We start from the raw sequence: 72089 nt of genomic DNA on the forward strand, positions 1-72089 counted from the left end.
AACATGCCACTTGTGTACCCACTATAAATACCCACTAGCTGTTTGCATTGTCAAATGGGGGGGAGTGGGAGGGGGGGGGGGCAAAAACAGCCTAATATTCCAACAACTTCAGAAATGCTTAAAGGACGTACTTACAGTGCTAATAAAGACCGACGTCTAAATTCCGTGACTAAATCTCTCGCTAAACTCTGCTTGTGTCACACTTGGGGGATTCCTCTGTGATGACGCACAATTAGCTACGTTGAAAAGAATCTGCACAGCTCTCCATATCAAAGCCGGTGACGCTCTACTGGAAGATAAAAGCCCAAAATAATGAAATAAGCTCCCTTTTCTCTCAATTGGCCAGATGAACTGCTTGCTGAATTTTTGACCCGCATGCCACACGGCCTCAAGGGAAGAGCTCTTGCTGATGCGAGGAGAAAAGCAAAGCAAAAACCCGAACCATTTATCGGCACAGAGCCGGATTAGAACTGCCTCGCCTGACAAATCGAACAGTCATCCAAAAGATGGCTTCATCTGCAACCTGCTCAAGGTGCACGTGGTAAACATTTAGTGTGCGGACTAAACTTTGCGTGCATTTTCTTAGAATGACACAGTAAGATAAATAAGAGCAAAACATTCATGATTTACGTGACATTGATAATTTGTCAGAATTTGAATAATTTAAACGAACACATTGAAAGAAATGAAATTGGTCCAATATTTGTTTGCAACTGAAGACTCGTCAATTGATGGGATGTTTAGTAGTAGGCGGGTCAAAGTTAATCTCACGATCAGTTTTGCTTCATAAAACCTTTACATTTTAAGAGTTGTAAAAACAAGAAAACGCCAGCGGGTTGCTGGCAGACCGACGCCATCGCATCGGCGTTTTAGGGTCTCTTTACGGCTTGTCTATAAGAGAATTTATTGCTGATCATCTTATGGCTCTGTGGGCGTTTAAACAGGCCATCTTTCGGAACATTTACTCTTTTATGAGCTTATACTCTTGCCTGCGGTGGTTGGAGAGACGTCTGAAAAAATGTGAGCGGCACCCCGGTCTCAGGGCGCAGATGGTTAGCCCTGCCTTCTTTCGAACCAAAACATCCAGAGGACATCAGACAACAAACGGATTATTGGCTCATGGAGTTTTATCATCAACATCGGAGATCAGTCACTGATTTTGGTTTGAGGGCATTGAAATAAAGAAACCAACCCATGATTCGGTTATCTGGATTCATTCCAACCGCTTGACGTAAATAAGGACGGCGGTCAACTATTCCGAGTGGTCCGCGCACAGCGGGAATGCAACATTCACGTTTGGGCTCGGATAAAGAATGAAAACTCACTTCGGGCGTGGTCCGTGACAAAATTAGGAAGTCAAATTTATTGAAAGTTTCGATCAGGAAGGGAAATACAAGGCCACACAAGCGCTGAGGTCAAGTATAAAATTAAAATGTATTTTGAAAGGTGCATTGTGGAGGTTAAAAGTAGAAGGTGACCGATGTGAATACTGAATATCCTTCACAGAAGGAGCATCACAGTTTCTGCAAGTTCCAAACATTAGAAACTTGTAAAACCAAAAGTATGAGTGTAGTTGATATGGGAGGGGGGGCAAATGGACACGACCCATCATCGACGGCTGAGCCACTTACTTAGGTAGGCGGTCAAAGAAGAGATTTCATTCTTAAGCGGGTGAGACTTGAGGCAATCTGACTCTCAAAGATAAACCATCGACAAACAAAAGGAGCTCAAAAGAGACTCCAGCTGAATAATCTCCTTGAAATTGAGTGCGATCCCTAAGCAGAGCGCCACGATGTCTTCAGGAAGTGGGAGGCTGGAAAACCTTTGACGAGGCGAGCATGGCACGCACTTTGGCCATTAGATCCTAAACAGTGACAGAAAAAAAAGAAGGTTCAGTCCGGTGTCTTGAATAGTTGTGGCATGTTTAGAATGACCGCGATATAAAAATGTGTCTTTGGGGCTGGCCTTGACCTTTGGCCTTTTTCTTTTCCACAGCAAAGTAGATACTTTGCTTCAAAACTGCCCTCATCTTTCGATGCTGGAAATCAACGTCAAAAATACGTTTGCGATATTAATCCATCTCAGATTCAAATCATCAGGTTGACCGGTTTCATCAAACGCGGCGGCCATCTTTGGATCATATCGAGTATGTATGATGACCTTTACCACCACGGACGGAAGGAGCACAAGCACTCATATTGCAAACGCGCCAAGCCCTTAGCATGCCAACAAGAGACATGTTTTTACAGCTGCTGCCTGGTTAGGGAGCCCCCCCCCTCCGCGTCTTCTTTTGGAAGCCACTTCCTGCCGTTTGTTAGGCACACATGTACATTATAGCCTCAAACCCTTCAAATAGATGAGTACCCCCCTCCCCAGGCAGTCACAGAACGTCTTCAGTTTGCGCTTTCATTTCCCTTCCTCTCCGAGGATGCGACTCGGGAGGGAGGGAGTCATTCACACATGGACAAATAGCCTCCCCTGAGCTCTCCTGAAAGAGCCGACAAATTAACAGCTATAATCACAGAAGGGGTGGAATTGTCATATCGCATCACTCAAAAAGGCCATTTCATTTCATTCTTGCCCCCGCCCCAGTGACTGGAAACGACACTAAACACACTTGTCAGTGAGGTCTCGCGCCGACGTGCCCGCACAGTGCCGGTAGCCACACTTTCTTCCTGCCAGTGTGAGAGCTTGATGTCAAGGTGCGCACAAGTCATGCCACCAAGCCGCCGTTAGTCTGCCATAAAGAGCCGCTCGCGGGTTTTTCCATTTCCATTCCGCGGTCTGCCTTTGATTAGCATTTTGCTTACGCCTGCGGCGAGCGCCACCTCCGCAGTGGTCTCATGTCACGTTTCAACATTCGGAGGTCGGTTCCCGGAAGACCCGATTCACCTGTGTCGGAAGGAATTTGCTTGAACTACCGATTGCCGTTGACTCATTTGAAGACAATTAGCGAGACCCATCAAGAGTTTCATTTCACAGACAAAGCAGAGGTTACCAATGTGGTGCCTCCGGACACAATGGGTGCATGACACTGCAATAGCAAACACAATAGAGGATGAGCAGACGAGAAAGCGACGACAATCGACGACAGCGACGAGGCGGGATGAGGTGACTGGCAACGAGGCTATTAGAAGCTGTTGAATTATTCAGTGTGTTTGTAAAACATTGCAGGTGGGGGTTTAAGTTGTAGTAAGCGGAGTATGTGTGTGCGCCTACAATAACTCGGCAGAGAATTGCAGGAGTTAGTGAGCCGTGGCGCTATACAGGCAAGAGGAGCGGTGACTTGGCGAAACAAACAAAATGTGTTTTGGCTCCCTCGGTAGGCCCGAGATGTGGAGTCTTGTCACAGCGCTGCGTCTGGAAACGCGATTGGAGACGCACACGTAACCAGCGTAATCATTTCAGGGTTCAATGGCCAAAACCTTAAAATATTTGTCAACTGCACCCTCATTTTTTCTTTAAAAAAAACCCCTCCACTGTAAGTAGAAGAATGTCTTAGGTTCAGGGACAAAGGTGCACGTCACACAGATATGGTTCATCTTCCGACAAAAATATGAAGTCAACTATTGTTCTGAAACATACAAACGACTCATACCTTTCATGATGCATGAAGAGACGGATTTTGGCCCATGAATCTTAACACTCGATGCCTCTTTTGGAATAGTTCTCTCATTGTTCATTTTACCGTATTGGCCCGAAAATAAGACTGTGTTTTTTGCATTGAAATAAGACTTAAAAAGTGGGGCTCGTCTTATATTCGGGGTCTAGACGTTATACCTATTCACGACACTAGACGGCGACAGATATCATTGAAGCGAATGCTGAACTTGACTCCTCAGGCTAAAGTGAACCCGTCACGAAGAATAAAAATAAAAATAGCGGTAGCACGAAGAAGAAAAATAAAAAATAGCGGCGAGAAGGAAAAGAGAAGAATAGAAGAGATAACAGAAAATGAAGAAACGTAGCGACAATCTGGAGAAAAGTGGGTCAAAGATCGGCCAGGTTAACCAGCGGCTGAGGAGAAGTTATGAAGTCATTTAGTCATTTAAATTTCAAGAACCAGAAGCCATTCATTTACGAATGTGATTGCACTTTAGTTTACATATTTAAATGTTCAGATATTAAGAGGCAAAATAACATGCTTTTTCTCTCAAATATATTGTTATAATCATTTGTTTTAGATGTACGGAAATAATTTTCTGTATAAAAATGTATTTGGTGTTCAAAAATTATTTTTTTCAAACTTGAGTCTTGAAAAAGAGGGGGTCGTCTTATATTCGGGCCAATACGGTATTATGATGGTGACCCAATATGTGATGCACCACAATATGCATACTACAGAATGATTTCCTCAGAGGTGTTGGTTTTCAGAATATGCGGAGGGAACACGATACCTGAGTAATTCTGGACTGAACCGCAGATACGATGGAAGAGGACACAGGCTCTTTCTCCTGAGAAGCACCCCTGCAAAAAGAGAGACAAGCGGTGTTCCGCAAAAGCAGAGCGGGTAAGCGGGGAGAAAGAAACCCATCGGGTTAACGGGAGGAGTCACACAAGAAGTATGCCATGTTTTAAAATGCTCAAAGCGATGCAGAGAATCTGGAACAGTCAAATGAGGAGACAAATGGAAGCGGAGTGTGTACCTGCTAATTATCAAGCGGCGCCCCATCAGCTATCACATCAAGCTTGGTCTACATTGCTCACAATGTACAAGACTGATACAGACGAGAGAGGGCAAAACAAACGAAGAGGCGCTTACCTGGACTGGGCCAAGCTGGAGGCGGGGCTTGATGACGGCGACAAAGCACGACTGGGCGATGGGTAAGGGGAAACAGAGGAAGCGGCCGTCTCCTTGGTTCCCGAGGACACGGAGCTCTTGCTTTTGACGAGAGGAGACCTGCGTGAAATCATCGGAACAAATAGAGGGCTCTTAAAACATTTTGTACCTCGGCAGCAATAATTCATCGACGATGCAAGATGGGCTTTTGTAGGCTCAGCAGAGTGCGGCTTTCTAAATTAGGGATCGGGGAAAAAAAACCCTGTCAGTTCCAGTTGACATCAAAGTCTCTTTAGCATGTGGACAAAATCGCATTCGCACTGCAACGTGGCGTGCAAATGCATGAATAATAGTTGTGTGTCAAACAGTCCCATTATTTCAATAACACCCCCCCCCCAAAAAAAAACTGGCCATGACAGTGCTCCCTCTCTTGAGAAACAGGAAGAAGTATACCCACTGTTCCAAGGGAATACATTCATAAATATTTCATGTAAGGCATCATTATTGGTCTGACATTTGTAGATGCTTGGAATGTTGTTGACATGAGACGGTGGTTCCATTTCCTGGATGAAACAGAGCTGGGGGTGGGAAGGAGGGGGTACAAGTGACTTCAGTCAGTGACAGTGGTGAAAGCTGCTTTAATGAAATTACGGAACATAAGCCTTCCTCTATTAGAGCACAAGGTAACGCTAATTAGCAACAGGAAGCCCGCCGTCCTTCATTAAGAGCGCAACATCCCCCCCCCCCCTACAAGACTAATTGACTTGCAAAAATGCGGGTTTGCAGCTAAAAAATCAATTTTGTTCAACTTTACGATTGCAATCGTCCAGCTTGAAAACATTTGGACCCAAAAAACGATTCTTTCTCCCGCAACCTGACCGTAACTCCATTAAAAGAAGAGCGAGCGAGCGCCTTCCTTGGTGGTAATTACTCGACTCCCAATCTCACCTGCTGCTATGATTTAACGGCAAACCTACGAATGATAAAATGACATGAGCGCGCCCACAAGTCAAAGCTTCGGTGGCAAGCCAATTTTATCAAGGAATCAAACAGGTGTGCTTAAGGTCATGTGAGCTGGACTAACCAAATGCAAATGACGTTAGAATCGCTCATGGCCCCATTTCATGAGCATTTTCCTACATCTCATTTTATTCATTGTTTTTAAACTGACGCAATCACTCCAACGGTGTTTAAAATTGTCAAATTTCAACACGGCATTACCGTGGCAACCGCCGGGGGAGGAGGGGCGGGTGGACACACACAAATCACACAATGACTCTTTAATCAGAGCCTGAAAATCGCACACTCGTCGAAAGTCCAAAGCAAGTTTCACCAAAGTGGAAACAATGAATAATGAATGATTATTATGAATCGTAAATGAATGATCCTGCCCATTTTCGGTCTTACTGCAAAAGGGACATTATGATTTCGGGAAAGTGGACAGCTCCTTTGAGAGCACAGTGACAGAAATGTCTTTTTTTTATTTTATTTTTTTACAGTTTTGGCGCTGCGGTCTTGGTCTCAGTTTGGGGTGGTTCTTTTTCCACTTCAAAACATACTGCGCTTAACTCAGTCACTCCCAAAGACGTTTTTAAACGTCTTTACAGACTTGGCCCAGAATTGGCTGGTACTGAATGAGTTAAGCGCCAGTTGGCAAAGACATGGTAACAAAACCTACGTAGGGAGTTGTTCTTTTAGAAAGGGGCGCAGAGTTTCAAAATCTAGGGATTTATTTATTTATTTTTAACACATACAAACTTTTTCCAAACTGTTTTATTTCCCTGATAGAAAAAGGAAAAGAAGCCAAGGAGAACAATACTGTACTCTACAGGTCGTGAGGTTAAAATGCCCCCACCCCGCTACTTGTTTCAGACAGGGAATGATACACCCCACCTCCGATGACCAAAGCCACAACGGAACGTTATCGATCTGCAAAGCGGTGGCAGAGGTGCATCAATGTCTTCAAACGACATGGCCCATGGCTACAGTTGCACAATTGACTGCGCCCTATTGATTCACTGTGTATTTTAGCATGAAGCTAATTTCCCCTTTGAATTCATTTGATGTGACTGTTCGAAAGGCGAAGCGAGGGCGACATCAGAGCAGACTCCGCTCAGTGTTTAATTACCTTTCAGTCAACTGGGTGTCAAACACAGTCAGTCGGTTTATCAAACGCAGGCTTACTCCCGAGTAAACATGTCGCCGAGCATTACTTTCGACGTGCTATTGAATCTTCAAGTCTCTTGACGTTGCTGCAATTGCTTCAATCAGTCAATATGTAAATGGGGCAACACAAGGCTCAAAATAACTTTGCTCTGCGGGGCAGTTTTGCTAATCAATGGGTTAATTTGAGGAGTGATTATTATTGGGAATTTTTTTTTTTGCAGATTAATCCAAGGGACGTGAAGCAAAAGTTTTATGAAACAATACAATATAAGGAAAGGACAATTCAACATTTTTTTTACCTCTGAAGTTGTGCATAGCAGAAAACTATTTTATTATCAAGAAAAATGTTCTGTTCTACTGCAATGCAAATTTGGTGTGCAGATGTCAAAAGGAAAAACTCTGAACATTTGTGTGGAAACAAACAAATAGCATTCCTCATATCAATATTTTAGTGTATTCATACTTTTCAGCTAGTAGAGGACTCCTCCCGTGACATAACGTAATTCATTTCCAGTTTTGGTCCTGTTTAGCTGTGTGGCATAGTGTATAAGACACTTATTAAATAACTTGTTTGCTATTTTGCGCTTCAAAGTTAGATCCTCTGTACTTTAACGCAATTAGATCTGTCAAAAGTGTTGTCAATAAGCCAAGCGCTTAATGATCTCAGCTTCACAAAATTGCATGGCTTCTCCACCTTCTGTTAATTACTACTTGTCGTCCCTTTGTAAGAACGATACTTGTCAGTAGTGTAGCTCATTCACCACCCATCGAGGCAACGATGACTGATGCTGCTCGGGAAGTGTACTGTATGAGTACAGTTGAGCTTAGTAACATCACCTGGATGTCGAATGTTCCCTGGCCAGGCTGGAGGTGCTGCTGTGATGGTGGGAACCGCGATGCTTGACGTCACGTCTCCGTTTTGGTGATGGACACTCCCGGCTCCTTCTACTCGGAGAGTGCGAGCGGGATCTTGTCAGACAAACAGAGACGGAGTAAGATTGTAATTTTTCTTTCTTTCTTTTTTTTTTAATTATTCTTATTCACATTCAAAGTTTGTTTCATGTACAATTCACCAATGGCACTGGCAAAGTATGGGAATCTGGAGTGCCAGGAGAAGCATTTTAAAGCTGTACACCTACGTACAATATTTTCGGCACTTAACACACTGCAAATGTGCTTTCCGTATCTCTGTGTTCGGTCTCTACTTTTATTAATTTGTTTCATTTTGGTCCGAAAACGGTCATTGACTTCAACGGTCATAAAGATCTTGGTCAGCAAAATTTATACTGCTGATGAAGCCTATGTAGACTGATTTAAGTTTGGAAATTGGTTGGTTAGCACATCACTCTCACAGTGCAGAGGTGCAGGGTTCAATTCCGGCTCCGGCCTTCCTGTGTGGAGTTTGCATGTTCTCCCCGTGTCTGCGTGGGTTTTCTCCGGGTACTCCGGTTCCAAAAACATGCATGGCATGTTAACTGAACATTCAAAATTGTCCCTCGGTGTGAGTGTGAGCACGAATGGTTGTTCGTCTATGTATGCCCTGCGATTGGCTGGCCACCCTGGCCTACTGCACGAAGACGGCTGGGATAGGCTGCAGCACACCCCGCATCCCTTGTTAGAAAATGGATGGACGCATAGAAATACATATGCAAGATGTTTAGATTAGGGCAAAATCCAACAGACTTTCGTGAACTGTGATTTAAAAACAAAGAAAATACAACAACGCGAATGGCGTTGAGTGAATGACTCTTACCGTGACCGGTGCGACCTCCTACGGGCACTGGAAAGCGCATGTTTGCTCTTTGGCCTTGATGTGGATCTCGACCGTGACCGCCTTCTGTGTTTTTTCTTCTTTTTGTCTTTTTCCCTTTCCTTGTCTCTATTTCTGTCCTTCTCACGCTCTCGATCTCTGCGTCTCTCCCGATCGCCGTCTCGGTGTCGGCCCTTTTTTGAGTCTCTGTCTGCGGCTCGGGATGGGGAGTAGTGCGATGAGGACGATGGTGCCTCCCTGCTGCGACGGCCTCCTCGGGTCTCGGTCTGGGACCTTCCGTCCTGAAGATACGCAGGTGTTGCAGAGGACGTTTGCGACAGCGGTAGATCAGACAGAACAGAAAGGGCCTCTTGCATCTATAAGCGGAACGGGAGCGGGCACATTAAGGTAGGGAATGTTGTTTTGGAGTCCCATTTACTTCTTTTAGTCAAAAGACACAAAAGACCCTTCATTGATTGAATTCAACAGTCTTTTTGTCATCAAATGATACACGTCAGAACAAATGCTTGAATGGCCTTTTTCCTCTGCATCCAATAAATAAGAGGACCATTCATTGGCGAGAGTCAAAAGATTCACGAAAATGGTGGAAATTGTGTACGTAGTGTCTAAAAGCCACTTTACACTGTGGTGACACAGTCGTAGATATAGCACTTTGCGGCAGGAAGTAGTCCAAATGGAGCATGAAAATCAAAAGCCAGTAAAAATCTTCATTCGCTTGCAAATGTATTACTCCAAGCGCACTCTGTAAAACCGATATTCTTCAGAGTGAAAACCAATACAGGACAGCATAATGGAGTTGGTTGGCCAAGATGCAAAGTGTCGCCTAATTACTGCCAGTGCCGCTCCATCTGTTCGCGTTAGTTTTGGACTGCTGAGAATGATGCTGAAAAAAAAAAATGGCCTTGGTACATCAGTGGATTAAACATGACCTTCAATCTTGCAAGGTCAAATTTCATCTTGTGGGGTTAAGGCTTCAGTTGCAATTGAGGCCATCCCAATTCAGAAGCGCAATCCGTCGCGCACTACGACTGCCGTTCCTCCAATTTGACATTTTCAGTTTAATTTCAGGCTGATGTAATGCTAATGCTAATTGAGTACATCTGAGCATGAAAAATGGCTTAGAACTTGGGGAAACTCCCTTCTGATTTGGGGATAAAGCTTCATTTTTTTTGCAGCACGAACCACAACTGGGACGGGGTTTCATCAACTGAAATTATTGAACCAAGTTCCGTGCAAACACAACATGGTTCAAAAGGTTTTTTTTTCCAGTTTAAAAAAAAAAAAGTAAATTACTGTGGAAATGGACAGAACATTGGATGGAGGGATGAAGGAGGACAGACCGGGTGAAGATGGAGAAAGCAGATGAAAGCAGGAGGCAAATGAGATAAAGCGGCAACGTCTAGGTCGGACAATCAATAGCTATTTAAAAACAGTCAGGAAAGTCAGGCGAGGAATATTTATCACAGCTTTCTGTTGGCGCGTTATCGGGAGTCGTTGCTAAGGCAGAGATAATGAAATGACGGGAAGCAAGGTTTGCTGAAAATTACGTCCGACTTATGGGATGCTTATACCCAACACCGGGCTGAAAAAAATTGTCGAACATCTCACCTGTATAGGTTGCAACACTTACAAGGGGGAACAACACATTTCCGGACTGCTTATGCTCGGTACATTATTCGAGATTAGGGGTGTCAGTTTTGTTCTCTTATCACCCCAAATGTGCATCGATTGATGATTTTGAGCCTATTAGCCTCAAAAGCATATTAGCTAAAACGCTACCTGGTAAAATACCAAGCGCAAGTGGGATTCACAAAGCCTCAATAGCAGTTGATATAAATGTCATTCATTCATACATTCATTCCGGATGGCATTAGGCTCACATTCAACTTTTCCTTCGAGAGAAGTTGCTAGCTAAGTGGCACTTAGGTTTGGATGAAATATAAAGGGCAAAACAATTACACTTTGGCTGTTTCTATCCATTAATTCAACTTTTCCTTTGAGAGAGGTTGCTATCTAAGTGGCACTTATGTTTGGATGAAATATAAAGGGCAAAACAACTTCACTTTGGCCGTTTCTGTCCTTTACCATGGCAACCAAGCGCAACAGTAAAACCCGGACTTCACGCTCCTCGAGTGTATCGCTACCGTGCTCGCCCCATTCCTGTTTATTTTATTTTTCTCTTGGGGCCGTGTCACTGCCAGCAGAGGGCAGAGGACTAGCAATAGCATCTGGCTTCGTTCCGCTCATCTCAAACCGTTGATGGCCGCAAAGAGTTTCAGAATGGGCGGCAATTGCTGTCTGGACTTGTTGACATTGGTGTTTGATCGCTGTCATGTCAATTTATTTTTCTTTCTTTCAAGGTGGCTGAAATTGCACATGTTACAGAAGTACAATTTCACACAGACTGAGAGGATTGTGTTTTGGGTTTTTTTTTTCATACTTGCTTTGATGACCGTGGCAGAAGTCACTGAACATCTGGAGAAGTGCAACAGAAATGGAACACAAGTGCCCACACACACCTGGCCGACAAGGTAGCAAGCCAGCTTGACATGCATTGAATCCGGTGTGCTCACCCCAGGAACTGTCATCCATCAAAGAAGCCAATTTGCACATCAAAAGACGCCACAAATTGTATTCACACAGCAGTTTGTTCTAACAGCTTTTAAATTTCATCCTCATAGCAACAATCCTATGAAAATTGACAACCAACTACAGATTGACCTCTTATTCCTGCACCATCATAACAAAAAAGATAAGTACACCCCCTTCGGTTGAAAAATGTCTTGCCTGGTGCCATGTAGTTTGTTTTATTGTTCCTGGTTGACAATTAACTGGGCAGGTTCTCTTATGAAATTTAACAGAACCAAGAAAAAAAGCAATTGAGCTCCTAGAGGCTATTAAAAAAAATCATTCAGGTCCTTCGTGTCAGAGTTACAATGCATCTTACGGCATTTTACCTCACTCTGACAATTTGCGCTTTCAACTCCCCTATTCAACAAATACTAACTTTATAAAACCGTTAGCAAGTTAAGTGACATGTGTGTAAGATTGCTGACTGGGAGTCCCCCATAGCCAATTCAATGAGGAATTAACAGAGATCCAAACTGTCACCATACTTGCTTGTTTCAAATGTTACGTGGCATGCACAAGGTATGCCTGTCATACCCAATTATGTCTGCTGAATTTTGAAGACGCAAACATGCTAATGGGGAAAAAAAGTGGCACGCCTCAACTCAGGTGTTTATTTGGTGGCTAAAAAGCACAGTGGCCGCCTTAACGTCTGCAAGGACAGAGTTTCCAAAAATATCTCTGCTAATTGATGAAAAACTGTGGATGGGAAAACAAAGCGTGGCATGGTGGACGACCGGTTGGCACGTCGGATGACCGCTTGGCACGTGGGCCTCACAATGCGGTTTGAATCCGGCCTTCCTGTGTGGAGTTTGCATGTATTCCCCCCCCCCCCCATTCCCAAAAACAGCACAGTAGGTTAATAGATCTCTAAATTATCCCTGTGTGTGATTGTGAGTGTGGTTGTTTGTCTATGTGTTTCTTGCGATTGAATGGCAACCAACTCACGGTGGGACCCGCTTTTGGCCCGAATAATTGGACTAGCACTGACTCATTCAGATGCCAAAAAGTTGTTCCTAAATGAATTGCTGAGCCATGATTTCAGGGAGCGTGCGTAGGTGAACGGTCCCAGTTAAATGAGGTACGAAAATCGAAACAATGAGTACAAGTACAGAAGCTCCTTGATCAAACATGTATTTACCTCAAGCTGTGTGGATAAGTCTAGTTCGGCTCTCTTGGCCTCTGGCTCCCCCGTTAATGGGTTGCGGAGAGTTTGGAGGAATAGCGCTGCCTTCCTCTTCCTCTCCGCCTGTAGCTGTTTCTCTTTGGACTCTTTGGATGCCTGCGCCAGCTTCTCTCTGGCTGCGGCTGCTAGACGATCCTCCAGTTTCTGTTTGGCTAAAATGAAAGGGCGAAAACAGCAAAAGAGACGGTTATTTTCACAATATTTTTTTTCTTTCCGCCTTTAAATACACCTCTGTTCGAGGCTGCTGACAGAGGAAATGCCAGCAGGAAAATATATACAAAAGAATGACAAAGTGAATATCACCAAAAAACTAAAGAATATCTTTTCCACACCCCCAAAAAAGGAGATGTTTCGGTCTGATCTTTCCTGCTCTTAATGATAAGAAACACTATGTTGTGGTGGCCGATAATCCCAAAAAACGATTTGAGATGGCGCCTAAAACGAAGAAATCGGCGTGTGGGAAGAGGCGTGGAGAAATCTGCATGACAATGAGGGTGGAATAAATTTGCAGCCCTGAGAAGTGAGAGAAGGAGAAGATTGACAGAAACGGGAAGAAAACAAGCTATGTAAACAAGCTCAGAGAACAGCAAAAAACGAGACAAGACAGAAAGAGGGGAAAGAAAGCCCATGTGGGAAAAAAAGGAAGCCTCTCAAACTCAGAACATTTTAAGGGCACACATATCAAAACGGGAAAAATAATGATTCTGTTCGACTGAGTAATACAAAGAATGTGCATTTGCAGTTGGTCATAGTGGTTATATGACATATTAATGATGGATATTGGACCCAAAAAAAAGTGTGCTCGAAAAGCCCAGCTTGTTTTCAACGATGGATTCTTGCAAAGTGCACATAATGCATTTCAGGGAGTTGTTTTCACCCTAAGAAATAATGGACATAAAGTCCATTATGTTTATTTATTTTTTTGCCATGATCAAACCATCTTAAATTAGATAAAAAAAACATCTTAACTACATGGGGGCTGTTTTGCAGCCCGTCTATACAGATTAGCAGTGAGCTGCCTGCCACTGCTTCTCCCGCGACCATATCTGATCAAGCGAGGCACGCTGACCGATGTGCCACTTTGCCATACAGCCAAGCAAATTCGATTAGCTATTTATTAGGCTTTTCAAGCCTCCTTCCTCTGGCGATCTGTCAGCCCAGAAAAGAGACGTTTACACTTTGAGACTTGTCCGTCCAACTTTAAGTGGACTTGTCAGCTCCCTCGATGCAGAAAAGTAGCACACTGGTCTGAACGGTCTGCGAGGTTGTCTTTCCAATCTCTAGTTAGCAAACGTCTTTATGATCTAGGGCAGGTTGTTACTGAATGAGTTTTAAAAACAGACTGTTTAAATATGTACACTGTCTTCAGAGACACTGAAATCATTCTCTTCTGGCAAGCTACCTATTACCGTCAAACTTTTTTTTTAAAGAGAAGCATTTAGTACCAAGCCATTAAATGCCAAATTGCTTGTGCCTGCCTACAAATCGCTTGCCTTACATGTAAAACATAAAGCGGAGGTAAAATAAATAAATAAATAGAATCATCAAAACAACAAAAATCTAAGTTAGCCTATTGCGCAATAAAAGACATTTGATATTAAATTCTCTTTTTTTTTAATGATCTACGCAAATTTTTCTCCGCATGGGAATTGCAGTTTTTCCCCATCGGAGTGAAACCTGAACTTCTCCTATGGAGGATTAATAATTGATACTTTACCTTGTTTTGCCTCCAGTTCTTGCAAACTGAGACATGGTCTCTTCTCTTCCGGTGCACTGACTGGTGGAGGCTCTTTTTCAACCACTTCTGCACCATCAGCCTCCACTGCTTGGAGCCTCTCACTTTCAAGCAACTGCTAACACACATTCATTTTTTTTTCTTTTTAAGACCAACGATTTCAAATCACACGGTATGAAGGATAACATTCGTATCTTAACGCAGAACAAAACCTTGTCCTCATCCGAGTCGTCATCCAACCTAACTCGGTTTTTCTCCAGTGGCAGCATTTCGTTTTCCTTTGGCTTGATGGCAAAACAAATTGGTGCAAAAGATGCTGTAAGAGGAACGAAACGGACAAACACATTTTTTTACATCACTCAAAATACAGCCAGTTATCAAAAATGATGGGTTTGTCAGTGATTAGCAAGCTTTAGTGCTCAGCGGCCACATTTTTAATGAATTCAAAAATACGTATGTAAAATTACATGCATGCAACAAATACTAATATGTGATTGAACGTGTGCAGTAAATGCACGACGGACTGGTTGACAGAAAGCCGCAGGTCGCAGGTGACCCGTGGGCGGCAGTTTGGTTCGGCGTTAACGATTGTTAAAAACAAGAACAAGGTCGAGAAACGCCCTCGGATCGACTTTCATTTTCAAAAGAGAACAAATAAAGCTGTATTCTTGATTCGCCCATGAAAGAAACGTCAAATGAAAGCGTAATGGTTCCTGTGGCAGGTTGGCCATTCTCTTCGTATTATTACCAGCGCGCCAGTTATTCATATTTTCTGGTCTGCTATACGTGGCCTGGCTGCCTTGCCTTTTGATACCCTTTGCGAAATGCTGTCTTCATCAACAGAAGTTACCAACCACCATAAGGCAATAAAAACAAAAATCCACTAAAAAAACAAAAATCCAATAAGCATCAACTTATTTACCTAGAAAATAATGCTAAAAAGGAGGAGACAAATACCTTTGTTGGTTTTGGAATCACTGCCAGATTCATCCAGATGAAGGTTCCCACCTTCAGCCATCTAAAGAAGAGGCATGAGAAGGGTCAAAATGACAAAATTAAATGAACAATTTCGAGACATAATATGTAAGAAAGTGAGAGATGCCAAACGTTAGAAAGCGAATGGCTCCATAGAAACCCGTTATTTCTTCATTTTCATCATGACAACTGCTCCTTTAAAAAAGGGTTATTAAACTGCGGAAAAAAATATTTTTAATAAATCTCTGCAAGTGTTTACAACATTCCTAAGACATCAAAATATCCCATCACCGGTGAGCTATTTTAAGCGTTATAAGCTCAAAAAGTTTATGGTTTAGTTCAATGTGTTGCTACCAGCCTTGCAACTTTATTGAAATATGTATTTTAAACTGACTGAAACTATTTCTCAAAGCCCCCGTCGGCATCTCAAGTTTCAGAAGTGTTGTATGCAAGACCTGCTATCCTCTAATGTAAGTGCAAGCTGTAGTTTATTATTAGAAGTTTTCCCTAAAGTAGGGCAGGCTTGTTTTCTCGCCTTACTATAAGTCGGAAGCATATTTTAAGGTATTCAACTTCATCACAAGAACATTGACTATGCGCCAAAACCAGCGGCAGGCCAAGATACATTTCAAATCAATTCAAATAGCTGCTGAACTATGGACTACAAAATCAACTGCCCGAGTGTGGCGCGAGCTACAACCGCTGAGTCAGAACGCAAACCTTGCAACCCTACTTCCTGACAGAATAACAAAGTGGTTGTCTTTAGAGGTCACGCTCCCTTTGCACTTCAGCAAGCTAATGAATTTGATTCGTCAAAAGCAAATTAGGCCAGAGAACACTTTTATTCACTCCTCCACCTGTTCCCCACCGCGGGATTAACATGTGCAAAACGAACGCTGCAAAGGTGATGCGCTCCGGACAGGGAATATCGAATAGATAGCAAGGGGGAGTGCGTAGGGTCATTCAGCTTGAAGGCATAAAGACTCCTCTAGGCTCAGGACTGAGACTTTTCTGTTTAGTACCAACTGAAGAGTCTATTTCAGTCATTTCCAAGAAACCTCTTTGGAATTAAATATGTATTCTAAACAAGGGAAAAAACAAACAAACAATGGACATAATTTGATACGAGTCTGCTGGTCGCAGAAAAGTACAGCGCATTTCATTTTGCTGCTCATCTGCCACAAGACTCGATCTAACAAACCTCGAATAACCAATTCAAGAATAATTGCGTGCGCAATAATGAAGGATGGGTTTCCTTCATCATAAAAATATATCATCGTTGAAGGCAACCTTGCGCATCAAACGTCGAGCAACCCGCCATTCGTCAACGCATGTGATTAAATTGCAGTAACGTCAGCTGAGAAAAAATGATCAATGATGAATTTTGTACTAGGGAGGAAAAAAAACGGTTCCATCCATTTCCTCGTTAACCCTTTCATGCACCCTGTAATCTGATAACAAGATAAGCCGTCTACTGTAGTCACCACTGTCCCGGAAAGGGTTAAAAAAAAATGTATTTTTATGAGAGTCACAGCAGCGCGCGGAGTGGCTAGTCAATGGCAACGGTTACAGGTCAGTTGACTGCCAGGGTGGACAGACAACTACCTAGCACAGACAGAGGTGGTTGTTTTTTTTTTTTTTTTGCCCCCACAAACATGATTTATGTCGAGGAAAAGAAATGAATTAAAGATTTGGACTGTTTGTGAGAAATTGCCTCCAGTCTGGTGAGTGGCATGGTTCAAAGTATGACACTGCACTCCCCTACTATGTTTGCTCGACAAAATAATTGCCTGTAGCAGCCTCCGAGAGGTTGAGTGTATATGTTTGCCATCTTGTTGATTGTAGGTGGGATGCTTAGACTTTGAATAATACCTGGTGAGAGATTGTCTGCTCTGCTTTCAAGTGCACAAATGGTAAATGTCAGGCCACTTGGGCTCGTGTGGCAGAGGAGTTGAGCTGAGCAGAAGCGCACTGCGCCTTTTTTTGGTCACAAAGTGGAATTGTGGACACATTATTTCAAAGGATCAAAATTCAGAACAGCGACGGTAAATTTGACCACTGTGGCAATTAGTATGGGTCACGCGCAGCTCATTCCTCCGATACCAAATATGCATTTGGCTGATTATGTTAACTCATTCTGTCCCAGCCAATTCTGGAGCAAGTCTGAAAAGACGTTTAAAAACGTCTTTGGGAGTGAATTAGTTAACAATTTTCTAAGATTAAAAAAAAAATCTGAACGCCCATTCGTTTGCAGTGTCTTATCGACAAACGAGAGAAAAATGGTGTTCCGTATTGTTTTCTCAATTTAAGGATCGGCCTTTGTTAGAGGTCTTTGGGGTTGTGCCAATCTAGTTTTGTTTTGTTCGAATGCAATTTTTGCTATTTTAGCTATCCTGAGATTGTCCGCGCTTGCTCGAAGTGCAACGGCCCCCTTTCCACACATATTTAACATTTTTCCCTTTCAAACCAGTATCTAATTGATCACAACAATAATTGGTTTGGTTTGGTTTGGTTTGTTTATTGAACATAAAACATATACAGTAATAATTTGACAGAAAATAAGGTAGATAAAAAAGTAAAAGAAAGAAATCAGTCTTCATTCAACACAGTTATTATGTTCAAGGGAGTAGGATGAAGTAAAAAAACTTATCTAGTCCTACCCCGTTATGTGTTTATATCTACTAAATCATTTTTATATCAATCAGAAAAGAAAAAGTAATAAGAAGTCTCCATTAAGGCTCATACTTTACCCTTAACCGTGATATTTTCACAACTTTTGGTTTGTATCGAGATTATATACATCCTCACCCTGGCACTCTTGTGTCAATTTTCTCTTGTATTCATAATGGATATTGCAATACCTTTCTCTATTTATCAACTTAGTTCTGATTTATCATTATATTTAATGTTTAGTATTTATCATTTTAACTCTGATTGGTGTAGGTTGTTTGTACTATTTTTTTGAATTTGTTTTTGAACTCAGCAAGCGATTTACTCATTTTTAGGTTCGTTTCGAGATTGTTCCACAGATTAACACCTTTGCTAGATACACTTCTTTGCTTGATGTTTGTTCTTGTTTTGAATAAGTTGGTACCTCTTAATTCATAGTTGCTTTCTTAATTAAGATGAGACAGTGAATTGATTGTAAAAAAACAAAACAAAAAAAAACATGACACGTTTGAGGCAGCTTGCGAGGGCAAGAACTTTCAGTGGCTTGACACAGCTGGTTGAAAAAGCTGAAAAGGGAATTCCTTCTCAATTCATACACCAAAGATACACAGTCACGTATAAAGCATATGAATACCTCTGCCAAGCCTTTTCCCTCTTTCTGCATGAAGTAATTCTTCTTATATTCATAATAGGTGTTGTACTGATGCCAAGGCTGCAGAAAGTCAAACCTGCAGTGGACAGAGTGGAGCACACGCTGTGAGACAAGCTCGCTTATCTTGAAAAATCAGCCAGAGGCAGACTACCGGGAAATGCTTTTACGTTATGAAAAGGGAAAAGCAGTACAGGCAATCATGTTTCCTTGTGGTATGCACACTCACCGTGGATCGTTCTTGGCACGGACACTGGCTTCGAATTTGAGCCCGTTCCTGACGACGTACTCTGCCAGCTTGTCTATGACTGCCTGGATGTCCAGCGGAGGGGGGATTATAGCAGGCGCTGCCGCCGCCGTGGCAACAGCTGCGTCACCCTTGAAATTGCTTTCAGTAGAAAGTGAACGAGGTTGGACAAGTTAAACCCATTAGTGACCTGCGCCTCATGACTCAATGTCGACAACACGTCTCCAATCGAACCACGACCCAAGTCATTTATTTACATTATAATCACGAGTGTCATGTTCTAAGTGCAATCAATCACACGTTACCTGATTCCTGCAACGGTAACAGCGGCGGTGACCTGAGAATGGTCAGCAGCTTGTGATGCTGTGGCAATGTGATCAGAGATAGTGGATGTCGCTGAAAGTGGAAAAGCTCCAGAAGCCGTCGTGGGAGTCATCCCGGATGAGGGTACACTGCTGTAGTAAGTACTGGCATCCACTCCCGGGGGAGGTGGCGCGACGCAGTATGTTCCATCGGGAAGCATGTAATAGCCATAGTACACAGCGGATGCATTTGCTGTAAACAAAGGAAGAAGACACGTGAGAAAAACACTCTTTGCGTGTGCTTCTTCAAGTGAGTGGAAGAAATTGCGGCTTTGTGACTGTCATGAATGTCAAAAAAAATTGCACAGTTCAACTCATCCATTTCAATTGCAGCGCTATAAATCAGAGAATCAAAGTGTCGGCTAGTATAGATGCTTTCTGTGCCCCTGCTATCGCCTGAATGCCTTTTTGAATTAGATACTGCCATTTAAATGTCTTGGTGCACAGACTAAGAAATAGTAGATGAGAATAGATTTCATCCAGATGCTAAATTTTTCCCTCGGTGGGCTCTTATTAGATCATCTGGAGAGGAACAGAAATGCAGTGGAATGTCGAAGGTCAATTTGTGGGGATTTTAAAAACATATTTCACCCAAGGCAATCATGAAAATATCAAATAATCTGTTCCAGAGTCAAACTGTGCCATCCAAAAAGCAAAAGGGGCCAAGAAGTTGGATCAAACCGCAGCATCGTGTCTTAAGATTTATACTTGTCTGGACAATGGCAGGGAGCATGTAAATAGTGCCAGGCGTAATCAAGTCGATGCGGCCGTGTGAGGAGCTGCATTCAAATGAGTCTCCTGAGAACAAACACATCAGTACACTGCTTGTGTTCAGCCCTCAAGAGTTAAGCAAAGCAACGGTGCTCATTATGAGGCTGTGATATTTCCACTGCTGCTATTCGAGACTTGCTTTGTGGGTTGCACTTTATTGTTCATTCTCATGTTTTTTTCTAAAATAGTGACGCAATAACATGTCAGCTTTAAGAACCACTTTATATACAAAGAAGGAAGAGATTGCGTGACGTTTGTAAAATGTGCCCCGTGGCGCTTGTTTTCCATAAGGAAGCGAGAATGAGGAGTCGGGCGAAGGAAATTAATGGTCGGTGTCAAAGAGGGTCTGGTGATACTGTATTCACACATTAGTCACGAAACTAGTTCACTTTAATGGCAAATCGAATTTTCTCGCATCAGAAAATGGAAAACGCAACACTAGAAGACGTCACTACAAAAATGTGTGCTGTGGAATAGATTCTTGGTGTATAGAGAGGTCATTTAACACACTCAACTTGAATTTGCATGTGGATGCTTTACGTTTTCACATTTCAAAGTCCCGATTTCAAGTCATTTGTTTTCCATTTTGGCAATTTTACCTATAACTAACACCTTTGATCATGTAAACGTCATGATAACGGCCAGATTTTTCATTACAATGAACCGTCGGGAGCTAATGGCGGCTGCGACCTTGCTTATGAACAAAGGCTGGGAAAAAAAAGTGCTTGCCTTGTTTTTTATAACGTCGGTTCCATTTGCTTTTTCGATTAGCGAAATAAAAGTCAGGAATCATATTTGATTTTAACGCCCAGGGAGTAATATTCATATTATTACAAAAATCCAGAATCAGCCGTAGGTTTTTCACAATGTGACGAAAAAGAAAATTCTGCCAACAAGGTTGATGCAATTATGGAAAATAGTCAGAAATAAGTTGGACTCCGTAAACTAATGGATAAGATATGAATCATCATGACATACGGGCCAGTGTTGTCTTCATTTATTAATCAAAACATTTTCAATGTCATCATGAGTGAGAGGGACAAATTACATAAGGCTCATATAAGCAGAACAAAAATTAATTATGACGAGTCACACATTTTTGCATTGGATGGCATTTAGCAGGGGCATAGAATGCAAGTTTGGAAGCGTGTCAAAATAGCCGGCACTGCTTGCTCATGAACATTTTAGGCTCCATTAATAGAGACAAAAATGGAGCTCTTATTGCTTTAAACGACAGCGCAGGTCATACTCACGGTCAGCTGTGTACTGCGTTACTGTGGTGGTCACGGCGGGATCTGATGCTTCCACAGCACCGGTTTGGACTGCGGCCATGCCATTTCTTTCCCCTTTGGCTTTTCGCACCAATGCTGCAAGGGGATGGTCTGGGTCCATCACTTGGAGTGGCTGCCACAAGGGTCGGTTACAATTTAATTGTCAGTCAAGACAAACATTTGACTTGGTGCATGGACTGATGGAGCCTGCTCAGATGAGACGGGAAACATCTTCTAGGACAACCGGAAGAGTCCAGTCTCACCACTGTTTACTACAACGGTGGTTCTTTTTGTTTTATGACCAAGCAAACTTTTTTATAAAATGTCACACTCGCTCACCTTCACCAGCTCCTCCAGTCGCGAGCATTTTTTAGGTGCAAACAAACTTGGATGAAGGTAGTTGCCATCCCCATCGTCATCAGAATCATCCGAATTGGATTCTGCGGCAAAACGGTGACAAGAAGAAAATTCACATTACGGTTGGATCCAAAAGTTGACTTTGCAAAGGGTGTTGCTGAGAGAAGGACTGTGTCTCACCTTCTGGTTTCTCTTGTTTATTTGCAGAGGCCACGTTGTAACGACCTTCCTTCATGGCCTTCAGGATGTGTTTGTAATAAGGGTTCAAGTAATGGTCAAAACGAAGAAAGTCAAACTGGGAGTTACCGGCCTGCTTGGCTTTCAGCACAATCTCAAACTGAGCACCCTGCTGACATACGAAGGTGGCTGTCCGCTCCATTATGTTATGAGTCTTGATGGTTGCCGGCTAAAATTAATTAAAAAAAAAGAGAGAGTGAGGGAGTTAACACAAACGCAGTTCTATTAAGTTGTGATAAGAGGCTAAGTCAAGCCATTTTGCCACATTACACATTTTTTACGTTTGCAAATCGAGATGGAGGATTATTAAAAAGGTTCAAAAATCCTTAGTTGTCTTATGATGAAAACCTGAGATCTCCATTTAACTCATTCAGTACCAGCCAATTCTGGACCAAGTCTGAAAAGACGTTTACAAACGTCTTTGGGAGTGAAGGAGTTAATGACATTTTTTAAATATTGTGAGTTCTTTAGTTCTTGTGCATTCATTATTAAAAAAAAATTAGGTCAAATAAAAACAGTGCCTTTAGATCGAAAGTGTCCATTCCTTGCGGTCAAAGAGGCTCCGCCAGCAGTGGCAGAACAACAACATAGCAAGAACACAAGGCATTTTATCTCCCGGCATTTCCCATATAAAGCACTCCACCACTTATTTTGATCACATACATTTTGGACACGGAGGTATCAGTGGAATATGAAATGGTCTGTCATTAATTCATTATTGTTCCCTGTGTGTGCTTTCAATGATTCATATTTGTAGTTACGGAGAGAGCAGACTGCAGACATGCAGAAATGTCCGACCCAACACATATCTCATTGAGACGAAAGCCATAAAAAAAAAAAACAGTATTGAAGACTCCAGGTAAAAAGATGCCAGGGTCAAACAATAAGAGTCCATTATGGTGCGCCGAGCAACCGTGAATCTCGTGAGCTACTTGAATTTTACCAAATGCAAAAATGTGCACAGCAACTCAACTTCAATTTGTACAGCACATTATCATTAAACATGTGCAACTCATACCCAAAAATAAAATAAGCGCTGTTGAAATATGAAGCAGAAGAAAAATACTACATACACAGACGGCTTAACACCGAAATCCTTATGTAAAATACAGTACACCGGAAAATTATAAATGAAAGCAAAGACAACATATCATGACAATAAATAAATACGTTTGAATTGTTAATGTACTGCTAGTTCTTAAACCATGGCGGAATATCCGTTACATTGTCTTGAAAATGGTTTAGGATTTTTGCATCATCCATCTTTTCAGTCAAATAGAACTGAATGGGTACCGATACATCTTTTTTTGTTTGTTTGCTTCTGTAAAAGGAGCGATAACACATTCTTGTATGACTCTTGGCTCATTAACTATCCATAAAAAAATATAAAGATATTCATAATGCCCGGCCCAGCATGTATCCACCAGGGGTGTTATTTGCTCTTTTATATTCAGAGCTAGACAACAAAAGCACACGGTACTTCTCATGCATTCAAAACTTTCACTCGAAGCCTTGGGGGAAGATGATTAGTTCGCCTAAAATATCGATCAGAAAAGCTGCCAATGCATCTGAGCTACAGGAACAAAAGACTCATTTGAGCCAGTGGTGCTATTAATACTAGCTTGCAAACGGATAGTCTGTGCTTTGCATAGATAAGTATGTGTGGTAAGTGTAGATAAAATACATATATATAAATTTACAGTAATGTCTATGGTAAAAAAGTGAAAAGTTTGATGTGCAGTCTTCTGATGCTGTCCCAATGACTTGTGTAATAATAGTGTCAAGCTCAGTACACCTTCAGGTTGTTGTAAATGTGGAATTTCAAGAGTAAATTGATGGGATATGTAATACTCACTAGTTCTACATCAGGGGGGATCTCAAGTCCTGGGGGAGCAACAAATGGTTCTTCGCTTTCTTCAGGCTCCGGCTCTTCTATATAGTTGAAAATGTGAAAAATGTGATCAGTTCTTGAACCCAGGGTACATATCCTATAACAAATTGTCATATGTATGACGCCGTTTCGACCAGTTTTGTTCTCTGCAGAGAGATTTCACTGATATTGAAGATACAATCTCAGCAGGCGACTCAAAATGAATTCAAGACTGCAATACATTGCGAAACGTAATGCGATTCGTGTATCTCACATGTGTTGAATTTGTGATATGTAACCAAGAATGTTATTTTATTGCACCGCGGCTCATCTGAGGGAACTGAAATAGCCCCTCATTTGGCCACCATCTGTCCTGGTGGCCAAAAGTCGACCATCTTTTAACGACAAAAGGGACTCGAGAACAGATAAAGCCTATTGCGGTGACGAACGTTTATAATAAACGGGGGACAATCGCTAAGGGCAACACAACCAACATATAACACAGAACAGTCATCTGTCATATAACACATTGACAGATGATTGTTAATTATGCTGGAATTAACCTTCTGGCAATATGAGCCCTTCTCCAATTTACCTACAATTACTGGTGATGACAATTTGATGCATGTCGTTATTAAAAGCGTGTGCGAATGTCAGCCCATTTTTTTAACCATGATGGGCACGACAACTGAATAGCGGTCGCATTTTGTGGTTTTCCTTTCTGTGTTCATGCGTTTGCGGAGAGGTTCAAGTCCACTACAAAGACCACGTATGAGTGCGACAATCACTGTGTAACTTTGGATTTCTCACCAGTGCGCTTGCTCGCGTCTTCTTCCTCTGTAGGCTGCGAGGGGTCGTAGTATTCCGCGGTGTACTTGAAGGCCACGGCATTATAGGTGCCTTCGTCGGCGAGAGCTTCACTCAGGCGTTTGTACTCCTCCTCTGTGGAAAATAACTGCCAATTTAAGCATCATCTGACATGATATTCCATGGTTAGGTATTGACGTTGAAGTCTTAGAAGTCAAATGGTTTAAAAAGGGAAAAGGAGACGAAGCGGCTAACGCAGATCGACTGTACCTCATCGCAAAGTCCGTAAGTTTAGATTTTTATTTTGTCCCTCTATTATCTTGTTGAGGGAGAACCTTTTCATATGGCAAATAAGTCCAAAAAACAAAACAGGACAACGGGCGCTAATGCTAAACAAGGGGTGTCTAAACCCTGTTTGTAGCCTGCAGCATGTTTGAAAAAGGAAAAGAAAAACAGCCCGCATTACGAAGGTGGACTACGGCCAAACTAAATAAAGAAAAGATTTTTAAAAAACACGAAATGTCACAAGATAAACGCTCGGTTTGAAGATATCACACTAATACTTATAACGATTTGCTTTGTCACCTTACTATTCAGCCATTTTATACATTCTGTAACCTAATTTTGACCCTTCTTAGTTCAGGAAAAAAGGGAATAAAAGTGAATAATCTCGACTGGTTTGACCTGAACGTTGAATTGAAATTCATACCTATATTTTCATTAAAGCGGTAAGGACAAAATTCCCACTAAAACTATCAATATCTCTCATGCTCCAGTGTGATCTCTTCTTTTCAAATGGGTAATAACCGGAATGAATGGGAGTCAAAACTTCCAAATTCAAGGGCAACCCACTCTTAAGTAATGAACCCATACATATGAGCGCGTGTCACATCAATCGTTAGCAAAGTCATTCTGCCCTGTCAGGTTGCGCATAAGAGACAATATTTCACTCCATATGGCGGCTTATTCATTTCATTAAGAGACTCGATATGTCTGTCAGGAGGGAACTTGGTCATCAAAATTATCGTTTCATTGGAACGTCAAAGGAATCGGATGAGAGTATTCCAGGAGAGTCAGAAATGGGTCCCGCAGAAATGGCAGTCAACTTATTTTATTTTTTATTAGTTTCACAATGGAGAACTTCCCAATTTACAGCAGCAAAGTTATAAAAGGAAGAAAGTAGAAGAACAAAAAGTATAGGAGCTGCTGTAAAGGCAGCCACTCTCTTAAAGTCATAATAATATCAATTATGTGACCAACGGTGAGCATATTTACTCCATCAGACGTGGCGGAAATGTGCGTGACTCTTGCCGATCGGAGTCCCGACCCAATAAATGAAAGACGAAGCAGTAAACAGAAAGTAATAGTGACAAATTGACCAGATGTACAGCTAAATATACAACTAAATGTACATATCGTACATGATATGTCGCCAAAAACAAGACAATACAAGAAACCTGTTGAATCATTTGAACACGTAGCGCCCAAGTGGAAAGCATGAAAACGCAAGCAGAGTTTACACAGCCTGACCACGTAAACATGAGTTTAGTCGCTAACAACTAGCCGGCAGCCACCGGATAAAAGCAGCAAAACAGAATGTACTTGTCTCAACTGGTCCGTGGCGCAGCAAAGGTTGGGGACCACTGATTTAAAGGACAGAGTGTCCATGCCTACCTTGTCTCGCCTCTTCTTCCAGCAGATCAGCGTGAAAGGCCAGATATCTTTCTTCGTCGCAGAGTGCCTCGATTCTGGCCTCTTCTTCCGACAGCTGGTAGGATGTGTTCCATGACCCACTGTCATACTCTGAAAGGTCGTGTAAGTGACCACGCCCATCGTATCTGTTGGATGAAACGATGCATTAGCGAGAAGGAAATTGACAAAAACCTTTATCTACATAGAGGGCCTACTTACCAGGGGCGGGTGGTCTATAACACCCCTAGCTAGAATATGAAATATTCTGGAGGGCATCTTAAAATGAGTGCACTTGTAAAATGCCATAATGTTCTCTGAAGGCTAACAAAAATTAAAACCAAGAACCCTACATAGAAAAAAAGCAATTAAAGCAACTCCCCTTACCTTACAGGGTACCCCCTGTAACACTCATCAATACTTCTACATCTGTAAAGAGAATTACATTCACACAAACCCGAGTACATAAATACCTATCCGTAAGAACGCAAACGGACGACATTTTCCTGGGTTCGTCCCTCTACTCCATCGCTCAGTAGCAGTTTCTTCAGGAAGACAAAGAAATGGGGTGCTGAGGTTGGCATTCGGGGTTTGCCGGGACCCCTTTAGCCTACCTTGCTGGGGAAAGAACTGGGTTATGTGATTAAGACATACATACAAAGGCTGTACAAATGAGACAATTTTGACTACTGCAGGTCAAGGCCATTCAAAAGAAAGGGTTAGTGTGTGTAGTGCAAGCCTTGTAGGTAGGACATGATCATTGACTGGTATTTAGGTAAAATTTAATTGGGAAAAGAACAAACAAATTAAAAACATTCAGTTTTTACGACAGCATATACAGCGGAAACCTACGCTAAAGGTTGACATTTCCAGATGAATTCCAATTCCAACATGTCAAATGTAAAGCCCAATTGAGAGTAAAACAAATGGAATTGGTTTGCAAAAGTAGATCTATTTGGTCGAGTGACAGGAACAATAAAATAGAAGCGTTAGCAGCGAACAATTGAACTCAGTGGGACGCTTATAAGTGAGCATCATAGGAGCTGGAAAAAAAGTGTGGTTTTGCACATCATCATGTTTCTCTGGAAATGTCGTTTTCGTTATTTTTAACGCACTGAAGAAGGTCCAAAAACACGATCACACATGGAGGAGACATTCTGGACAATCCCCGGGCTTCTGCAAGACTAACTCCAACCAGTTCCGTCAACTTTGAAACAGGCTAACGGACAGGATAGATGGTTAGCATAGCGTTTCGGTTAAAGTGTTCAACCGACCTATCAATCATGATGCTCTTGTCCCCCATCCATGGGATAAGATGCTTTCCATGTTCGTGGTAAAGAGCCCTTTCGTCGTCTCGGAACACTTTACAGGCGTAGCCAAATACCAAAAGATCGGCGTATTTTTCACTGTCACTCGCATCCTTCGCCGGTTTGTTGTTTGTGTCCTTCTTTGCAGTCCCGCGACGATACATCTCCAAATAAATGATCAAAATACGTTAACGTGTGTATCGAAATAGTACTTAGGAAGAAACAAACGCCTCCCAGCGGGACCAGATTTCAAGCTAGTCAGTATTTCATATACAGTATGTCGGGCACAAAATGCTAGGTGCCGTTGGTCGCCATGTTGAAAATTAGTAAATGTAGTTTTGTGCCTTGGTCGGCACTTACGTCATATCCTTAGCCGCCTTGAAATGCAAAGTATATTATAGCATTTTGGATTTGAAATACATAAAGTTCTAAATTATTTTGTATAAACCGGCAGATTCGTCTACAAATCGTCGAAACTTTTTTGTTGTTGTTCGTTGATATGTGGCAAAAGTGCGAGTAAGAAATCAGGCAGCTGTCTGAATCGCCGTTACGCCCGAAAGATAAACCACCACACAACAATATACGGTCAACTAACATGATGACATGACCGAACGGGAATGTCTGATTGTTTTGAAGTATTTTTTTATGTTTTTATGTCTGTTTCCATTTATTGCAATATCGACCAACCATATTAATGTGTTGTGAATTCTCTCTCTCTCTCTCTCTCTCTCTCTCTCTCTCTCTCTCTCTCTCTCTCTCTCTCTCTCTCTCTCTCTCTCTCTCTCTCTCTCTCTCTCTCTCTCTCTCTCTCTCTCTCTCTCTCTCTCTCTCTCTCTCTCTCTCTCTCTCTCTCTCTCTCTCTCTCTCTCTCTCTCTCTCTCTCTCTCTCTCTCTCTCTCTCTCTCTCTCTCTCTCTCTCTCTCTCTCTGTGTGGGGGTCACATTGGTTCTGTATTCCTAGGATGTATGTAATGTATCATTCAAGCAAGTAGCACATCAAGGTTATAGAATAAAGTTGGTCGAATCCATAGGAGCAATGTTGTGTAATGCCACTCGGCCCCTTCTATTATTTACGATCACTGCAAGTGCTTTGTGAAAAACCACCCTGAAGCACAGACTAACACCCTCATGAAAGTAGTGTTGAAAACAAGGTGCAGAGAGCCTGAATTTTTTTGGAGGCTGCCTTATTCAAATGGGCAGTGACTTTGTCCGTAGTGACAGGATGCTCACAGCTATAGCTCGAACAAATGGCATCCTGTATTACAATATACGGTACATTGTTAAGTTGCCTGTTGCTCTGATGTTGTATAGTTGCAGTTGCTCATCAATAAAGTGCGGTTTGCAGAATGCAATGGACTATTCGCAGCCCATTCAAAGGCTGTTATGAGTTTTAATTATGATAACAGTGGGGCCTCGTGTAAAATCACTAAGAAACAAAACACAAAATGGCATTGGCGAAGAACTTTACAGATAAACTGTGCATCAGCAAAGTCCAGCAAATCCAACTGTGAGGGAAGAATGGTGCTTATTCCATCCATTTTCTAAACCTCTTATCCTCATTATGCTTGTGGTTAACCTTCACTTTGGGCGAGAGGCAGGATATACCCTGGACTGTTTGCCAGCCAATCAAACGACCAGTGACATTCACATCAAGGGACAATTAAACTAACATGCCAGAATTGCAATGTAAGAGGAATTTGGAGTACCCGGAAAATGCAACCTTCAACCCCAGAACCGAGATTGGAACCCTGAACCGCAAAACAGCTGTCACAGTGATGTCATTGCTTGACGGCTGAGAATTTTGACAAAGTTAGTCAACCAACCCTTGAGCATGTCACCTCATGCTAATTGTTCCCCAGGGTGTGTAAAGCTGTCCACTGTTGTCGATGATGGGTTGTTTGCAATTTTCAGACAAAGCAAAGCAAAGTATTTTGATCACGTTTTCCTCTTTGTTGGACTCCTGTGGTCAAAAGTAATCTGCTCCCTGGTGCCAGTCACATTTTTTTCTGCACACTACAGTTCAACTGTGGAACCTTCAACGTACATATGGCACACGCAACATCCTATAAGCGCCACATAAAGTTCACATAGTTCAGGTGCACTTTAATTTGCCCTCAAAATGGTCAGATGAGAAAGAAACGTGCCCTTGTTGCAGCTTTGGTAATAACGGATCATTTCACCTTTACGGGCTCTCATGGACTGGTAGCGATATCGAGTTTCCCTCAAAGGCATCGTAATACATCAGCAGTTAGTAGGAGCCGAGCGCCTGACTGAAAGCTACACAGCCAAGCCCCTTTATGCCCAAGGCTTTTATGAGTATAATTTATGTTTCCCCTGCTGACTGCCACTTTTAATGTGTAGATGTAGGTGACAAATGGGTCTGGCCTGCACGATTATAATAATACTAAAGTAATTATTTTACACACTTTCATATTTCTGACATCTTCCCCCAATACGTCACCCCCACACACATTTCTATCCATTTTAAAAGAGTTGTAAATATGACGTCTTCCGATAATAGCCTGCATTTTAGATTGCCTGAAAGAATTCAAAGTTTCAGTTGTACTTTGCTACGCTGTCTTTTAAGAAGTCGGTCCTGTACAACCAAAAGATACAAATGACAGCGCGACCATATATAATGCGTGAGGAACATCTGCCATGAAAAACATGTATGCATTTCAACTTCCCCTCATCATTCGTGTTTTATTGTTTTACGATTAATAGCGGGTCTCCAAAAATTCATGCGAATTATTTCCAGAAAACCCAGAAACTCACTAATGCGGCTCAGATATGAACATGTATATGTAGGATTTTGGGAAAATATTGCCTTCTTCCAGATAGCAAATAAAATTTTAAGAGTGCTGTTAATGTTCCTTCATGCTAGCCTAATAGGAACTATAGCTTTATAATGAGCAGTCTGAATTTGGTAATTAGTGTGAAAACAACACGAAGAAACGTTCATTTTATTGTAAAATGTGCATGTTGTGGTAATGTTCAGCAATTTTATCAGCTTTCGTGGCTTGTCTTCAGTCGAGAGCAACAATGATCAATTATTTTAGCATCTATTTTTTGTCAGTATCTAAAACTATCTTCCGCAGCCCGTATATGACAAAAGACTGCAGTAGAGTGTAAACAAGAGGTCACCGCACGCATGCTGTCGAAGGTTTTCGGTACTTTATGAGACATTCACAAATGCACGCAGTGCTGTGATTCTTTCTCACCTTTGACAGTCACATGCTAACTAACATTGTTACTAATGACCTCCTCATCACATTTACACAGTTAGTGGGCAAGTGTCACATCGTTGGCTTTCTTCGTGAGAATTTCTATACAATCCGTCTTGGCAAGCCATCCTATGATTGGCAGCTGGGATTGGATAGAGCCAACAAGGACAAATTCTTTGCTCCTGCAACTGACAGTTATTTAGGAGCAATACAAATCAACTTTGACTGTTTTGCGCAGGCAAACCCATTTCTCGGAATCAGCAGCTTACGGACCAAGATTTCAATTAGCAAATCTATTTTTTTAGAGCGCCTTATATGAGGTTTGATGACTTGAAGACTGTTTATTTACAGAGGTCTTTAAAGAGTCTGAGGCTAGCATTTACACAATCGGTTATGCAGTCGGACATCATATCTGTGTGTGTGTGTGTGTGTGTGTGTGTGTGTGCGCGCGCGTGCGTGTGTGTTTGTGTGTGTGCTTGTGTATGTGTGAGTGTCCTGTTATAGACTCAGACGCTGTGGCTGTTATTGAGCTACTGTTAATTGTTTGCTAATTGTTAGCCTCAATGAAAGGTTACTTTTTAATTGTGACAGAACCATTGTTAATAAAGTGATGCTCCGTCATCCAGTTTGTTCTCTTGAGGGCTGTTCACACGGCACACATTTGCTCCGGCGCTGCACCGAGAGTAAATTTGCTCCAGAGTAAATGCTTGTGAAGAGTACGTATGGCGAGAATGCGTTGCTTTCGTTCTCTGTCGGACTACCGTAATGTGTTTGTTTCATAACGACACAAGACTTGGCTAGTAACATCTTTCCTTTTGTAGGAGACTGGACTGTCTCGGAGTTGTTTGTTCCTTTGTTGTTTGTTCACAACCCCCAGCCTCCCATAGAATTTATTTTGTGATTTCCTCTCTTGATTTTCTGTTTGGCGCATTAGTGTTTGCTTTTCTGAGTGTCATTGAAGTCATCGTTCATTTACGTTTTCTTGGGCTTGTCACTCTCGAGCAGAAGGCACGGAGACCGAGAAGGAGAAGGACGTGCCGGTCCAGTAGTCGCTTGAGTTGTGTATATACAGTACGTTTTAAAAAGAACCAACACGACAGCTCGTTTGTTTTCTGTCGTTTTGTTCCGCTGCAGAAACTGCCGTGTGAACGCAAGTGGGGCAGCCCCGACACTGTGTCAGGGCTGCCACGTTCAGCGGCTTTGTACGTGTGAACGCTCCACACAATTTGCTGCGGTGCAAAATATATCAGTGCAGCGCCGGAGCAAATGTGTGCCGTGTGAACGGCCCTAGGTGGGTCAAATTTGGTCCGGTATAAGTTCTTTTCCGGGGCTACGCCGGAGCTAATTTGCACGTGTGAACACTCTACTGTGAACACTAGCCCCGGCGCAGCACCGGACCAAATCTTGCCGTGTGAACAGCCCTTTGGAAAAAGGTCTATAAACTCCTAAAAAAACTTTCTCAACCTCGTTCAATGTGAGAGGCAAGACCCCTCATATATCTGTTTTCCATTTACACCATTCGCTTGTATATATTTTTTTCCTTTTCCTAATAACTCATTACACACATCTTCATTGTGTGATGATATATGGACTGTAAATTTTCTTGCTTGTTCGACTTATTTGTTTGACGCATATGGCTTTACATCCGAGGATACTGGCATCCAACTGTATGCCAGACAGTTGTAAAGAACTACCTTGCTCCTACCGAAAGAGCACTTCACATTATATCCTAAATCTAAAGTTTGTTTATGGGAACGATAAAGAATTCTTTTCACAACCATTTACATTTATTTAATCAAAAGAAGCTTCCTTTCAGTAAATTGACCTTTTCCTATGGACCCTTTTGTAAATAATTGATATCCGGAGTGACAGGAGCTCTTGGCAGAATTAAATGAGTGTGGCATGGAGCCCATTTTATCCTGACCACTGATTCAGAGTGTAGATGCTTTCATGAAGGCCGAGACTTGGCATTCTATTCGCTGGGCTACAGGTTCATGCTCTTCAGTCACAAAAAGTATCAGCGACGCCTCAACTGAAATCACTGAAAGAAGCCTCTGGGAGATTGTGCTCATTTCTCTAAAACTTCAGTTGGACGTGGCGTTCATGTCAAAAAGCTGTGCTGCAGTTTTCATATTTTTAGAAACGAAATAAGATAAGACATCCACATATCAGCAATGCAGAATCTGTCCACACCCACTCCGATCAAATCTACCAAAATCCCACTGCACCACCTGCACCAAAACTTAGACCTTTTTTTTTAAGTCAGTCTAAAGTCTACTCTACTTTCTGTCACCAAATTGTCAAGTGCTTGTCTGCCAAACTCCAAACAAACTAGACAGCCCCAAACCAAAATTGAAGCTGCGCCAGTTTTTATGCAGAATGCATGCACGTTTGTCTTCAAAAATAGACAGCTGGAAGAACGTATCCATAGATGTGAATGTGACTCTGATAGGTTGTTTGTCTAATTGAGCCCCGCGATTGGCCGACAATCAGTTCAGGGTGTACCCCGCCTATTGCCCGAAAACTGCTGGGATAGGCGCTAGCACACCCATGACCAGAGTGGGGATAAACGATACAGAAAACGGATGTGCATGGAATTGGGATACGCAAAACACAACAAGAAACAATGCCCCCATGTCTCTGCTGGCACTTGCCAATGAGATGAAAATAAAAAAGGGGAATGGCAAGTCATGAGAAATAAAAAGAAAGAAATCGCAAGAGACAGGCGGGGAGATGCCAAAAGCTGATCACCGGTCTGAGACAAACCAATAAATGGCTAGACAAATAGCCAGTGGACAGATCTAAGGGAAGTTTGTTTTGTTTTTTTTATCCCCTGTGGGCAACTCTTCGAAACGTGTGAACCTTTCCTTGACTAAATGATGTATAGCGCCATTCAGTGCCAGCGACTGTGGCTGTGGTCAGTGCAAAGCAAAAGCCTCATTTGTCTTGGGAGCCTGTAATGGAAAAGAGAGCTAACAGACTTTGACGGGTTGAATACACGAGGGTAGACCTGTCGGGAAAACGTGATGCCCGGACATCAGTGTGAGTAATGAACATATCCTGTTCATGGCTCAATCAGCCGATACGCATGTGAGAAGACGTCACAGTCACGTATGCCACAATCAATCGAATCACCAATTGGTTTAGCTGCTTGAAAATGGGAAGGATTCGATTAAAATAGTAATGCACCATTGGACTGAGGTCTGATTGATGGTAGCGACACATTTAGGATCCCGGAGAACATGTTTGGAAGATGCTGGGTCAACCGATAGGCTCTTTAATTGAAGCATACTGTTGTTTATGAATTGATTTCTGCTCATGATGTCGCAAGCAGATAACTTTTTGGCTCAATTCTAACAATTTCTAACCAATTAAAAAAACTTCAGAGTCCCGATAAGAAGTCTATTAAAAACTTTACAACTTCAATGTAGAGGTCGTATTACATTAGGGAGAAGCTAGAGAGGGCGGCACGGTGAGCACGTCGGCCTCACAGTGCAGAGGTCATGGGTTAGTTTGCATGTTTTCCCCTGCGTGGGTTTTCTCCGGGTACTCCGGTTTCCTCCCACATTCCAAAAACATGCATGGCAGGTTAATGGAACGCCCCAAGTTGTCCCTAGGTGTGAGTGTGAGCTGCTAAATACTGTATATAGTACATGTACACAAAAATCAAAAACTTTTCCTCCTCTTACCGTCTTCCACTTGGTCACAAAAAAGTTGCCAACTTGATTTCTGTAGAGTAGTAGACAAGCAGGAAAAAAACCAAACAAAATCCATTAATCCTGTTCCCATTAGGTCCTGTCATGTGTTACGGAACAGAATTGGATTCCACAAACGTAGGCAGAGATAAGCGTTGATAACAAAGGTTTATTAACACAATGCAAGACTGAAAAAATACAACAACAACAAATAAACACTGGCAACGACGAACCAGGATGAAAGGAGGAAGAAGCAAAAGTGCTTGCAAAAACAAAGAAACAAGATAAACATAAATGGCTTGTCGCTCAAGAACAAGGAAATGCAATACATGTGAAGTACCAACTGAGGAATAACAACAACAATATTCATTCATTCATTCATCTTCCGAGCCGCTTGATCCTCACTAGGGTGGCGGGGGGTGCTGAAGCCTATCCCAGCTGTCTTCGGGCAGTAGGCGGGGGACACCCTGAATCGGTTGCCAGCCAATCGCAGGGCACACAGAAAGAAGAAGGTTGGTCTACAATTAAGGTTCGATGTGAATGATTGCATTCATTTCAATTGGACTTGTAATGACATGCATTTCACCGCCAGGTGGCGCATTGACTTGAAGTTGCAGAACGGGGGGGGGGGGGGGGGGGGATCTTTTCGAACACCTAGGGCCCATGTATCGCTCTACTTCTACTAGTCTGATCACAAACCATGTGCAGCAATGCACAGGCTAAAATAGGTCATCAACAACACTGTTGTCATTTAAAAAAGTATATTAATCGAGTACTTTCACGCTTTTGTTCCGTTGATGTTTGATATGGACTGTCAACAAATGCAGGGTTTTTTTATGTACCATAGCTAATGCTGAGCTAGCCCTTCTGTCAAATTTTAAAAGTCAACACGGCCCGAGCCAAAAAGTTTGCCCACCCCTGATCTAGAAGACTAATTGTACTTTGAGACAAGAATCGTGAGCAACGCTGAATAATCACACAACCAGTTGGTGACAGGTGCACCACTGGAGGGAACACCCTCCACTCCAGCAGGACCTGAAACTTAAACAGAACCATGGCAGGGACGTTAATTAGGTGTCAATATCCTCTTCCTGCAAACAATTTGTTTGCAGTTATAAAAATAAAAAATTCCAGTTCCTATCATTAGATCTTTGAGCTTCACAGTGCAGAATGATCTTTGAAACAAGTTTGACACGTACTTTAAAGTGACTTGATGTCAAGAGTAAACTTTCTCCGACTTCAACTGGAAATGAGGCAAGGCCTTGAAGCGTGTGACTGGAAATGTCACAAATAGTTTGGGTGCCAATCTTGGTCAAATATTCTGCATTCACATATGAGATGTGGAAATGTGATGCCTCCAGCTCATGCATATCCACATTATTAGGTCGTGCAATTTTAACAAAGGGAAAGTGAGTCGGGGAAGTCTTCAGTGGATTTTTCTGCCTGACTTTCGACAGAAATATTGACTGGTATTTACCGTCCCTTTAATTAAGTTTGGTATTTTCAGTAATCCCCCCAAAAATATTTTCCATACAGATTGATACAGATACTTTGATCTGATTGTTTTTTTACAAACATATGAATTTATTGATTTTTTTTTTTTTTTTTTTGCAGTGCTGGCTCCTTTCCTCACTTAAGAGTATATTTTCCAACAAAACTGACATGTTGGTTCATCAGGATCAGGAGTTTACACCATATTGGATGTCAACCTGTCACAAGATCCAACCAGTAACATCTTCGTAGACCTACACTGACATTGAGCCGTCTCCATCGTGGCCCACGATTTGTTTTTCCATGTTCCCTGCCTTTGTGGCCTTCCCATATTTATCTCTGTGTACCGTGCGTCTGTGTGCATGTGTGTGAGTGTGCTTGCGTGTTGTCGATCACATAAATTCATTCCACACACACCCCCGTTCGTATCGTCTTTGATGTGTTTTATGTCAATTCTCCTTGCGGTACAATGCTGAATAATTCAAGGCAACGTCCTGCAGTACATCACACGTGATGGTACATATATATATATCCCATCGGAGAGGGCGTAAATCCTGCAGGAATTGTTTTTGCCGCGATAAAGGAAAGGGGATAGGCACGACGTATTCTCGATTGCCTTTTAGTCTCATTTCATCTAAATCTCCGAAACAATTCCCAATCAGGTGTTTCACATTTCTTGTTTTGATCAGGCATCTCATCTTTTACCCGTCAATACCAGGTTAGGAAGACTTGTCGGCGCTAGCTCCAAGGTCTCGTGGTGCTGCTGTGAGTACAAAAGAGACTTGATGAGTGACGTGTTGTTTACACAAGAACCCCCTTACCCCCTGTCAAGATCTCATCATTTTCATTGAGCTGTTGTGTACGCTCTCTGAGGTTGTTTGAGCGCCACGCAAGTGCGGGTTTGCGGTCAATGACAACTTTGGCTTGGAAAGAGTACAGCAACTCCCATCAGGGTGGAAATGTGTGAATGTGCAAGTGCATGTTTTCATGAAGAGAGGAAAAAAATGGTGAACAATGAACATGTTGCCGGGCCATATTTTTTGTTGTTGTTATTTTGGCATGGTAGCATGGATATGACAACAGTTATCTTGAAGTCAAAATCGTCATCAATTCATTTGCATATCGTGTTTTTGGGTGATATCGAGGCGGTGTCTGTTAATACTGCTGGACCAGATTTTGCAGTGGATTCAAAATAATATTTGCAGCCTAACGTGAGGCTCTGGGAGTGAAGTCTTGCCTGTCATGGTGAAGAAAGTGGGAGTCATAAAGCAAAGCTTCAAATGTAATCTTTGTTGCTGTCGTCACAAGACAGTATTTCCGTAGTGAGGAATAAAAGATGAGTTTAAGTATACAAGAGCCAGAAACTAGTTTGAGTCGAGATAACATTTATGCTGTGAGAACAGCATACAAATTTCACAAGCAAAGCTGTTTTTTTTCTCGGTATTTTTGGCAAGGTTCCCTATCCAGGGACCCAGCTCCAGTTGTGTCCGGCAAGTGGGTGTGACTAGCATACATGCCACTGACCTTTAGGGCAAAAAATTGTTATGCGCCTCTTTCTGTGGCAGAGTGAAAGCAAGATATGCTCAAAATGTAATTTTTTTTTAAATGTTGGAACATTGCCATCGGAAGAGAAATGAGTAAAACCTCCTCGTGCGACTAAATCAAGGTGAGGAATAACAACTGCAGATGGAGGCTAACGAATATTCGAACGTGCACCGTCGCATTGTCAGGCGAAAGATACAGACGACAATTCTGGTATATTAAGTAGCAACATGATTCCCATACAGCTTAAATTCAACAGAGCACTGTCAGGAACGGGTTTTTTTGTGCAGCGCTGGTACTTGCCACTCTGTGGTTCAGGACCTGGTTAAGTGAATGTTCGACTGCAAGATTTGTATCCAATATTATGCGCCCATTGTTGAAATTAAGGCACAATCCATGGTCATCTGGACATTAAGACACCGCATTATATATTGCAAGAACACTTTGGTGGTTCTGGCAGAATTCTATCCATCCATCTGGCAGAATTCTGTGCAAGAAGGAAAAAAAATATTATGGTATTTTGGACAACATCAAGTACCACACTCTCTCTGGCACACTGTCCTTTTTCCATTTTCTACCGCCAAGGCTCTTTTGATGCAGCACTAGGAGCAACTGGAGCTCAGTGCCTTGCTCAAGGACACTTGGGCTGAAGATCCAGGATTATCCATCACAAGTTCACTAAATCCCGGTACCTCATTATTATTACCGTACATTGTGTTCATTGTAGCTCGGGCCTATTTTACACTTTCATATACAGTGGTAACTCTCCTCACGAATGTCTCTGCATTCGAAATTTTCAAGTTACGAAACGCCTCAAACAGGAAAATATTGCCTTTTGTTGCAAAAGAAATTTCAAGATACGAAAGGGAAAAATTCTGAATTTCCTGAACGCAATATACTTATAGTTACGATAGTTTTGCGTAAATGTGAATCACCCAGAAAAAGTGTTCACCAGTTGCATGATCGCTCACTATACTGATTTTTGCCTTGGACATTTTCAAAAGATTGTTAAAAGCTGACAAAAGCATAAGTCCTTGGATCAGCTCTTGACAAAATGCTCGGAAAAAAACACTTCTGAGAGAGAACTTGAACTAAAAAGGGCAAAAAAAACGATGAGGACGCAGTAAAAAATTAAATTACCTTCCTATTTTTTCTTTACTCTTTTCTTTTCTTTTTACATTATGCACAACTCTCATTTATTGCGCAATAATCTAATAGTAACATGTATTTCTTACATATTTTGATGCATTTTAATGCTTCAGAAAACATTTATGTCTGAAATTTGGGGGAGCTTGGAACGGATTAGGGCATTTACATGGAAAATGCGTCTCTACTTACAAAATTTTCAAGTTAAGAAATTTTATAAGAACCAATTAATTTCGTAAGTAGAGGTGCCACTATACGGCCAATTTGCCCCTGCTGGGTGCTGAAGTTGGTACAGTCAGGTAGAGATGCAACATGAGCGTGTTGTTGATATGCAGACAATCTTTCCACCTCGGTGCAACTCTCTGCCCTCTCTCGAAAGGCTTTCTAGTTTAAATTGCTCTTACTTTTGTATTCACTCGACATCCCCATGAAATGGGAACACTAGAGTAAAATACAGTTAAGTTACAACTGACTGACTCCAACACATCTTTCAGGCATCATTTGTCAACGGGCTGCAACGTTTGCCGTGACCGAGATGCGGAATCGATGTCGAAGAGCCACGTAGGTTGCTTGGGCATGTTAGTGTGGAAATTACAACAACTTCCTTCCATAGTGTTGCTTCTTTTTTTAGGTTTTCGGATGTGCCCAAATAGGCGCCTTGAGAACCGAAAGTCAATACTTGGTATAAGACGGAGTGGTAAAAGCTTCCATAATGAGGCGGGATGTGTCTCATTAAAAATACACACCGCAATCTGTTGGTCTCCTTCAAGATTTGTATCTGCGTGTCCAACAGGGTTGTGCGATACATGTGTTCCCACATTAGGAAAAAAAAAACCTTCTTCTGCTTCACTTGTTGTTTCTGTGCATTTAATTGGGTAATGTGTAAGCCATTGTAATGTATCCATGTAAATTATTTACCGGGTTGCGAGAACACATTCAGTGCGGTGATTTATACCTACCCTGGAACTTTTTGACTGATTGAAATTCTGCTCAAATGTTACTTTGGAAATGATTGCAGATGTTCTGCATGAAGTGACTAAGCGCATATATAAGGAAACAAATCTCCACGGGCTGCTCGTCGACTGGATGTCCTTCACACATTGCTGAGTGAGACAAACGGGAACATCGACGGCAAAGTCATAAATCAAACTACCGGTATGCTATATGTTTTTAATACAGACCATCTTTATTTGTATTTTTTTTTGGGGGGGGGGGCAAAAAACAGATTTTTAAGCAATTATTAGGTCCCAAGATGTTTTACCGTAATTATGAAAAACCATAAATCACATTCTATACAAAAAAAAGTTTCCTTTTGACTGAATAGGATTTTCAAGTGAGCATAAGGTAAATATGATGGAGATAACATTTCGAAAACTTGGGGGGAAAATAAATGTTGAAATTACAACAACAATAGGTCAAAAAATAAAATAAAAGAGCAGACAACAGATACGCACAGTATGCATGCTGAAAGGAAGGCAAGCGAAGTGAACATTTCGAGCTTGTCGGCTGCTCCAGGAACACGGAGTCAATATTGTCATCTAGCATGAGGTCAAAAGTGCCAACAACAATCATGAATTGTTTGTTCAAAAGCGACATGGCATTTAAAAGGAGCCGTGTGCACAGATCGCACTATGGTGGATGTTGCTTGGTGAAGCTCTACTGGTGCGGTGACGAAAATGACCCACGGAGGTCATTGCGCAGGCTGGATGGCGACAGAGAGGAAATATCAGCGCTACATGAGATATGTCAGAAAAGTACCAGCTCAACCGGGACCCTAATGAGGACAAGAGCGATAAAAAAGTGATGGTTCTACTTCTTCCTTTCATAACTTTGCTGTTGTGAATTGGGAATTTCTCCATTGCGAGACTAATAAAGGTTTTCTTATCTTATCTTATCTTAATATTGTCAAAACCCGACAAGCCGTGAGGTGGTCCCAGGTGGGATTTCTATCAGGCTATGCTTTCAAGTCTATTTATTTTTTTTGCCTTCCAAGTTTAGCTTCTTGAATCCTAGGATCTTCTGTCACGGTCTGCTGATTGTCACACACATATGAAGGGTTACTATTTAGAGTCTGTGTACTGAACTGAGACTGTTGAGAGAAAGGGAAAATAAACAGAGGCGCAATGCTCTTTCCTATATTATGTTAGGTTTCTTTTCGTTCTTTGTAAATCCTTGTGTAAATAATGACTGCCTTCAGGAAAACCAATCACGATTCTCCTGTCTTACACTTTTATTTTATTTTTAACACAATAATGATGCCTGGGTCTGATTTGGCGTATTTAAACGGATGTCACAAAATCTGAAGGAAAAAAAATGAATATGCAAATCCACGGGTGACAAACTGCAAATATGAAAAATGTATTACAAAAAATGAAATATAATAAAAATAAGAACATTAAGAATGCATATGTTTAACCCTTATGAAAAATTGTGGGCCCCCTTCAGGAATGAAGTTCCCCTTCCATGGCGTAGCTGGATTTGATTGAATACTGGTGATGTTGTTGTATAATGTCAGATTTTGAAATCTTGGTGATTACAGTATTACGTTGACGATAATGATGATGATGATGATTAATTCAATGGTCTAATGTAGCAAATGTTGACATTAGGCAACCCTTGTTATTAAAAAAATGATTCGAAATTAATCATTCATCCCTTTCACAACATTTTTAAGACTAGACTCTTTTTGGGGGCATGTTGCTGTTCTGTACACTGCCCTGAAAATGGATTGGGGGCTGCGGGCGTTGTCAACCCACAATTTTCAACATTCAGAGTTTAATTAGAAGTGAGGCCACATCTGTGTCGGAGTGGAATACTAAATCTTCTGTAGCACCTGTGATTGCGGTGACTTTGGATTTTACGATAGGCTTTTAGGCTATTTGGGATTTTATTAAAAATGTCACTTTGTGGTTCCAAACTGCAAACTAACAGCAGTTTCCAGCTCGTCAAAAAAATAAAATAAAATACCCCAAAAAACAAGAAACAGAAAATTGAGTCAGTCTCCTGATGTCCTTTTGTTTGCCTACCCACTCAGGCTTTCCAGTTATTGTATGATGTCCATTTGTCTTCATGAAATGTCATTTTTGTGCACAGGACTGCAAATGCAAGTGCCGCTGCGCCTTTCTCCTTTCAGCGCTTCTCTCTTCTTGCTATCATCGTAAATCTCCCTCTCTGTTTCAATCTGCCCTGCAAGATGCTATCTTGGACTCCTTAATCTCGCCAGTCACTGCTGTTTATGTTCCATGGGGGACAGGGGTCTTGTCAACTGTCGGGACACATTGTTCGACCTGTGAGGAGGCAATGAGGAGATTAGAGGCTATAGCGCTCATGGTGTTACTGAGATTTGAGAATAGGAGGACAGTTCAGGGTGGTAAGGAGATGGAGGTGGCAAATGGGAAGGGGAATCATGTACACATTGCCTTCCACATTTCTTCGACCATCATCATTGATAAAATTTTACAACGTTTCTGTGATGGTTAATTTAGCAGAATGAATTAGCTCTTTGAACAAAGTGTTCTTCTCCGTGATGCTAAAATATCATGAGAACTGTTCGGCAGGTTCACTGAAATTGAAAGAGTCTGCTTTCAACACTTGAAGAATTGCTGGGTCAAATATAACCTAAATATGGTGAAATAGATTACCCAGCACTTGGTACCAAAGAGCCAGAGGTTGAGGAGTTGACCCACCACATTGGGTCAATATTTTGACCCAATAAGGTGTAAAAACTACCCACACTGATGAGTTAGGGCGACTGTACCAAGAAATGGGTTAGCAGATTATCAGCATAAATGTGGTTTAAATTAATGCAGATATTTTTCCCCAACATTTTATCGTGGCAATGAACTCAACTCATTTCACAACAACTGGCAGATAGTCAAGAATACTTCAAAAGAAGCCTCAAGCTGTTTAATGGGACTCCCAATTGAAGTTTAATGTCAAACTAAACACAAAACAAAGTGAATAGACACATATTTAAAACAACCACTGTTGTGCAGTGTCGGTAAATGTTTACAAATGCGTAAAGAAAACAACAAAATCACTGCAAAGCATCAGAGTAGCACACAGGAACTCGGACACTAACAAATAAGCCGGCGCATCAGTTTATCACCGGGTGAGAAACAAATTTGCATCGCTGCCAGATTTAATGTATTCAGTAGTGAGCAGATCGATTTTTCATCACCGCTCCAGTGTGTAAACACCTTAATTCTTCAGTTTGGATTCCTCAACCGTCAAACTCGCATCCTACCAGCTGCTACCCGATGCTAGTTCAGATTTAATGCGCTCCCAAAAGAGACTGATGATAATGATGCTGCTATCTGGAGGACATTTACATTTACAGTGAGTCCACAAATATTTTGGCAGCACAGAAAAAGGTGCTGAAAAACTGAAAAAGTTGTGTTGAGATGCCACATGGTAACTAGCTAGCTAGCTAACTGTATCAATTACGCTGGATAACCGCTAATGCGAATGAAGTAGGGTGGAGGCGACTCATGCCAGACTACGCAATACGTGATGCGGTGCCGTTTTAGCCCCCCCACAAAAAAATCTGCTGAAAAATGATTTAACAGTCCCACAACTGAGTGCTACATAGTTCTCAGTCTTTGCGTGTTTTCAGCAATGATCGTTGAAAATCTATAACGGATAGTATTGGGAAACAAATCTCAGAAAAAAACTACAGTCTTTAAACATCTTGAATCATAAATCTAGAAATAGTAGTCAAATTTACTGGAGTAGTAGATTTACTGGTGACCATCCCAAATTCAGCTGGGTTTGAGCTCACCTGCACCTTTGAAAATGAATGAAGGTATACTAGCCTAATACTTCCAATTCAATTCAAATTTGTATCCAGAATGCATCCGAGCAAAGACTATGGATCGAAATTTCATAAAGTCATGTAGTCATGTAGTGCTATAAATATGAGTGCTAATGACAGCCTTGTGCACATTTATTAACAAGCGCTATGAGGGGAAAAAAGCAGGATGATAAAGACAGGAGTAAGAAGGAAATGAAATCCAAAAGCAATTACCTCTGCTGCACCAAATTTCTTCTGCACAGACTTTTTGTGGATTTGTTTTGTTTCACTAACGGCTTTTCTGGTGTTCATATAAGGCTAGGTAATATTCCTCCAACAGTAATCTGAGTTTCGCAATAGATGCTTCCCTCCGCTGGCATTGTAAATATTTGTTTTCGTTGCAAAGGTAGTGGTTATCAGCCGTAAATCTTTAAAGATCCACGTAAAAGCGTGCTACCGCAGTGGCCCGAGGGCACGAGGAAAGGTATTTATAATGGGACAAGATTGATTTATTCAAACGTAAACAATATTTTAAAGAGTTGCCTCTGCTTGTTTTCCATTTCATCCCCACAGGAAATAGTCACCCGGGATGTAATTGAAGCTAAACCAAGACGTCACCAATGTATGAATTATTCATCCACTGTAACTAAACTGAGAGCTGATGAGATTTCAATTACATCCAAAGTAAAGAAGGGAGGCAGGGATGCAATGTTTGTTTGTGGGGAATAGCGGGTGGGGGGACAAAAGTGAAAAAGAAAAAGATTAAATCTTGCAGAAGTCAAACACAATCTCTTCCAGAATGCGGGTTGGGCATCTCTTCTTATTATACAGATTCCACTGGCAAAGGATTTTGAAGCCGGTTGGTGTCTGAGTGAGTCAGAAATATTGCTTTTGTACTAAGCAATAATGCAATTGAGCGATCATAGTACTGAGCATTGTATCAGTACTCCGCGTTTATGGACGTATGGACGTTCAGACAATTCTCTTCTATGTCACTAATCCTTTGCTTTCCAGCGGCAAATACTGTAAGCCACACCTCTGCGTCTACCTCTGGCAAAGGTTACAGCCAAAAACTGGGCAGGATTGGCTATCAGGCGTAACGGGCTGATGCCCGCTGGGCTGTTTTTTTTTTTTTTTTTTGGGGGGGGGGGCAGATGCAGTGTAATCAATTTTTTTTCAGTATTTCCGGCTCACAAATGAGAGAGATCCGCCCATTAATCCATAAATAGGAGCAATCAACACCACTGGCATAGGCACACAGTAGTCAGCTATGGCGCTCGGAGGGCATTGCTAAATGCACAGAATATATCTTTTGAAGAGTTGACATGTGTGCGCTCATCTATGCGGCACCTATATGCTAAAAACCTCAGTGGGCATCACACCTGTTTTGTCACCTCACTTGAAAATAAGCCATTTCCCAATGATTAGGCTGTGTCACTCATAGTGTGACAGTGTGTGTGAGAGAGAGAGAGAGAGAGAGAGAGAAATTATATATAATGGGCTATTACTGCTCAAGAACCCATCTCCAGCCGTCAAGCCCATGGGATATTCAGCAGAGAGCTGCAAGATTGGCAGAAAGATGCCAGGAGGAAATCAAGAGCTGATGAAAAAGACTCCAGAGACATCGTTACGAGGATCAGTACGTCTTTGAAGATGTGAGGCCGGGGAGGAAATACATATTTGGTGGCCCTCTTATGTATTTTGAGGCACACTCTCTGATTGAAACAAGCCCGAAATAGTCCTCGAGGTTGCAGGCTTTGATTAACATGTTAAGTTGGTAACTGTTGAAAAGTTTAACACGACTGGATTGAAACGATCAAAATGGTGATCACTGATGAACTTAAAAATAGAAACTGGCACAGAACCTCCCCACCCCCCACGTCAAATACATCCACCCGTTTATTTTTGAACTGCTTGTCCTCATTAATCCTCATCGGTGGGCTGAAGTCTGTCACAGCTGATTTGGGGCAAAAGGCGGGGTACACTTCAGGACTGATCGCCGACCAGTCACAGGACCAATATCGTCAGACTACCATTCACACCGACATTTTAAATGGACTCTTTTTAGTTATTCATGACCTTATTAAAAGGAAAAGATCTCTTATGTCCATCAGTAATGAGCTGAAACAAGTTGACCATTTTCTTGAAGACGAATCGGGGAATCACGAAATGTTCTGGATAGCACTCATGTTAAACCCCGTTCATACTTGAGAACAACATCTCAATGAGATATGCAATAAAGTATGAATGAGAAATCAATAATCACAGTCAGTTTGAAAAGATTCACCCCTGAAGCAAACACTCAGAAGGTCGTCACAATGACATTGTGTCATTCCCTCTGGCTCGACTGGCTCCATGAACGCGGCAGTTCAATGATAAAATGATGATTCATAACTGCTCACTCGTACAGATTAACTTACATTGGAGTGCTTCATGAAACACTTTTTGTGACTCTCACTGGCTGCCGTTAATCAGGTGCACAAGGACCTTCGCAATGTGTGAGCAAATGAACGTGATGTAAATCTGAATTCTGATCTTTGAGTGTGGCCTAAATACATGACTCGTACTAATCAAAGTACAGCAGCGTCTCATTTTTGCATCGCCGGCAAAGGCAAAGATGACCCTGACGCAGGAAATTTTACATTTGTATTTAATGGGGACGGCTGGGTCAGTGGAGTTCTGGAGCTAAAGTGGAACGTGAATATTTGATGCCTCCTGTCTCTTGGCTCAAGTCATTACTAACTTTCTTCATTAACTTTTTGAACTGTGAAAACCCAGCTGGCTCGGGTGTGAAGTGGCCCCTTCATGCAAAAGAGATCACAACACAAAATAGGAGTTGAAAGGAGAGCCCTCGCCCGAATGACATTTGTGTCTTTCAATGGCCCATCGTTGTCGTTTTATGTCAACCTTTGTTTCTCGCTTTGCACAGCACTTTGGTGGCCGCTTTTAAAGTGCTTCAACAAATAAAGTTGGATTGTATTGGGTGCTACTTTGGAGCTACTTCAACCAAAACAACAGTGGAATGACCGAAAACTTCAATACACCGATGGCCTCTAGAAGCGGAAGCATAACGGAAATTAGACTTTTTAATTGCTTGCATTTAAAAACTCTCTGCACTGCCTGCCCACCCATCAAGTGTGAAATTAAACAAGCAAATCTCTTCTCTTGTGCCTATTTCTGAAAAATGTGCCCAAGAGCGAATTTCCAAAAAAGATCAAGAGAAACGCAGTGCTGGTTGTTATGTAAATTGGCTATGTTAATGACCAGTTCTCTGACCACCACAAATGGGCAAATTGTAATTTGGCAGCTTGGTGATGAAGTAATGAAAACACAATCGAATCTTAAGGAAGTTGAATTAGCTAGGGGCGGCTTTCCACAGGGGAGCGGAGGGTGTGCCCTCCAGCGGCGCACCTGACGCCGATCTCCCCCGTTAATGAGATACCGAAACATTTCTTCTTCTATAAACTTTGCCACGTCGATAACTGGCTGTCGGATTATTCAGCGTTGCTCACGACTCATGTCTCCAAGTGTCTGATTATTCTAGACGTTCACGACTTTTTGCCTCATATCTTCTTGCCACATTTTTTTGTCTTAGTTTTTTTTAAAAAAACATTAATAGTTCTTTTTGCTATTTCTCAGTTTGTACTTTTGCGGTGACATGAATTGATGCACCGCTTGTGTTTCTGTCACGTAGCGAGGTGGTGGTGGTGGACCCCAAAAAGCAGGCAAGAGGAAGGAACAGGGTGAACTTGACGAGTTGTATTAAAACACATAAAATAAATCCAGAACAAACAAAGTCATGGAAACAAAAAGATTCCAAAGGAACAAACCAAAACCATGGCTGTGGCAAAAAACATGACAGCAACAAGCAAACGGCAACAAACAAACATGACAAGAGCAAACAATGACCCGACAATAAGTGTTCGGGCGGGAGTCCTTTTATACAATGAATAATTACATAACGACCAACAGGTGTGCAGCTGCAGAGGGAGCCCTACAGTGCCACCTGTTGGTCCCAAACCGAATCATGACAGTTCCAATATCCTTTGCTCAAACCGTTATAACGTCACCACGCGGATGCTTTGCGTTAGCACGTTTATGACATTTCGCTCTGTGTGTTAACGCTAAGCTAGCAGACATCCACAGGGTTCTATTTTTGTAGAAAATGCACACGCGACTCCAACACTTGGTTAGAAAGAAAATACCACTCTGGCGTTCAGAATTGTACCGCTGTGTTTCATATCGTCTTCAAGGATAGGTCAGCATCTTTTTTTTAAAACATCAGTAGGCTTCTAATGTGCGGAATTCATGAGGCTGTAGTACAATACTTTGTATCACAGTTAGTTTGAGTTATCTCACGGAAGCATTGAGGTTACGAGCTCAGTTATCGTCTATTTTTGTCTGACTAAGCCAGAATACAAAGTGTTTATTATCTTGTATATTTGCGGATGGTTCTGCTTCAGGGCCAGGTGCTTATTTGCTCAGGGACCACTTTTTTTAAAGCTCAAAATAAACACCTACTGTCAGAATCAATCAAACCAAAAGAGTAAATCCCCATTTTGTATTGTTGAATGTCAAGTCAAAGGTAGCAATGGCAAGCAGGGCCATTTATATCTATTTTAAAACACCCCACTCAAAGCCTCCTAATAGTGAGTGCCTTAAGGCGAGAATCTCAACAATATTATCCAGAGAATTCATGAGGGTTGGAGGACATAAAATTGAGAGCAAAAAACAAAAAGCCAAGGAGAGCGAAGCTGACAAAAACGTGTGTTTTTATCGCAGTTGCTACAGAAATGGGACGCTTTTTAAGATCGTTTCGTGTTTGACGTGATGTAACCACTCTATGAAATAAAATACAAGGTAACTGGGCCTTCATATCCCCCTTCAGATGTCGATAATAGAGTATCTTTTTATCAAGCCTCTAGGTCCACATTGACATTTTGTTCGATCAAAAAAAATTAAAAAATAAAAACCGTGAGGCACATTGTGGCGAGATTGACCATCTTTGGAAAATATCAGACCTGAGGGAACTTGACAAAGGGCATTGCCGAGTCTACTTTGCAATGCAACGCTTGGTAGTGAGTGAGCGCTCTGTGCTGTGTATGTGTCCTTGATACTGAGCTGCTTTCTGTGAGCGGTTCAAGAAACTTTGTGGAAGTTTTGTGGATTTTTTTTTTTTTTCGTATAATTTGATAACTTCACTTCCCGGATTGTAAAGTAAATCACACTTGAAATCCGTCTATTCGAAATCTATGGAGATAAAATTACATGTGGCTTAATGCCAAGTTTTGGGGATGTATATGCATATATCTTTTGACCCGGTAACAGTTTCCTCCCACGTTCCAACAAATTACACCTAAGTTTATGTTTTCCGTTGTTTTCAAGGTGACCAAATAGGAAGTAGCCCGGTGCCCTTTCCCAATGATTTAGGGGTAAAGTGGGCGTCGGCTTGGCAGTATGTTCCTGTTTTTGTTTCGTCCAAGCATTTCCTACTATGAGGAGGAGGAGGGGACAAAAAGCAGCAAAAAAACAAAAAAAAGGGAATGGGTCCATCGGATTCTAAAGGAATGGTGGGATCTGGGGGAGGATAGGCTCATCCAGGAGCTACAGCTCCATGAAGAATGCTTCAAGGTGTACCTCTGACTGAGTAGTTCGCTATGCGTTCTTTCACAAGTCCCTGTAAGGAACATGTCTTGTGTCCCAGACACCACAAAGATAACCCGCCCATCAACCCCCCCTCCCCATGCTGCTTTTATTGTACACGTCCATCAAAATGTCTTGCAGTTGCCACCCTTTGCCTTCTTCTTTTTTAGCTGCTTTTCCAAATGTAATAAGTCCAAATTTGGAGATTCTACTGCGTTTTGGGATTCCCACAATACATCTGTGTCTTTTCTTGACAGCCTAGATAGCTGGAGACATCTTTTATGCTCATTCCTGTGGAGAGACTGATAAATAATTGATGTCCGTCCAGCAACAATAATGGAAGAAGAGTGCTGCCTTTTGTCAGGGATGAATATGGAACAAACGTTCCCTTGTCCAAGATTGCAAACCAATTTGTTTTTGCCCGCAGTATAAATTGTTTAGCGTGTAAGAAAGTTTGCGCTTGAAGGAATGAAGACGCAGTACTTTGTCAGAGTTAAAAATACGGTGTTGAAGGTTGATATTTATGGCAGAGAAAACTTTTTCCTCTTTGTTTTTTTTTTCCTGACACCACCTTGTCCTTTTAATGATTTGTTTCTCCTCAGAAGTGCCACGACTCTTCACTTTGTCAAAGGTTGCAAACAAGTCTGCGCAAGTTTTAATAACAGTGAGAAAAGAGTAATTGAAGAGGCTTTTGGGTAAAAAGACAAACAAACACGCACTGCCTTAAAATGAGAGCATAGTAGAATATTGCTCTAAATAAGGATATCGGGTTTGGTTATAATGGTGCATTCGCTTAAGTTCAGTGCGATATGTGTGAATGTTCTGTCTCGATATGTTGTTCCCTGTCACTGTCTTGCAAGCAGTCATGGTTTGAATCCGCTTTTTGCATGACGTCGGCTGAGATAGGCTCCACTGCTCACAGAGAAACAGGATGGAGCTTCAATCAATAATTGCTCTGAAGTCATCGACACGACACGAACATGAAACAGAGCCAGAGTTAAACACTTTTTGTGTTGTTGCCGTTTCCACTTTTCATAACCTACAAGCCCAACGCGATTTTGACTCTCCAATATGACATTACCTTATTTTTCACCTCGCTGAATTGCTTTACCAACGTTTTTTTCAATACGACGGAGATTTCAGTGGGCATTTATTCTTCTGCAACACAGGGAGTTGCACCTCCTTTCAAATCCAGCCATTTTGTGCTTTATTGTTATTGGCCAGCTGTTCAGCTACTATTCACAAAGTCATGATAGCGACACTACCGTTTGGTCATAATCACTTGGCGTGTGTACAAGCTAATCATTAAGTTGATCATTTCCGCTGCAGTGGAAGAGGTACACCAATTTGAAACAATTTACAAAGCAAAGAAGCTTGGAGTGCCAGGAGTTCTCTCCAGTTGTTGATACTGCTATGTATGTTTATGTATCACATAAGTTATTCCTTTTCTTCGTCACCTATTCAGTCCAGCTGTGTGGCCATGCAGAATGAAGGGTCTGGATGGCTTTATAAATGCCCGATCAATTTTTCTGTCCAACGAGGGAGTTTGATGAACTCCCGTATCGTTGACTTGTCTTGTGTGATGGATATTTATTGGAAAATGCATTCAGACATATAGAATTTTGAAAAAGGGCAGGCTGAGAGAAAAGAGAGAGTAGCAAAATCAACAAGCAGAAGACAACCACAGCAGCGTCCAGCATTAAATGTCTACAAGTCAGCAACCCGACAACCTGGCGGTAGGAGCGAGACCAGTCCCTGCCGAAAGGCTACAGGAGTGTTACGCCGACGTCACAATCTTGAAGGAAATTGCGACATTGCCCAGGACCTGTTGCCGCTTGCTCACCATCTTCATGTTAGTATGGATGAGACTGCCATCGATCCGATGCATCCTGCTCACTCGCATTCGGATCGTAGCCGAGGTACCTTTCTTTACACGTCTCGAGTGCCTTTAATAATACCATCCGATATTTTATGTTTGGTGAGGAGCTGCTTCAGAAGCTTGTTTTGTCATTCAGTGTCCCCCGGATCAATGGACTAATTGTCGTAGTGAAGTACTGTAATAACGTTTACGGTTTAATCTATCAATGCTCCCATCAATCTCTGAAAGTTACACAACAAAGCAATGTCGTTCCATTATTGACATTGGAACTATCAGGGGTAAGTCAGTTAGTAAGTAAGTACATACGTACTAACTTCATACATACATAGATATGTACCAACATACATACATGTGTATGCATGTACATATATACGTACTAACATACATAGTCAAGTCAAGTCAAGTCAAGTCAAGTCAACAGTATTTATAGAGCACTTTCAAACAGCCATTGTTGCATACAAAGTGCTGTACATGGAGCGATTTAACATATACAATAAACAGTAAGACGAATCAGTAATAAGTAATAAGTAATAAGTAATAAGGCGGTAGAAAGCACCAAGCAGTAAAACCAAGAGCAAATATAAGTCATGCTGAGTCAAACGCCAAAGAATACAAGTGAGTTTTGAGGAGGGCTTTAAAGATGGGCAGCGAGGAGGCTTGCCGAATGTTCAGTGGGAGGTCATTCCAGAGAGATGGACCAGCAACAGAAAAGGCTCGATCCCCTCTGAGCCTCAGTTTAGTTCTTGGTACGTCTAGCAGAGACTGGTCCACAGACCTGAGGCGCCGGGCAGGGGTGTAGGGGCGTATGAGCTCAGAGAGGTAAGGTGGCGCGAGATTATTCAGAGATTTGAAAACAAAGAGGAGGATCTTAAAAATAATTCTAAAATGAATGGGGAGCCAGTGAAGGGATGCCAATATACATAGATAACATAGATACGTGCGTACGTACATACATACATACGAACAAGCATACATACGTATACATGTACATACATACGTCCTAACATACATAGACAGGTCCGTATGTACATACATACATACACGCATACATACATACAAATGTACGAACATACTGTAGAGTACATACTAACATGCATACATACGTATGCATGTACATACATACGCACATACGTATGTACTAACATACATAGATACTCACATACGTACATACATACATTTGTACTAACATACATACATACATACATACACACTAGCATACATAACTACATACATACAGTACAAACATATATGCATACATACTAACATGCATACAAATGTATGTACGTACATATGTACTAACATACATACATACATACATGCACATTCATGTGTTGCTGAATAAATTGACTTTCGGGCACTTATTAGCTGTGGGATGAAATTGTCTTTGGAAGAGCAGCTACATAGTGCAGCTTCTGCCAGCGGCCAGCTGCCTGCACGATATGAATGAAGAAGATTCCAAATGGTGCTTATTTCATCCTACATTTATTTTCCAGTCACATTTTCAAGTCACATCCCGTGCATACAGACTGAGTTGCTATGAGCTGTCACCATGGTAAAAAAAAAGCATAATTTTTGCTTTGTGTCCGTGCAGGAGGCAGAAAGAGATTTTGATATTTAAATTAATACGCCAATGCATAATTTCAGATGAACCTCGGATATTTGAATTTGAAGTGAAGAGTGACTCTTGAAGGACTGTGCAATGGCCAATTTGGGACGACATTGATCTTTTTGCATCTAAATGACTTCAATTAAGAAGGCAGAGGAAGAAATCCAGGCATTGTAACAATGCACACAAGCACAGGAATATGTAAAAACCTGGACTTAAGTTGGTGTAAATGCCAATTTTATTGGAAATTGTTAAAACAAACTCCCATTATAACGTACAAGTTCATTATGTCCCTCAAGGTAGGTTGCAACGAGGTTCGACTGTATTATATTAGGGGCGAGCGCTTTTGAGATTAGCATTCTTGAGTCTGAAGAATGAGCGTAGGAGGTGCGGTACACTTGAACTTCAGAAAGTACTTGTGGTTCCTTAGTGGAAGTGAAGCCACACAGACTTTGGCCCATTTACATTTCTTCAGCAGGTGGTTTCTATGCAGTGCAAAAAAAACAAAACAAAAGAAGCCAAATATGTAAAAAGATTCTTTGACCTCTTCAGCAGTTTTCATTTCATGCAAATATGCAGGTCTAATTTATCGAGCTCAACTTCGAATGTGCTTCTGAACACTTTTTCATTTGACACACAACTCCAATAATCATTATGAAGTTGTATTTATTTATTTATTTATTTTTGACTCTCCGTTGAGTTTTGATTATTTTTATTCTGACTGCCAAATGACTCTTGCACCTCTTTTAATAATTCATGAAACGTCGAAGTTGGAGCCCAAATGGAATTGTTTCTTTATCTGCAGTGTGTGTTCGTTAGCAAGTGTCAGGCCGCGTGACGGCACCATTTTCTTTTCTTTTTCGCAAATTAGCGCTGGATCTGGATACGTGAGAGGAATATATTTGGGAAAAAAGTGGCGCCTGTGACAATACCGACTTGTTTTGGATGACATGTAAAGGATTTCAATGAAATGATACCCCAAAAGACTATATTGAATATTTAATACACAAGGAAAATGATTTGTCCTCTGTACCTCCCTTATAAGGAGTCACCGATGATTGATGAATAGCGAATGCTTTCAGATGTGCCGTAAATATTTTACATGCACCAGAAATATACTGCGTAAATATACTCAACGGTGGGGTGCGTCCTTCTCTAAGTAGAATAAAAGCCTTTTGTTCAGGCCTCCACCATAAATAACAATAGGGGAAAAAAAGTAGAAGGGCGGCAGAACCTCTCAAGAGAGAGAGAAAAAAAGAAAACGTATTGTTTCCAAATATAGTTTGTGTTTCTCTGCGCATCTGTCCCTTTTCTGACCCGTTTTTCCTTTTAAAATAATGAAAATTGTGCGTCGGGAGTGTGTTGAGTCAGAAGACATGGACTAAGACATTGATTTTGCTTCACTAACTAGGAGGAGAGCTCTGGCCTAATTCATTTTGTCAGAATCAAAAATCAAAAGAAATATCTGAAATATCTTATTTGAACCACTTCATTCTTTCCAAAAGTCACGGGCATGCGAGAACCTATCGCAGTCGTCTTCTGGGAACAGGCGGGGGGGACACACCAGTCAGTCGCAGGGCACACAACCATTCACCGTTCAAGTCAACTTTTATTGTCAAATGCGCTATATGTGCTACCATAGAGCACAGATGAAATTTCTTTCCTCAGGAGAGAGGGGAGCTGCTGTGGGTGCTCGCGACAAAATAATAGTCATGCAACCTTAACCATTTTTTCTGCATAGACTTTGTTGTTTGAAGCAGTTATAGATGATACATTCGGCAAGCCTCCTCGCTGCCCATCTTCAAAGCCCTCCTCAAAACTCACTTGTATTCTTTGGCGTTCGACTCAACATGACTTAGATTTGTTCTTGATTTTACTGTTTGGTGCTTTCTACCGCCTTTATTACCAATTTGTCTTACTGTTTATTGTGCATGTTAAATCGCTCCATGTACAGCACTTTGTATGCAGTGATGGCTGTTTGAAAGTGCGCTATAAATACTGTTGACTTGACTTGATTGACTTGACTTGATAGAGGAGCGAATCAAAGTGTCCTTTTCACCAGTGGATCAAAGACGTCATGCTGAAAATGTGCACACGTCTGCTTACAAGCCAAGTTTGAAAGCAAACATAATCACACCTCGGGATAATTTAGGGCGATCAATCAACCTACCGTGCATGTTTTTGGAATGTGGGAGGAAAACGCAATACCCGGAGAAAACCCACGCCTGCACGGGGAGAACATGCAAATTCCACACAGCCAGGCCAGGGCCGGAATCAAACCTACGATTTCTTCGTTGTGAGTCGTACGCGCGAGCCGGTCTTCACTCTGCCACCCGTATTTTCCCTTTCCATTTGTTCTTTTTATTTCACACTCAGTCTTGCGTAACAGGCCGGCCCCTCGCTCGCTTCCTTGGAAATGACTTATGGAGCTTATGGAGAACCGTGGCGGATGCAAAACACGTTGCATTATTGATTGCGGCTATGGAACTGTGAAGTTGTTAATGGTCGGGACGGTTGACTAACCATTCAAGTTGTAGATCAGACTGGGGAAAGGATGCAAAACACCACAGAGAACCTTGATAGGAATTGAGATGGCAGATGGTAGTTTATGACTGAGCATTATTTCAAAGCACCACAGCTGTATAAAAACACGGAAAACTTGCCAGGCGCTTTGTTCTGAATGGCTTCCAAAATTGGGCTAATCAAGCATATTGTGCCGTTTCCATCCTTCCGTGTTATTTACATTGCAATGTTATTTCAACAACAGAAAATGTTGCACAGTGATCCGAATGGAATCATCATCTGGATCGCAGCGTGTTCCAAAGGAAGACTCTACCTCTTGCTTTTAGCTGATTGACGAAGGAAAAAAGGTCACCATCACACACCGGCTAGTATCAATCTTGGAATGGGTTCAAAAGATGCTTTTAAAATCCAAGCCTGTGCACCTTTCGCTCTATTGCTTGGAATCATTTCTAGAATTACCGTAGGTGATGCTTCGCTTATTTAATTCCTTCAAGTGCAGCTTGCAGACGCTACTCAGGGGGCCTCCAGTCAGCGGGTCATCTAAATCACTCATCCCGTATTAATCCTGTGAAGTGAATGACATCGCAAGAATCGTCAGTCAGGCCTGAATTGGGCCCACTGCAAATTGAAAAGAAAGACAACCGATATCAAGTATGATCTTGAGGTATTTTGCCATTTGGAAATGAATGTTTTCACTCTGCACTTTGCCCATTGGCGGGGGGATAGATTTTCTTTCTTTTCAACCCAAAAGGAACTGTTTCTCCTCGAAGATTTTTCAAGTACCGGTAGTAGTTATTGCGTCAAGCAATGATGGCGCAAAGCCAGCAAAACTGTCCAGCTCTCCATTATCTGGAGTGCTCATCCTCGTTTGGGTTGTGGGTTTGCTGGACTCAATCCCACCTGACTTTGAGCAAGATGCGGAGTACACCCTGGACAGGTAGGAGGGCCCCTGTCACTTTGACTTTTGTCATTGCATGCTCGTTCAACAACGGTGCTATGGAGACAGAAAATGCTAACTTTACAGTTGTTTTCTCCCAAAAAGTTACATGATCAGACTTAACATTCTGTAAGTTATAGGCCGAGATGTCATTTTTGTTCAATCATATGGAAACAAGATTCAATTCCAGTTTTCAAAACCGAATAAAGAAATGCTCTGCTTCCTCCCAATTTCCCCGAACCTTGGCCATGAACATTTCTTTATCTCCTATCTACATTTCCATCCTGAAGCACGAAGCCTCGGATTGGATCTGAAACTTCATTTCGAAAAACAAGAATCCTCTCAGTTGTGAAGGAGTGCCATTAATAAAGAAGAAGGCAACTGAATCTTAATCACAACTGCCGCTTGACAGACACACGCAGATCTGTCAACTTCAGGTCAGTTTTGACACTTAACAGAAGACTAAGGCGTCTTCTCTTGCAATTTATCCAATATTTTTTTTCGTAGGCTTTCTTGACATAGTTAAATTCTTCCTGGTTTTCTTAACGTCTTAGCACGCAGAACTAAACTTTAGTTCTTTGGAAGTTTGTGTATAAAGAATATTCCAGATCGATGAATATGTAGGAAAGAACCTGGCTTAGGAATAAAAAATCTCTCACATTTCTGTCCCATGAAGAAAATAGCACGTACGCACCAGAGCCATACGGTACAAGGGGGTATAGGTGTTGTCCGTAAACAGCGCATTTTTAAAAATCAGATTGTACAGTTGAGTCTTCCATTTCCCACCACATTGTCACGTGCGTCGGGACGGTTGTTTCGTGACAGGTCAGGACGTTAACGCCTTCACATTGAAGTCAAGTGGCAGCAAGGAGAGGTGAGGGGGAAAAAAAGAGGACTCCAGTTGAATAAGGCGGCGCAGAATGAATGTGAAGGTGTAAAGTAGAGAGAATGAGAGTAGCTGGGTGAAAGAAAGAAGGCAGCAAAGGAGATGATGACCATCCATCACTGGGAGGGACTCTGGGTGCATTATAGGGCTGACATGAGTGATTACCGAGCGTGTCTGAATGCTGTAGACTCATTCCTCGTTTCCTCCTTTGACTCCGTCGGGCGTGAGCGATGACTGTCGCCTGCCGGCTGTGCCTTAGCCATCACGATGGATAACAATGATCTTCCTGCCACCTAGGTGCAAGGCTCTGCAATGCTCATCCAGGAACTGGACCGAGATAAGGCGTAATTGATTGCTCCCTCCCCCAGGGTGGTTGGTGGTGGCCAAACAGGCTGATCAACTGCATCTGGTCACAGAAACCCCTTCAGGCTCGACCTGTGACATTCACAAATTCTGCTCTGTTTCTTCCTGCCTGATCTGCTGATGCTACTCGACTTTGCCTATTGCATCAAAAAAAGAGGCTGTCTGCCATTTGGTTCCGAAAAGTACGTCTGAGCTGAACAAGGCGAGCACTGGAAAGAAATTTACTTACAGCCATTTGTCAAAAATTATCATTAAAGCATTATCAAGGAAAGTAACACCTTCGGCATATCAGCATATAAGGCAGCCCCTTATGATCCAGCTAATGTTTCGGATATTTTGTAAATAATACCGAGCAGTGAAGCAGCTTATTTGTGTTTATGTGAAAATGACTCTTGTTGCCAAACATGCCAAAATATTGCGCATGTTGTAATGATTCACTTCATGATGAATCATAATTGCTTCCTCCCCTTGCGCGCTGCGAAATGCCTGTTTGTGCGTCTGAGATGGGTACAGAAGGGAAACAAATTCCTGATTAAAGAGTGCAAAATGTTGCGGAGGAGCCCCCTAATTAAGTTGTTCTCCTACTGAGCTCCCTGACTAATTCATAACTTAGCCCGTGGAAGTGTCACAGCTAAATGCTAGAGACTAAAGTAGGGCAGTTAACAACAATTTACGAAAAATCGAGCATGGGAAAATGTGCTGAGATTTATCACAACAGAAACGAGTGAAAGCCGGAAGGGCAGAAAACTTTTTTTCTTCTTTTTATCCTGGGGTAAAATTTGCACTGCGCTTGGAATTTTGCACACAACTGTAAAGAATGTATCATACTGATTCACATACAATGGGTGGAGGGAACACTGATGCCACCTTTTGTTTTGGAGTTAATCCTTTCGATACTCACTGGCATGATGTTTTACAACGTCCAGTGTTCGCGTGTATTCCTGCAACTTTTTCGAAAATATTTTGGCTCCAAAATGTTGTCTTGTGGCATTGTTAACCTTATTATATGTATGATAACATACTGGTTATACAATACACCTAATCCAACATCATAAACTACGGTAAACATGCAGTAACTGGAGAGTTGAATACAAATATTGTGGGTACCTTGAGAGTCAAGTTTGAATTTATTCCGTGACTTCGTAATTAAAAATGAAAAATATGATCACCAAAAAAAATAAATAAATGCACGCTGTCTCCCAGAAATCAAATTTTGGTGTTGTTCCCGTTTTTTTTTAACCATTGTTTGGGATGCAATCCAATGTTTTGTCAGACAGCTAATTGGATGTCAACTGTCTCCCCCCAAAAATAACGGTGCTCAAAGCCAGCGGTGATGAAAACGGCAGAAGGCACTGCATATTAATCACTTCACCCAGATTTGTCATCCTCTTTTTACAATTGCAGATGTGTGGATTGATGATGTTTCCACAAGTTACGTCCTCAAAACATAGTCACACCTTGACTGCTCATGTAGCAGTTGAATTCTGAGTTCTTTTTTTTGCTTGCGTGGTATAGCGCCACACTATAGATAGCAGGGGAATCGAAATCAGTACCAACATTTGGGCATTGTCTTAATCCAGATGGTGGACACTGAAATTTTTAGCAGTCTTTTGGTTGATGAGCTATGTAAGCTACATAAGCTATTGGTATTTGTATGAATATGAATTTTGAGCTGACAACATTTTCAAGGCTCTCACACCGAAATTCGCATGAAAAACTTTTTTTTTTTTTGGTCAACTCAAGCACTTTACCTTGAGCTCAAAGGATGTAGCATAAACATAGGACACTTTAATCCTGAATGTGCTCTGTTAAATATTCATCTCAGCTCAGTAAATGCATATTATGAACGGATAATTTCTGAGAAAAATAGATTAACCCTTTCGAGGGACAGCGGTGACTACAGTGGACAGCTTTTCGTGTATTCGGGTTCAGGGTGCATGTGTCACGTTGCGAGGTGGTGGTGGGGGCACGAGATTGGAGGAGGTTGTACTTGAAAAATTGTATTAAAACAGAGAAAACTAAATCCAAAACAAACAAAGTCCAAAGTATCAAACAAAACACATGACTGAAGATAAAACATAACAATGACCAAAACCTGACTGAAACAAACATGCCACTAGCATACAAACAGCCACAAACAAACATGACAGTTGCAAGCAGCAACAAACAACAATGACAGTAGCCAAAAGCAAACAATGACCCGACAATGAGTGCTCGGGCTGGAAGTCCTTTTAAAGCACTAATTACATAACGACCAACAGGTATGCAGCTGCAGGGAGAGCGCTACAGTGCCACCTGTTGGTCCCAAACCGAATCATGACAGCATGGAAGGGTTATGTGTGATTTTCATGTAGACATGGCCAGACTGTTCCCCAAACTGGTCTTTGTGTTTGCAGAAGTCAAATGCATCACCGGCCATTGTGAAAAATGACTATGTGCAATCCAAGTGTGTACACCTGCAGTATCTGCAGTTGAGGCAATCTGCTGGTTCAACATAAAAGGGAATGAATTCTCGATGCACACAGTTTGAAACCCTGAGTGATCTCTTTCCCTTCCCTTTCCTTTTGTGTTTTCACTCTTTTGTGTTCCTGTCAATTAGGCCAGTTGATGTGGGATGACAAAAAACGGTCTCGGGGAATTGGGAAGTTTGTGCCATATAACATCGGCTATATGCCTCTCTCCAAAGATGAGCGTCTTTTGTGTAATACTGATCAGAAATAACTAAAATTGATATCATAATAACAACAAATAATGTGAGTTGGAAACAGCATCCAGTACACAAAACCGTCCATTTTTTTCATCCGTCTTCCTTGACCTCTGTTATCGTTCTTTTTCAACAGCTGCCCATATTTCCATAATTATTACTGTATCCGCACATTCAATAAAGCTCTCGGCATTTCCATTTAACATATTTTCATATGATAATCATGACACTTTACAATCACACTTGATCTCTGCTTCGCCATGTGTTAATCACAAACCAATCTCCGCGTTAGCGGTTAGCCAGCTAAGCTACGCTAAAGCTTCAGCGCACTCACACACACACGCACACACACACACACACACACACACACACATTCTCATTAAGTCTGCCATGCATGAGTCAAAATAGCTTCGTATCCATGACATTTGAAAATGATTGAAATTGATATACAGTATTTCGTCTGGAAGCCCGACTTGCAGACAACAAATCAATGGAGCTGGACTGTAGGAATGAAATCATTCACATTATTTTTGAATTACATTTTTAATTTGGTGGTTGTAAACAGTGATTCGTCATCCTGCTTAAAGCATCGCTTCGGAACAAGGAATCCATTTTCATTCTTGGGATCGCTCTCGTCTGGTTAAGATCACTTCTGTTCATAGGTTATTTGTAAAATTACTTTTAAATGACTCGTTTATGTTTGTGTGCCTGTCATCTAATTCAGTTCATTAACTTCAGCTCCTTTCTCCCCCACGCCCCGAGCTGCTCCCAGGAAAGTTTTTGTGAGGTTGTTTTTCTATTACTGTCCAAATAGCTCTTTGTCATTGTTATGGTTGCGATCAATAAATCTGAGCGCTTCAGTTTCTGTCTGCCTACTGTGATTGATTCAGTGCTTTGGGTCTGCCTGCCTCTGCTCGGACCCTCACAAAAAAAAAAATTCTGACAGTCAAATTCAATACACCCCCCCACATCCACCCTCTCCCACTCAAAAGAAAACATTGAACTTTACATTGAAATGACTTCTCACTTTCGAAGCTTTGACGGGTGGGTGGCTAAGGATGAACATAATCCCCGACAGAATGAAAGTATTAAAAAAAAAAGTAATAAAAATGCACCCCATCGATTTGGACTTTGGAAGACTTTTTTACAAGGCTGATTCTGTTCAGGGTCATGGGTTGGGTGCATCTTATTGCAACTGACTTGAGGTGAAAGGTAAGAATTAAACTCACGCTGCCTGCACAGGAATCAGGCAAGTGAACCATTGTGCTGTCCATGCTTTTTCTTCCCATAAGAAAATAATCGAAATAGAAAACTGACCACTGTAAACATTTTATTCGCTGTACATGCAATGTGGGATAGGTTGGGTAGGTCGTGTTTCAAATTTTTAAAAAACGGCACGTTTGTTCACCCGTTAACGTATCATCGTCAAAGAGAACAAGAGCAAGTTTTCAACACTTTAACCCTTTCGTGCAACCTGTAAGCTCATAACATGATAAACTGTCCACCGTAGTAGCCGCTGTCCCTGAAAGGGTTACATTTATTCACGCTATTATTTTTATAGCAATTTTTAATTAATTATATTTTTTTAAACTGCCACGTGTGGACAGGGCAAGAGTATATTTTTGTTTTTTAAAAAAAATAACATTTATCAAATTGCGAAAAAAGGAGTTTCCAGCTTGTGATTTTTATTTATTATTTTTTTTTAACGTCGACTCTTGAGTTCAAAATAAAGCTGCTAATGTTTTTGAGTAACTGCTGTCCTATGAGATTTACTGACGTCTCGCATAGCTACTCTTGTGTGTCTTTGGAAGAAAATCGTTGGCCGAAATATTGCACCAATTGGAAACTAAGCATGGTTAGTTCCACTTTTGGAATACAGCGTTGTTAAAAAAAAATTGCCCTCCAATTCAACCGATACTTGAAGATGGTTTCCATTTCAATGCGTTTTGTTTTCTTTGTTGTCTCTGTTTCCTGTGGAGTGCTTCAACTCTTGATTTATGCGGACTTGTTTGTGACCCGCGCCACCGCTCGGATTGCCTTCGCGGGTTGATGGTCCTGATTTATTTCGCTTGTCCCCAGTTGAAATAAATACACAGGTGATTTCTGTCTTTCCGCCCAGAAGAAAGCACTTAGTCAATTGTTGAGCTTTAATCTTGAGCAGACACATTAAGATAGTCCGATATGCTATCAGTCAAAGTATACGGCCTCTCTGGGTGATCGCTACCGACGCGGTGTTCTCTCTATTTTTAAAGAATTCCCTAAACAGACACAAACAGCGACACAGAGTTTCTCCCGTGCCTGTCTTTTGTTGTTACTTCATAAGACAATATGTTTCGTGCCGGTGAGCAGACACCTCCAGTCACGTTTGTTTTTGTAAAACCCTTTCGCTCTTAGGCAGCCTGATTTTTGTAATTGTCTCAGATTCAAGTTGTTTTTGGCAAACGAGGCCGAAACCCTACTAGGCATTCCGTAACATCGCTGAGGAAGGGGGCACACCCGCAAAGCAGATTAGATCGACCCAGGCAGTGGAATAGACTGATGACAAATAGACACTGCTCATTATTTGCCATTATTGCTCATTATTTGCCCCCCTGTTTGGAAAGGCAAACAGGGGGGGTAGATGGATGTGGCCGTGACTAAAATGACACATTGCATTCTTGCGCACGGTTGTGTATTTGTGCCTCATCGTTTCAAGTGCGAAGCGATTACAGTTCCTCTCACAGTGATGAGTGCCGTCCAGCTGTGTGGGAGCTTTGCTTACTCTTCGTAATTGGCGCCGTTCTTTTGTTACCTTCTGCACGCCGCATATCCGATTCAAATTTACGTTCAGGTGTGACTGAATTCAGTGGAGTTTTATACGAACGTTATTGGTGGAGCACCAGCCACTTCTATGAAATCATAGACTTAAGATGCATCTAAATATTCTCTAGTAAGGAATCATGTTGTCCAATCTTTCCTTATAAGAGAATTTCCTTTTGTGGGAAACGACTATGGTCCATGTCCTTTATGAACATGCAAATATGTAAACAAAATACATGTGTCACAACTCAAGCTCTCACAGTGATGAGTGCCGTCCAGCTGTGTGGGAGCCATGGTTACTCTTCGTAATTGGCGCCGTTCTTTTGTTACCTTCTGCATGCCGCATATCCGATTCAAATTTACGCTCAGGTGTGACTGAATTCAGTGGAGTTTTATACGAACGTTATTGGTGGAGCATCAGCCAATTCTATGAAATCATAGACTTAAGATGCATCTAAATATTCTCTAATAAGGAATCATGTTGTCCAATCTTTCCTTATAATATAATTTCCTTTTGTGGGAAACGACTATGGTACATGTCCTTTATGAACATGCAAATGTTAACAAAATACACGTGTCACAACTCAAGCAATAAAATGCAAAAAATATATGGTCCAAAAACTGTTAATAACCCCAAAACTGAAGCATATGGTACAGGTATATGAACAAAATACAGTATAATAAGAGTAGTCACAAAATTAGGACTATTAGCTCAAAAAAGTACTTACCGACCTACTACTTACCTATACGAGCCCTGACAGGAAGGAAAGTGATCAGGACAACCCGCCACCTGTCCCATCTTTAATATCTCAGCATATGTAAAACTCAAAACGACTAAATGACCACTAATAAAGTTTGAATGCGCCTGTTGGCCACTTTGCACAACGGAGCACTCTGTAACAATGATGAAGCGTGAATATAAACAGAGACGGCTCAACGTTAATTTTGCTGCAGACCAATGTTGATGTTTGGCTATTGATCTCAGCAACTCAATTATGGAGGTGTCCCACAATAATGAGGTGGGTCGCGCAATGGCGAGTGGGGGCTGCTTAATGACCACATTTATGACGGCCGTCGTAGCGCTCCTGCTTCACTCGGAGTCCAAATTCTGCTAGTGCAAAACTTTCAACAATCAATCTAAAATTCAGCCCGATGCCAGTCAGCCATCAATTTGCCGCTCGACCACACAGCAACAAGCGCTCCGGGCCCCCCGGTTGCTCCCATCACATGACACCGACACCAAATTGCGCAGGCAATAGCATATTTCTTCTCACTCTACTTCCTTTTGGCTCTTCCTCACTGAAATACCCATTAGGGTCCCTTGCCTCTGTATTTCTTTAATTTTTCTTTCCCCCCAGACCATCTTCTGCACTCTCCCGCAGCTACCGGGGAATTATTCTCTTTGTTGTTCATCCTCCCACATCCTGTTACCAATTGTGGGTATTTGCCTCCCTGTGTCGTTCTCCCATTCTCTCTGGCTGATTCCACTGTCTAGCTTCTGAACTTTTTCCCTGGTCTGCTTCCTTTCCTTTTACCCGGCCCGCTTCTTTCGGGTTTATCTACTGGCCACTACACAGCAATATTGTCTACTAACGATGGAGAAAAAAAAATGGCGCAGTGGGACAGATACAAGTTATGTTTTTGAAGGAAGATAAATGAGGACATGAAATTAAAATGAGATTCAGGTTCATGCTGGTTCACGTCTGCAACTTTATCTCTTTGTTGTGCATTTGGGAGCGCGTGTGTTGGGTGCAGAAGAAAAGAAAAAGTCATCTTGGGGATGAATTCTGCACATTAAACCGAAAGTTATTCAGGGTGCGTCGAAGGTGCCGGAGTGAAAAGGATAGTGGCCAGACGGTTGCGCCTCGAGACCAAAATCGGCTCTTAAGTGGCCGAGGAACTTGCCGCTTCACTTGGCCTGGCCCCTTCTGTCACTGGAAACAATTACAAGAAGGGCGAGCCAACTGTGAATCGATCATCTCTGTGAATAATTCGGTGTGAATGGGGCACTTGTTCTTTTCGCAGGTTAGCGCTGATACAACTGGAAGTGCCTATGGGACATGCGGATGCTTTAGACGGTATCCGGTATGACAGCATTCAGCAAAACATGAGACAACAATACAATCGCAATCAGTCGAGAGCAGACATCTTGTAACAAGGCCAAACAACACCAGCGTCATTATGCTGGCTGTTTCTTGGGGGCAAGCTGCACGGCACTCTTGCGGTGTGACCGAGCGATTTGGCTACGCCGGCTGAGTTCCTCGATGCGGAAGTCTCAGTGGGCTCCTTACAGAATGTATGTTTTTTTTCCCTCTCTTTGTCATGTATTTTTTCAGTAAGATGTTCAATCAATAATTCCTTTCTGTTCAATACCGAGGGCAACGCTGCATTACATGTTTTGTTTGATCTTTTTTTTTAGGGGGGGGGTCTCTGCAATGTAAAAAATGTACGGTAGTCTCTATTGACATGCATAATAGGTCATACTATACATAAATACCTTTGTAAAAGGCAGATTTTATCTGAAGTGTCCGTAACTGGATGAATAGAAACTAAGAAAGTCAGATATTATGAATTTGCGTTGGTGCACATTTTGCCGCAGTGCACATAACATCGCAACAATTGAGTCAAAGAAATGAAATTGTACAGTTCAGCCGGGACTTCAGCTTGGTGACCTGGTTTCAGTTGGAAGTTTAAAGTGTGATTAAATTTGACCTGTATGTATGTATATATGTATATATATATATATATATATATATATATATATATATATGTATATACGTATATATATATATATATATATATATATATATATATATATATATATATATATATATATATATATATATATATATATATATATATATATATATATATATATATATATATATATATATATATATATATATATATACCTGTATTTTTTTTTCAAGTCTCAAGCAGTTTCCATTTAGCTTGCCAGAGAGAATTGAATCATGCATATCAATAAAACATGGCCATGTCCACCAGAAATGAATGATTAATATTTGTGATAAGAGCTGCTCTGATTAATATGACATTACTCCCTGCGTGTGTCGCGGCTGGGAAGATGATGTTGTAGGTGGCAGTGGCTAGACTACCGAATGCAACTCCAAGACAGAACTTGAAAAGGTCAAGGTAGGTTCTCAAAGTATTACAAATGCTAGGAAATTTGGAATGATTTGGTCCAGCTGACTTCACAATCAATCCTGACTGCACAGATTGTATGAATGCATTGAGAAAAGCAAAAAAAAAAAACATCACTCTTCATTGAGAAACTTAAGTGTTCAGGTCATTTACTGTGAAGGTCTTTGTGATTGTGACAAAGGCACAGCAGCACTGGCCCTTCGTCCAAAGTTTTGTTTACGCATTAACAAGGGCATTGCACAAACGGGATCAACTGCACGTTGCTGTAAAACTTCGTTCACAACTCACATACTGTATCACCTGACTGATGCGTGCAATTATCATATTTCACGCTCTCTTTCAAACAAAATCAACCCTGAGTACGTATAGGCATTGAGATTGGCTTAAATTGAGATGACGGTCCAAGCCGCACCAAAACACATATGGTGCATGCTGCTTTCTCCAAATTGAACCTTTTACCGTATTTTCCGCACTATAAGGCGCAGCAAAAGACATTCAATTTTCTCAAAAGCCTGCCGTGTGCCTTATAATCCGACGCGCCTTATATATGGATCGATATTATGATTTCTTGGATGTTGTATTTAAAATGTTCTGTCAAGCGCTTTGTTACAGCTGCAGCGGTTGTGAAGGCTCTATATAAATAAAGCTGTATTGCATTGCATTGCATTGTATTGTATTCCCTTGAGCGTAGCTCCATTTAGTAGATGCCTAACACACCCGCAACCACTATTTCAGTTTCTATTCAATGCACCTTATAAAGCGGTGCACCCTATATCTGAATACAGTCTTAAAATAGGTCATTCATGGAAGGTGTGCCTTATAATCCAAAGTGCCTTATAGGGTGGAAAATACGGTATTTTTATCATTGTTTGGTTTTGCCGGATTATGAAAATCTCCATTGAAAGACAATAATAAGCAAATTGCCCGTAGATGGCACTCGATTTTTGCCATGATAGTAATCCGTGTTAATTGATAGTGCACGTGTCTGTGCAGTGCACTCTGTTGGGCTCAGTCGGTTCATTAAGCAACACTTTGTAATCACTTGATTCCCTGCGCATGGGGAGTAATCTCTTAATGCCATCAATGCGGCCGCTAAATGTTCTTTTGTTGCTTGTCTGCTTCCGTTCACTTTGAGCCAAACATCAAATTACTGCAGTACGTCTGTTACTGTGTGACCCATGCGAAACCTTCTTTTTATTACATTCAGCACAGGAGGTGCCAAGTCGGTGCAAGGTAAGCGAGGGCACTCTCATTAATTTTTTTTTCTCCTTCTTTCTCTTCCAGCGGCTTTATGTCAAAAGGTTGGTTTGGTGTTACATTGCACAGAATTGCTGCAAACATACCATTCGCGCACAAAAGACTAGCAGAGGTCTTAAGACGCATCAGGAAGAAGCTGCAAAACAGACGAAGGCGTTTCTTGAACCTCAACTTTGCAGGGCACCTAATATGGCGTCATAAAATTTATACACGGCAATGCCATTTGCAGTTAAATTTTTTTCCCCTTCTTTTTTGTCCTAGCGCAAGGGCTATTTTGCATAAAACAGACCATCCAAGACTGGCACAAATCTTTAATGGCAAAAACTATTTTTCTACATTTTTTTTTCATAAAAATCAACTCACTCCAAATATTAACACTATTCAGCGACTGTTTGTCCTGCATATTATTACAAAACTGAGAAAAATGATTAGGCCTTCTCATGTTGTTTCATTGGGCAATATAAGAGCCAGTGAAAATACGTTCCGAATATGAAAAAAAATGTCTTCCATCTAGTGGTGACTGATGATATTATAATTTACTACAGTTGATCCATGCATATTTGCAGTTTGGCAATTTGCAGATTTGCATATTCACAGATTTTTCCTATTTTTTTCAGTTTTTTCATATTTTGGATTTTCAGCCCACATTACCTCCATTTTACGTGGAAAATTATTATTTAATTATCAGCATTATTTGGATATTTGGGGAGGTTTGTAATTTTTTTTGGGGGGGGGGGATTAATCAAGGGGGCACCCAGAGTGCGGTTACGGGGCACTCGTTTTCTTGGGGGAGTTTTTTTTGTGCAAATGTCATTCTGAAGGCACTTTACATTAATTTCAGGATACTGTGTTGTGAGCTTTTTGCAAACTGTGAGAGTTTCACAGCAAAAAGGAAAGAGCTACATTTTTTTTTCTTGCGATGCTCGTGAGTAACCGCAAGTAAAGTTTGGCCATTCGACAACCTGCACATTTCAGGCTCCGGCTTTCCATTTACCTGAAGAGGAGCGTAAACAACAAGCGAGTACAGAGATCAATCCAGAATGAGGACAACAAAGACAAAGAAATAAATAACATTTAAAAAATGAGGGAGCGACAGCCATTGCTCTTCAGTAAGGAAAACAGGTGGCGGCGTGTCATTGTTTGAGCAGCATAAACACGAGAGCGTGCGGAGGCGCCGCTCTGACAACCCCCATATCTGTCACTCTATTAAGATGATGTAGTGTCTGTGCATCTTGAGGCAACCGTTTCATTTTAGCCGCATAGGAATGTTTGTCTCCAGAGGACAAGCCGAGGACATCTGTGCACAAGATGGTGGTACTGCCAAATAGAAAAGGACCGTTTTTATTTTTTCCAGAAAATGCTGGCGTGCTTACTGATTGATATAACGATGCTCTCTTGTTTCAAATGATACACTCAGCACGTTGAATTTTACATTGAATACTAATTTGAATCTCACTCGATTGTGTTAATCTGCAGAAAAGTTTTTTTCTTATCTGTTTCCTCCGAAAAGAAAGCAAACAAACTCTGTCGTGGTCTTGTTTAATTAACACAGGATGATAGTAGGGGGTCCTGTACGGAATGCATTAAGCTCATTATACAGTAATTACGTGCAATTTGCAAGGCTATTTCACAGCGGAGTCGGCCACTAAACTTTGTCTCTCTATTTGCAGTTTGTTGTTTACTATTGCAATGCCGAGCTATGAACTCTGGGTAAACTTTGGCGCAGGACAGACTGAGGTGGAATGCGGTTTCCAAATATATCTCTGTTTATTCGGTGTTTGCGAAGGAATTGTGGAGGTTGTGCCATGGAAGTGTCAATAACACAAAGACAACAAGGTGTATCTTTTTATTTTTGGGAGCAGGGGGGGTGAAGGTGACATTTTAATTTCAAGAAATTTGATACGGCGCTTGAGCGTGCCGTGCACTGTGCAGACGATCGCACGTGTGTGACAAATCGCTGAAAGGAGGAGCCGTCACTTTCAATTAAATGGAGCGAGACGCCTCAATATTTCGTTTTACACAAGATTAAATTGGATCCAAAGTCACACCTTCCAGTTTTATTCCATCGCTAAACTCTGCATTTCACACCCCAAAGGCAAATGTGAGTTTTCCACGGCAGCAGTGTGTGTGTTCTTCTTTGTTACTGTTCAAAAGATGACGACAGGACAACCTCTCGAGATATGATCAGCATTTGCATCACAGTCTCGCTGATGATAAAGAAGTCCCTGAAAATTATCGGCTCTTAAAGGATATCATTTTCGTCATTCGTGTCAAGTGCTTCATGGCTTCCCTTTGAGTCGATGAATGTCGAGAAACCACATTGCACGGTTTGAACTCAAAAGCACTCTCTGAATTTCAATGAATTGAAGCGATTCAAGTACCGGCTGGGGACAATGAGAGGTGACGACATGCTATTCGGTTTGTGCTCTTTTTGGCGTTGATGTACTCCCGGGTAATTTTCATGTAACTAAAAACAACAAACATTGATGGTGAGTTTAATGGAATTTTACCATGAAATTGGATTGAAATACAAAGACATGAAATCTGTTCTTCATCTTAAATGCAATTTCCTAGTCCCCCTCCATAATTCTTCCCTTCCCGAAGTAGTGTCGTCTGTCAATCAGCCGCACGTGAGAGTCTCCGTTAGCCAAAATGACCCGGAAGTGACGTGCAATTAAAAAAAAGCATCCCCTGACAAAACAAACCCAAAAAAATTCATTATCTCGCAGTCTTCGCGAAGGAACACAGTTTTTTGTTGTTGTTTTAATCTTCCAGGCCACTTTTGGGGCTCCGTAAAGTTCAACAAATGAATTCCATCCATTTCGGGGGGCGGTATTTTGGCCTTCCTCTGCCCTCTGCTGTCGAGTGAAATGAATGTCAAACTGCCGACATCGCGAGAGCATTCTCAGAAAGCAGGTGAACTGCGACGTTCGCAATTCTAGCCCAAGGGCAGTTTGACAACAATTTCAGTCGACAGCAGGTGGCGCTATAAGGCTGAATTGGCAACTTCCTTTCGATTGATTGAAATGTTATCCTTAATTCTTGCGCCACAGATGGAATATATTTCGACTAAACAGAGCAGATTATTGTTGTTTTGTTGGACTTGTTCACCAGGGTTTTGGGCTTGTATAGCCACTCTAGAGTGCCCTCGTGGTCAGCTGTGAGTGCATGGATGTCACGCAGCGACAGTGTGGAGGGGGTACTTTTTGACTCATGTCAAATTTAAAGGACATATTTAATTGCACTTCACAGGGACTTCAAGCTAACAGATTTTTCCGAGTGCTCTCATAGTGTGTGATGGAAACCAAAACAGCCCTCGACATGTTACGATATTCCCAGCAGCAAGTCTCCTCCCAAAACCTGATCTAACCCGAGCCCTAACTTTTCCCTTGTTACAGAAATGTTCATGTTCAAGACGAAATACCACGTGCATCCGCCTTCGTTGCTCTTTGGATTTGTCAAAGTTCAGAAGAATTTAAACCTGCACCCCAACCCACTTTCCCAGTGGCTATTTCACCTGCCGTGGCTCCTCAACATTGACGTTCTCTCAGCTCTCAACATCACACAGCTGCAAGAAGCCTCCAGTGAAACACAGCGTCAGAATAGTCACACTGTGGCATGTGAGTGTTTGGCTGTCATGTTGACGATTTCTTTCCTTTCCTCGTGGCCGACTCGAAATAGGATGTGTAAATATTAATGGTGCAGGAAGTGAAGTGAAACATGCTTCACCTGTCGAGCTGCTGGAAATGAAAAAAAAAGTAAGGGGAACTTTAGAGAGAATAAAAGTGAACAACGGTACTAATGATCTGGGGAAATTGTTATACACCGCAAATTATGTACTTTGTTGCATTCAAAAGGGCTTTTGTGTGTGTGTGTGTGTGTGTGTGTGTATGTGTGTGTGCGTGTGTGTGTGTGTGTGTGTGTGTGTGTGTTCTTGTACTCATTACATTGTGAGGACCGGCGTGAGTTTTTAACCAACGGAGTGAGGACATTTTGACGAAGTGAGGACATTTTGGCCGGTCCTCACTTTGACACCCTCTAAATCAACTCCAAAGTGTCCAAAACGGGTACCCTGTGCTTTTCCCCAAAGGTCCCCAGAATGGGTCCATGTTGAGAATTTTTCGCCGGGAATTCACACCCTTTTTGCTCTCTACTGCAGCTTCTGTCGAAATTCAGTACTGCACCAACTTCACACTTTTTGCTCTCTACTGCAGCTCGTGTCAAAATTTGGTACTGCAACAATTTCACACTTTTTGCTCTCTACTTCAACTAGTGTCGAAATTTGGTACTGGACCAAAATTATAAATGACAAATCCCCTTGCTGCTCTTTGAAGAGCCACCTTGAGAAATAGTTATTTAAGATAAGATATCCTTTATTCGTCCCACACTGGGGAAATTTATAGCCTCCAGCAGCAAGAATGTATGTAGAAAGAAGAAAGAGAAAAAAACAACACACATCTTTCAATTAAATGCAATATGAACACAAAATTGATAAATCGCAGCACTATTTACAATTTTCCTTCACATAATTTAATTATTATTATTATTATGATTGTTATTTTTTATTCATCAGCCTGACAGCAGTCGGTAGGAACGAGCGTCGGTATCTCTCCTTCTTGCAGCGCGGGTGTAACAGTCTCTGGCTGAAGGAGCTACCAAGTGCTGTCAGGGCGGGCTGGAGGGGGTGGGAGGGACTGGCCATCATAGCTTTTTTTGTTTGTTTTTCAAAGACCTTTACAAGTTATGTGAATTCAATTTTTTTGTGAGGAATGTATTTTATTGAATGTGTTTGTTCTGAGTTTGTGTTGGACTCCTATTATTTCCATGTGATTTGGTTAAATGTATCCGATTAAAATTGGAAATGCAATTAATAATAACAGTACCCAAATTAAGTAAAGCCTCAGTCCTACCCAAAATCCACCATCATTTTTGCAAAACTTTAATTGTATTTAATAGAGCGCAA

The 72089-nt window shown here is 41.6% G+C and overlaps 1 protein-coding gene across 3 annotated transcripts; it reads right to left on the reverse strand.

Moving 5' to 3' along the window:
- Positions 1–1336: 1336 nt before the first annotated feature.
- On the reverse strand, positions 1337–27819 carry sfswap (splicing factor SWAP). Of its 3 annotated transcripts, none has more exons than XM_052051242.1 (19): positions 27446–27819; positions 26157–26320; positions 24486–24617; positions 23661–23737; positions 21749–21974; positions 21551–21651; positions 21194–21344; positions 19113–19362; positions 18790–18948; positions 18546–18639; positions 15224–15284; positions 14479–14582; positions 14249–14381; positions 12487–12683; positions 8700–9073; positions 7784–7915; positions 4763–4900; positions 4398–4467; positions 1337–1864 (listed from the first exon to the last, which is right to left on the reverse strand). In XM_052051242.1, the coding sequence occupies exons 1-19, from the start codon at positions 27640–27642 to the stop codon at positions 1799–1801; spliced, it is 2826 nt and encodes a 941-aa protein (XP_051907202.1). In that variant the 5' UTR covers positions 27643–27819; the 3' UTR covers positions 1337–1798. The 3 variants fall into 3 exon arrangements, with proteins under 3 accessions (XP_051907202.1, XP_051907203.1, XP_051907201.1); XM_052051243.1 differs by having other exon boundaries at positions 8700–8998; positions 14249–14384; XM_052051241.1 differs by having other exon boundaries at positions 14249–14384.
- Between the last annotated feature and the right edge of the window lie 44270 nt (positions 27820–72089).

Source organism: Hippocampus zosterae, chromosome 18, assembly GCF_025434085.1.
Source record: "Hippocampus zosterae strain Florida chromosome 18, ASM2543408v3, whole genome shotgun sequence".
Lineage (NCBI taxonomy): Eukaryota > Metazoa > Chordata > Actinopteri > Syngnathiformes > Syngnathidae > Hippocampus > Hippocampus zosterae.

Bases quoted from the DNA above. Each gene is read 5' to 3' on its own strand.
- sfswap (XM_052051241.1), bottom strand. From the start codon at position 27,642: ATGTATCGTCGCGGGACTGCAAAGAAGGACACAAACAACAAACCGGCG. The intron at 23,738-24,485 runs GTGAGAAATCCA...TCAACTATATAG, and splicing joins AGACGCGAGCAAGCGCACTG to AAGAGCCGGAGCCTGAAGAA. The intron at 4,901-7,783 runs GTGATGTTACTA...GATTTCACGCAG, and splicing joins AGGGAACATTCGACATCCAG to GTCTCCTCTCGTCAAAAGCA.